This window comes from Mastigoproctus giganteus, chromosome 4, assembly GCF_048544385.1.
Source record: "Mastigoproctus giganteus isolate SK-2022 chromosome 4, ASM4854438v1, whole genome shotgun sequence".
Classification (NCBI taxonomy): Eukaryota; Metazoa; Arthropoda; class Arachnida; order Uropygi; family Thelyphonidae; genus Mastigoproctus; species Mastigoproctus giganteus.
The window spans coordinates 215571998-215644086 of NC_143578.1; positions in this window are offsets into that span (position 1 = coordinate 215571998).

Consider the following 72089-nt stretch of genomic DNA (forward strand, 5'->3'; position numbering starts at 1 on the left):
GTAGTTTATTATTATTTGTTATATTATTTTTCTATTCTCTAACGGATTAATTATTACTTGTTTTACCGGTAACTTAACTTAATACAATCCTCTTTTGTACATATGCTTTTATTGTTTGAATCTATATCAATGTTTATCGTCCTGTTGGATTTCATATTATTGTTATTATGTTTATTGATCTGATCTCAGATACACTGTTAATGGTTACCTGTTGTGTATCTTGCTATTAATAAAATAAAAATTAAATTAAAAAAATAAAAGCCATAAACACCTATGCAGTCCCAGAGCTAACACACACCTTCGGGGTCATAGATTGAATTAACAGCGCGCAGGAAGATATCATGAGAAAGACAAGGACAATGATGACCAAGAGTCACCAACACCACCCGAAATCTGCAGTCGAGAGACTGACAATTTCCCTGAAAGAAGGAGGAAGGGGAGTGATAGACCTCATTGACCAACAGAAGGCAGTAATAGTTAACCTGAAGGATTACTTCCAGAAACAAACATTAGCGTTCCAACAGGCCATATGGAAGTTATTCAAGCGGTATACCCCACTCAACCTAAGCGAGGAGTCCCCCCCCCCAACCAGGGGTTACAAACGAAGATAGAAATATGGGCAAAGAAGTTACTCCAGGGCAGACACTAAAATGATTTCCATCAAGATCACATAGTTAAAATTGCTTCGAATGCATGGCTCATTAAAGAGACGCTTTTTCCAGAGACTGGAGGATTCATGCTCGCCATCCAAGACCAGGTAGCCTACACCAGGAACTTTCTTTTTTTTTTGGCTGATGCGGATTTTTGATTTGTCTGTTTTCATAAGCTCATACACTTCCTTTCTTGCATCGCATGCCACTACTGCTACTACTACTACTACTACTACTACTACTACCAGGAACTATACTATTATATTACTATTATATTTAGGCCACCCGAATAATTATATTCATTTGCCGTTCTGTGCCGTATGTCTGTTAATTGCGTGTATTCTATGGTCGATTTGTCTGTTTGCTAGATGAAAACCCGTTTCTTGGGAAAAAACCTTACTATCTACACATGAGACCGACTAACTCAGCCACGAAGTGAAAAGCCCATTAAAGTGCCTCGCGTCATCGACCGGATTCGAACTCGGGCCTTTTCCACCCGGTGTGGGGAAGACGGTGACGAAACCACTGTGCTACCGCACAGATTTACCAGGAACTATAGTAAATACATCGCCAAGGAGCCCGCAGTGTTCGATGACACATGCCGACGATGCCACCTAGCCTCAGAAACGATCCAACACATCACCACGCGATGATAGGTGATAATCCAGACCCGGAACACTTATATACACGACTAGGTAGCCAGGATCATATATCTGAAGCTAGAAAGGAAATACCAGTTGATCGAAGAAAGTGCACCGTACTCCAAGTACGAACCTCAGGCAGTTCTAGAGACACCAACTCACAAGCTGTACTGGGACCGCGCCATAATAACGGATAGGACAATCCCGCACAACAGAGCGGTTTCAACCCTTGTGAACAAGAAAGTGAAAGTGTGAAAGTGTGTTTAGGGTCCAACGGCACCAGGGGTTTCCCCCATCTCCGCGTAGTTTACATTGTGGGTGAACCAGTTGACTGGAAAAGCCAGAGATTTAAAAGTGTGTGGGAATTGTATTTGTGTGGTGTCGTGTACCGTTGTTCATCTGGTCATTTAGCCGCTGGACCCCTATTGGGGCCCAACGTTGCCCCACTTTCGCCCCGTGGAGGCAGACCAGGAACTCACTTGACTTAAGTTACTCTGGCAGGTCCTGCCGCTTAATTTCCTGAGATTTCGGCAGCTAGGACCTAAAAAAAAAAAAAAAAAAAATTGAAGATATATGTGTGTATATATATATATATATATACACATGCAGTTGTAATTTATTTTTGAATGTTTGCATACAGCGCATAGCGTCCATGCATTCAAACGGCAAGAGCAGGGCAGTGGATATGATAGGCCGAGACTGGACGAAACTTATTTTTGATTTGACTAATTTAGGATGTAGGGCGTTTACATCGTGTATAGATAGAGTGGGGGAGGAGAGGCAGAAGGCTGGGGGGTAAAGGTAGAAGTATGGGGGCGACAGAGTAGATGTCCCCAGGTGGTCAGTGAGGCATGTCCATGCCTCACCAGAAGGAAAAGGAGGGTCGGCGGAGAGAGGGGGGGACAGGGTGTCTCCCCTCTTCCCGCCTGGGTTTGGGTTTAAAGTAACCGAGTCAGGTGCTCGATTTTGTTCGCCAAAATGGCTTGGTGGCAGTGAACTGCACGATCCAGGTCGGTGTGTTCCTTTGAAAAGTCCAGGGTTGTAGTCATTCTAATGGTTGTAAGCCGTGTCCTTTATTCTTGGTAGAATCCGTTTCCTTGTAGGGTCCACGAGGCGGCAGTCATGACACTTCGTCGTTTTCAGTTCTCAGCTTGAATTAGTTTTATTGCTGTTGGTCACGGTTTGGTTGTTGTACAATGAGGGTACGTCTCCTCTTGTAGAGGTCTTCTGCGAATTTGGAGAATGCAATGTATTGCTCTTTACTGTCGAATAGGTGTTTTTCTCTGTCTCTGGGCAAGAAGGTGATCCTGGAGATGAGCTGGCAGCGAAGGTCATCGTAGAGCCGGCAATCGTACATGAGATGCTGCCAGCTCTCAGACTCTCCACAGCAGCAGGCAGGGTCCTCTGTGATGCCCAGGGCTGTGAGTTTTGCCTTGAATGCTCCGTGTCCGGTAAGTAGAAAGGTTGTATAGAGGCCCGGTGAGAACCACAGCGGGGCCTTCGGATGCAATTTCTCCACGTTGGGGAGAAATTTCCTAGTGATCTCTCCCTTGGAAGAATTTTCCCATCTAGATTGCCATATTTGCGTGAGGTGGGCAGTGAGCCTTTTCTTTTCGGTCGCTCGGTTAGCAGTGGGATCTGCATTGAAGCCCATGAAGGTGCAGGCGTTCCCCTTAGAAATTTCATAGAGGATACCGATTCTGGCAACTTCCAGGTCGAGTGGAAGGGTTCCAGCCAGCACCTGCAGCGCATGTGTGTTTACTGTGCTGCAGGCCCGTGTGATGGCTAGCATGGCTCTGTGAATGGAGTCGAGTAACCTGTGGTTTACTGCCATGGTGACTTTAGAGTACCATGCTCCCGATGCATAGGTTGCTATCGGTATAAAGGCTGCTTTGTATATGAGCTTGAGGGTTTTGCTGTTTAGCCCCCAGTCCCTTTTTGCGACCCTGGTGATGAGGGCCGTGTAGCCCCTAATTTTCTTCCTGGTGTAGTTGAGATGCGTTTTAAAGGAAAGAGTGGCGTCAAGTATTACACCCAGGTACTTGAGCTCTTTTGATAGTCTCAGTGTGGTGGAACCAATCTTGATCTGAGGGGGTCTCCTCGGATCAAGGAAGCCCCTTAGGAGGATAGAATTCGTTTTTTCTTTGGAGATCCTGAGATTGTGCTTTTCGGTCCATTTCAGAAGAATTTGTAGGGCATGGTTTGCCTTTGTTTCAAGTTGTAGTCTGCTGTTTCCGGCGACCATAAGGATGAGGTCATGAAAACGCTACCTATCTGATTGACATTGCGCTACCTAACACAGGCAAACTGCAGCAAACCCATGGGGAAAAATCAGGAATTACGCGAACCTAAGACAGCAGACAAAAGAGATATGGCTTATGCAACAAGTAACGACCATACCGATCATTGGGAAAACCACAGCTATAGTGCCAAAAACCACCATAACAGCCTAGCATTAATAGGTCTCCCAGCGAACACTTACAAGGAACTCCAGAAAGTCGCAATCCTGAACACCTGTAGGGCAGTCAGAGAGTTCCTCGACCAACAGTATCACCAGACAACAAAACCCGCTCAGTGTATTTCTTAGCAATAACCGTCACGAGGTGGAACCCGCAATCAGAGAGAAATAATAATACTCCTCGAACTCAGAACGAGACTACACCGATTCAAAGAGAGCTACAAGAGGAAAATAAACAACCGAATCTTCGAGGAGGATAAAACAGCTTTTTACAGGAAACTGGGTGAAGATGAGAAAGCAGGAAATGGACCACCTGAGAAGAAGACGATCGAAGAGTTCTGGGGAAATATCTGGATCAGTGAAGTAATACATAACAAAAGAGCACCCTGGATAGAAATAGAATGGAAGAAAACGAAGGACATACAAGAGATCAGAAAGGGGGAGATTCGAGAAGAAGAAGTAAAACAGTCGATCAGGAAAACCCACAACTGGCGAACCACGAGAATTGATAACATCCACAACTACTGGTACAAGAAGCTCCCCTGCACACACAAGCACCACGCAGAGCACTCCAGTAGAATGATAAGACACCGGAGACGATCCCAAGGTGTCTCACTGAAGCAGTCACATATCTCAAACCTAAAGATGAAGATACAAGAAACCCGGCGAAATACAGATCAATCACATGCCTCCCAACGATGTACAAGATCCTGACCAGCTGCATAAACCAGAAGATATCAGACCACTTAGAGAGTCAGCACATAATGGACGAACAGCAGAAAGGATGAAAGCGGAGGAGCAAAGGATGGAAGGAGCAATTAACCATAGATGCCGCAGTTATGGAGCAAGCCTTCAAGAAGCAACGCAACCTATACACAGCCTACATCGATTACCGCAAGACCTTCGACTCCGTACCTCATAGCAGGCTAATAGGGACCCAATAGATCTGCAAGGTCAATCCGAAAGTGACAAACTACCTGGGAGCAACAATGGCGAAATGGAGTACCACTATGAATGTCGAGAATATTCATAACCAGGCCAACCACAATTAGACGAGGAATCTTTCAGGGAGATGCTCTGAGCCCACTATGGTTCTGTCTAGCACTCAACCCTCTATCCACCATGCGCAATGGCAGCAAGTATGGATATAATCTCAAAGAAGGAAAAAAAGAACCTGAACAACCTTACCCACCAGATCTACATGGATGACATCAAGCTCTACACGGCAACCGAGAAGCAACTACTCAGGATCAACGAAAAATTCAGCAAGGACATCAGGATGGAATTTGATGTAGAGAAATGCAAGACGCACACTGCACAATGGAAAATTAGTTGGCCGAAACTAACAGCTGCTGAGTGGTAAATTGATCAAAGCTATGGCAGCAGGAGTGACCTACAAATACGTAAGAATAATGGAGGCTAAACAGTTAGAACACAAGGAAATCAAGAAGTACCTGACAAATAAACATCATCAGAGACCCAGAAGCCTGCTGAAATCAAAATGGAACGGAAGCAACACATTTACAGCCATAAACACCTATCAGCTCCAGTACTAACATACACATTCGTCGTCTAGATTGGACTAACACCGAGCTAGAAGATATCATGCGAAAGACAAGGACAATGATGACCAAAGCCCGCTAACACCACCTGAAGTCAGCAGTGGAGAGAGTAACAATACCTCGTAAGGAGGGTGGATTGGGCTTCATAGAGCAACAGAAAACAGCAACAGTTAACCTGAAGGATTACTTCGAGATCAAAACAGCATCACTCCACCAGGCCATAAGGAAGATAAATAAGTGGTATTCCCCAGTTAACTTAAGCAGCGAGGAACCCCCCTCCTGTCCAGACGGTACAAGAAACGAAGTTAGAAAGGTGGGCAAAGAAGACACTACCATGACCTCCATCAAGATCACATTGATTCCAATGTATGGCTCACAAGCGGGACGCTCTTCCGCGAGAATGAAGGATTCATGCTGGCCATCCAAGACCAAGTAATCAACACTACAAACTATAGAAGATACATCGCAAAGGAGCTCGGAATGTCAGATGACACATGTCGCCGATGCACCTGACCTCAGAAACGATCCAACGCATCACCGGGGAGTGCAGGGTGATCACACATGCTGAGTACACTCATAGACATTACCAGGTAGCCAGGATAATACATAAGAAACTAGCGAGGAAATACCAGTTGACCAAAGAAAGTATACCATACTACAAGTACAAACCCCAGGCAGTACTAGAGACTCGGACCCACAAGCTGTACTTTGACCGCGCCATAATAACGGATAAGACCATCCCGCACAACAGACCGGACATAACTCTTATGGACAGGATGGAAAAGGCTACCTACCTGATTGATATAGCTGTGCCCAACACTAGCAATGTCCAAAAAACCCACGAGGATAAAATTAGAAAATACACGAACCTGACACATGAGATCAAGGAGATGTGGCATATGGAAGAAGTATCGACCATCCCGATCATCGTGTCTACTACCAGTATGGTACCAAAGACAGTACATAGCAGCCTAGCAGAAATAGATCTCCCAGAGATCACCTACAAGGAACTCCAGAAAGTCGCAATCCTGAACACTTGTAGTATAGTCAGAGAGTTCCTGGACCAACAGTAATACCAGACATTACAACCACCCTGGGTACTTGGTAGCAGTACTCGTGACGGAGTGGAATCCCCCAATCAAGGAGAAATATTATAAGAGCAACAACAACAACAATAATAATAATAATAATAATAATATAATACAATTTATTTTTATCAAGAGAATTTGTTTACAATAAATGAACTTGTTAAGAAAAGTAAATTTCTTGTCAACAAGTTGTAATTCTTCATTTACAGAAGTTTTTGCATACAATTTTTTAACTAACAGAAAAGATAATTAAATCACAAAACATAGTACCTTCTGCACTGCAAACAGAGATAGCAATTTATCTGCATAGCAATTCTAATGTACTGTATTATTGAGTATCAAATATTTTCTTATTCAGAATTTTAATTAGGAGTTAGAATAACTTCTCCTGAGTCTAAAATCTACACTAGCCAACAAGTTATTTATTATATTCATTGTATGTCTATCTTCAAATCTGTTTAGTACCCTACGGTGAGGCAATACAATTGCTTTTGGGTTCCTTAAATTATGTGACTTTGCAGATTCGACTCTTTAAAAATAGTGTGTTATACTGTGTTTTGCTTATTCTCGTTCGTGCTTCTTTGGACGACACGGCGGTTTTGCAGGACTGGTTTCCTTCCTTGTGCATTTGTTCCCGAGCGTAATCCCCAGTATACTTACTTTATTTTATTTTTTATTTTTTTTTTTATTTTATTAATAGCAAGATACACAACAAGTAACCATTAACAGTGTATCTGAGATCAGATCAATAAACATAATAACAATAATATGAAATCCAACAGGACGATAAACATTGATATAGATTCAAACAATAAAAGCATATGTACAAAAGAGGATTGTATTAAGTTAAGTTACCGGTAAAACAAGTAATAATTAATCCGTTAGAGAATAGAAAAATAATATAACAAATAATAATAAACTACGTAACTGCCTAGTGGCTGCCTAATAAACTTACGTAACTGCCTAGTGGCTTTTTTAGTAGGACGCCTAGTAGTACGATGCCTTTTATAGTAGTAGGATGGCTTTTATAGTAGTAGGATGACTTTTATAGTAGGATGCCTATAGTAGTGTGTGTGTGTGTGTGTGTGTGTGTGTGTGTGTGTGTGTGTGTGTGTGTGTGTGTGTGTGTGTGTGTGTGTGTGTGTGTATACTGTGTCGGGGTGGTTCCCAGGCATATGCCCATCTCCACCTAATTCTTTAAATAAAACAGATAACTGTAAAGTGGGCCTGAAACATAGCTAAGAAATTGAATATTCAAAACAAGAGCATTTTTAGATATAAATTACACTAATTATATCTAAAGAAAAATAGTCAAATTTTGTATAGGAAAGGTTAAACTTGTATTAAAGAAATGTTTATGAACTTAGTATGTTGTTTATGTCAGGTCACTCTGCCATCAGGAAACAGCTGATATCTTCAGCTGTAGGCTGATGCCCGACCCTGGGCACGTGGAGCCGGACCTGTCTCTACTATTGTATACTGAAGTGCAAGGCACTAACCTGCACCCAACAGAGGAAGTGCAATACTGTTGGGTGCCAACATCCCTGGTCTCAGGCCGCCCAAACCCGAGAACCAAGGAAAAAAAAAAAAAAAAAAACCACCGTAGTGGTACATGTTCAGGAGCCACAGACCGGACAAATAGCTTCCCAGACTGAAGCACCCGAACCTAGATGCAATCATGCATGATTCACATATGCTGCCAACTCTAGATCTGAAAAGTTCCTTATGATTGTTCTTCTGGCAAACACAGCGGCAGCAAATCTCTGCAGAGCCCGGAAGCTAGATGCATCTTGTAAAAGGATCTCCACGTTATCCTCAGTAAAGGGAGAAACCTCGTCGAAAAGTCGACGACGCTCTGATCCATAAAAAGGACAAACAAACAACACGTGCGTCCAAGTTTCTGCATCACCACAAGAACACCACGGATCAGGCTCCAATCCTTTTGAAAATAGTTTGTCACGAAAAGATCCGTGTCCGGTCAATATATAACTTGTAAACATCGTAGGACAAAACCAAGAAGACACTGTCCAAAAGAGACCCACGAACATCAAGAACCCCACTATACCAAAAATGAGATTTAGCGTTAAGGTCAGCCGCCAAAACCAATCCTCGCCCAGCATACCTCGAGCAGATTCTATCTATGTGATGCAATAAGATCTGGAAATTTTCCGCAGGAGAACAGTATGCCGAAACCAAACAAAAGGAGAAGTTCATCAGTGACACAGAGACACACGTAACACAGGCAGAAGACAAACCAGAAATAGCAGTTAATACAATATCCTGGTTTATTACAACAATAGCCGACTTAGGAGGGACTTCAGAAACTGCAATTATTCTGCATGATGTTGGATAACCTGATATTATGTGATCATGTCCTCCCACCCGTGCCGTATAATAAGGTTCCTGGATACACACAAGATCATAATTGCCCTCAAAGGCGGCAACCCTAATTTCATCAGCAACAGCACGAGACCTCTGTCCATTGATTTGTAAAATTTTTAGACACTTGTAATTATTAGAATAACCTGTATTGGCAATCATAAGGTTTGTATTATTCATTGTATGTTCTCCTGTCTGTCATCTCAACAACTCTGATATATTCTGGACATTTATTATCTCGAACTGAATGATCATGGTCTCGACCTCTTCTCTTACAGTTGATACACTTAGGGGGACTGTCCTTGTTGGGACATTCATTGAAAATATGTCCACTATTTGCACAGTGGCCACATGATACCGTTTTGTGTGAACAATTCTGCGAAGAGTGGCCATAGCCAAGACAACGAAAACACTTGCTAACCACAGTGAACTTCCTAAATCGGTGCGATCCAAAGCCCAAAAAGATTCTGTTGTTCTTAAACAACCATTTATAAAGACGTGGGCTGAATCCAATGATCCAGTTAACGACATTAGTTCCAGAGCCCGAACTAAACCGAAATGAAACTTCTTGATTAACCTCCCCCTGAGTGACATTGTAGTCCTGAAAGTTTTTGTAGTACAAATCCTCCAAAATGTCCTGTTTGGTAAAATCCTTAGGAACTCCGTAAATTAAAACAGTTGGATTAGTAAATTTTGGTTTCTCAACCGACAATCCTGCTTGTTTAAAAGTTAAATTCTCAGTTATCTTACATGCATCTTCTTGGCAAGTTGTCCCCAAAAGTACTGCTTTATTACGCAAAAGACGAATACTTTTAATTTTCATGTTTTTATATTCTTTTTTAATCTCCTCAGTTACTGTCGATTTTACGGTCTGACTCGAATCAATCTCAGAACCCTCGGCCGGACGAAAAATAACTATATTATTAGGATCAGACCGAGATTCAGAAACTCCACGAGCAAATCCGCGAGTACTCTCACGATCCCCTGCTGATTTCAACAAAACCTGTTCATCTACCACAGACAAGCCACCTTCAACAGCCTTTGCAAACGTTTTAGATCTAGGATATAATCTCCCAGCCACAGTTTGCGTCTTCACCAAATTGTTAAGAAGTTCAACTCGAGTCTCAAGCTCAGCAGAGTGAACCTTCAGCCGTTCATTATCTACAAGTAAAGTTGTGGTCACTGCCTCCAAGTCCGCCCAAAAACCCAAAATACGATTAGAAGCAGCACTCGTGACCCCACAGGATTCAGAAAACAAAAAATCCGTGAGAGCCTTCTTAACTTTAGATACCGCAGAACAAAATCCCAAGACCTCCGAAACCTGTCCTGAAGTAGGATCATCATCAGAAGGTGGACTCAATATAGATTCCCATCTCTGAGTCTCTCTCACACCCTGATTCTTTTCAGAAGTAGGCGACTTCAAAGAAGCAACCTCTGCATCTCCCTCAAGCTCCACAGAAGCGGATGATTCCACAATAAGCTTCGAGGGGCGATCAACATTGTCTTTGTCTGTATCACTATTTTTATCCCTGTCTCCATGAACCACAACCCGAGGAGTCAAGGGAACCTTACGACCTTTTAATGTTTTAAACACCTCAGGAGATTTAATCAAAGATGACTCCGAGTCAGAAGAAGTACCTCCCTCAGAATCATTTTTACATTGATCCTTTTCAGTAGGAACAGATTTTTTGCGTTTGTTCTTACTCTTGTCACCCTTAGAATTTCCCTTTATTGATTTGACTGCGCTTTTACCCTTATGTCTCTTGGGGGCTTCCAGTTTATCCCCAGCCTCACCAGAAAAAACTCCCTCTGCATCTGAGTCCCGTACAGTCTCACTAATAAATTCTGTGTCCATAATGTGTTTAAATTTAAAGAAAACAGAACCAAATTTTCCTTAAGTTCTAGTAATGTCCTCTTCTTCCTGTAATAAAAAATCTTTATTTATAAAATCCTCTTCTTCTTGACTGTCCTGAAAAAACGCCTACCTACCAGCCTCTGTAATAAACTGTTAATTCAATAAAATATGTATGTGAGACTATTTTCTATGTATACAGCTGGATGAAAAATCAGCATGAAAGTTTTGATTTTCACAAATCCTGAATTCTATATCTCGGCTCCTAATCACCAGATGGAGCTGGAAAATATCTAGAAAAATAAGTAATTTTCTGAGGAATACAACCTCCAAAGATGAACTCCTCAATCCTAATAGATAAGGAGATATTAATTGTTTAAGTTTTGTCAATCTTAGCCCAAAACAAGCCCACAGTCAATCCTATGTTAACCTATGGGGATTTTCCATCCAAAGGAAAACCTATGAAATTTGAATGTTTTCCACAATATGGTGGTTGATAAATGGTTACAGTTACATATAGATGTCACTCTCAATGTTACATGGTATCCCAGGACACACAAAATGGAATTAAACCCTGGTAGCCATTTTGTCCCATTCAAAGTCTATGGGGTAATGCTATTCCTATGGGAAAATTCACAACTGGGTTTGTGTAATGTTAACTCTATGGGATAATGTATCTCTATGTAATCACAATCTGTGAAACTGAAAAAGTTTAAATCACGTATATCTTGTGAAATTCTCAATCCCGACCAGCACAATTTAACACCTAAACTCACCACCACTTATACTATCACTGGCACATATTTTCTTACATCAGGTATTGCTATATCCGCACTTATAAGTCCAAAACTTAGGAGCACATATTCACATGACTTAAGGGCCGATACTATTCTCGGCCGTTAAGGCTCTATTCGTCAGGAATAGAACTCGCGGCGTTGACCAGCGCTGTGCTATTTACTACAAAACTCTTTCAATTATCGTCGGATCTTGAGTGCCGCAATACAAGTTCTTTTATTCCAACCTCTATTTACCAATCATCGTGTGAATGGAGAACACATCTGAGGCAGAGATGTTTAAACAAAACATAGTTTAATACATGAATTATACTATTGAAATGGTACATATGTGGTAAATAGAGCTGTAATGGCAGTGACAGGCAAATCATACATCATTTAGTTACAAAAATTTAAACTAACTATAGGGAAGTAGTTAAGAGTTTTAACATTACTGATAATTTGGTAATTAATGGGCTCTTCGTGTATTTGTTCTTCGTGTGGATAACTCATCTCAGGCACGAACTGGCATGTGATATACTGATTACATTCACTGTCAGAGAAACATAATGGATGTAAATACTAAATGTAGCGCTATTGAGGATAGCACTCATAAGATTGGTTTTAGCTTGTTATCATCATCATCAGCCATTTTCAATCCACTGCAGGATGAAGGCCTCTCCAGCAACTTTCCAGTTCCTTCTGTTTTGAGCACTGGCCATCCATTTACTACTCAAAAACTCATGAATTTCATCTGTCCATCTCCGCCTTTGTCTTCCAGGTTTTCTTCTAGCTCCTCTTGGGTACCATTGTGTTATTTTCTTAGTCCATCTGTCATCATGTCTTCGAGCTATGTGTCCTGCCCAAGACCATTTTAGTTCTTTAGTTTTCATAAGAATGTCCTTTACTTGAGTTTGCTGCCTAATCCATGTGTTTCTCTTCTTATCTAACAGTCTGATTCCCAATATAATTCGTTCCATTCTTCGCTGTGTAGTACTTAGCTTCTCTTCCATTCTTTTCGTGAGTGCCCAAGTTTCACTTCCATAAGTCATGGTGGGGAGTATACATTGATTCATTATTTTACGTTTCAGACAAACTGGGATATTGCTCTTCAGTATGTGACTATATTTCCTGAATGCTATCCATAAAAAATTTATTCTTCTCTTGACTTCCAGCCATTTATCATTATTACAGCTAATAACTTGTCCCAGATAAGTATATGACTCCACCTTTTCAATTACTGCTCCTTCAATCATTATTTCCCTTTCTGTGGCATACTTGTTCATCATTACTTTTGTTTTAGCCATATTCATCTTTAATCCAAAATCCTTACTAACTGTGCATAACTGATTAAGATTTTCCTCTAATTCTTTGGGATCGTGGCTTATGACCACAATGTCATCTGCAAATCGTAAATGGTTTAGGTACTCTCCGTTCACATTGACTCCTTTCTGCGACCAGTCTAATCTTCTGAAAGCTTCCTCAAGGACAGCAGTAAACAGCTTCGGAGATATTGTGTCTCCTTGTCGAACTCCTTTCTCGATTTTAAATTTGCTACTGTCTTTGTCTAGTCTAATAAAGGATGTAGCACTCTCATATATTTTCTTCAAAATCATAATATATGGAGTATCTATGCCTTGTCTATGCCAGTGCCCGAAACATTGCCTTATGCTGTATGGAGTCAAATGCCTTTTCATAATCCACAAATGCCAGGCATAATGGTGTTTTATATTCATTTGCTTTCTCCATTAGCTGTGATATTACGTGAAGGTGATCCATAGTTGAGAATCCTGTCCTAAAGCCAGCTTGCTCTTTCGGTTGATTCTCATCAAGTATTCTTTCTAATCTGTTAGTAATGACCCTTGTGAACAACTTGTAGATATGGGATAACAAGCTAATTGGTCTATAATTTCCAATTTCTGATTTATCTCCTTTCTTATGCAGCAAAACTATGATTGCATTATTCCACTGCTTATTTACATATATGTTATTTTTGGTTTTTAGGAGCATTAGCAACTAAGGCCATATTGCTCCGGGGATATGCGGTGGTCATTCCCTGACCTTTCCGCATCCTCCGTATTTGGTGGTGACGGGCTCGAACCCCGGTCTAATCAAGAAGCGTGTGCTACGCACTGCTGCTCCTTCCCACCTGGCTATGGAGGCGGCATTCCACTGCTTAGGCATCACACCTTTTCTAATGCACTTTGTGAAGAGCCTTGCCAGTTTTTGTGTTATGTCTCTTCCTCCCAATTTTAACAACTCTACAGTAACTTCATCTTCCCCCGGGGCTTTCCGATTCTTCATTTTCTTCAATGCATATGTTCTACCTCATCAGGAAGAATATTGGGTATGTCGTATGTGTTGCTACTTTGCAATCCATGTTCCCCACTGCTGGTATCATTCCCTCGCTCCTTGTATAATTCTCTATAGTAGTCTTCTGCTATTTGAATTATGCCTTCTCTGCTGTTTATAAGTACACCATCACTATTCTTCAGTTTCAGTATCATTTGTCTTTCTGTATTACTGCTCATGGCTGCTGATTTAAATCCTTTGTTTTCCCTTAATGCTTGTTCTACTTTTCTTGTGTTAAATCTTCTTATGTCCTCTCTGAGTCTCTTTCTAATGGCTTTGCATAACTCAGTATACTCAATTTTCTCCCTGTCAGTGTTTTTCTTGCTCTTCATTTGTCGTCTTTGGTTCATCATGACAAGTGTTTCTTGACTAATTTTTTCTTCTTTGGATTTCTATTTCCCTATAGGTTTCTTGGGCTTTATCACTTTCAGAAAGTTGTAATATTCCTCGTCGATATCTTGGTCCTGAGCAGTCTGCAGAAGCTCAAACGTGTTCTTAAGTTCCAGTACATACTGACTTTTCTCCTCCTCTTTTATTTCAAAGATCTTTGTATTATTTACTCGAGTCAGTTTTTTCCTTTCCTTTCCTACATCTATATCAAGTGTACATCTTACCATTCTGTGATCACTTCCAACATTTACCTTATTCAGGACGGTAACATCATTCACAATATATCTTCTGTTAGTGAGGATGAAGTCGATTTCATTAGTTGTTAATCCATTTGGACTCTTCCATGTCCACTTTCTGTTCACCATTTTCTTGAAAAAAGAGTTCATTACTGACAGTCCTTGAGATTCTGGAAATTCCACAAGTCTTTCACCTCTTTTATTTCTTTCACCAATTCCAAAATTTCCTATAGTTCCTCTTTCCCCGCTGTTTTGCCTTTTTCCAACCTTAGCATTTAAGTCCCCCATAATAATAGTGTAGTGGGTTTTCTGCTCATCTAGAAGACTCTCAATTTCAGTGTACATTTCTTCAACCTCTTCATCATCATGGCTCGATGTTGGTGCATAAATCGCTATAATCTTTAGCTTGTACCTCTTAGAAATCTTGAATATTAGTCTTGACACCCTTGGTGATGTACTTTTGAATTCCAAAATGTTGTTTTTAAAATCTTTATGGACCAGAAACCCAACTCCACCTTCACTCCTTTCACTGTTTCCATTGGTGTACAGCAGATTTCCACTTGATAAACTTATAAGTGATTCATTTCTTCTTCTTGTTTCAGCCAAACCGATGATATTCCAATTCACATTTTCTAATTCCTTTTCCAGCTCTAATATCCTGTCTTCACCGATGAGTGATCTAACGTTATAACAGGCCAAGTTCAATTTCCGTGCATGGCAGCCTGGGCGTACCCAGAGATTCTAAGCACCCTCTGCTTCCACTCTGATCCTCTCGCTGCCGTAAGAGGGAGAGTGAAAGCTGCTGGGGACTGAGGGCCATTTGTATTGTTGTGCTCTCATTGCTGGAGGGTTTGGTCTTTTCCTCTTCACGCTGACCAGGCGTCTTGAAGAGAACCACTCTACACGTTCGTTGCCACCTAAGTGACATAACAGGGCTTACCATCGAGAAGGTGTGCATGAGTGGATTTTAGGGAGGCAGGCCAACCGGACTTCTCCTAAATCTTCTGTAATAGAGAGATATTGGATCCATCAGTGTTTTAGGCTGTGTGTCTGATAACACACAGGATACCTGTTCCCCTCTAAGCCCCTAGCTTGTTATACATCATGTTATCTATAGTGAATTATGATAGACGACAATACTAAGTGTTGCGCTATTTAAGATAGCAGCATTAGATTATTCTGTAACACAACAATACTAACATAATAATCATATTATTGAGGAGTAAGGTTTATATATCGCTGGAGGGAGTTATTAACTTAACGACTCATTCTACCGAATGCAGGACTTGAATTTGAAAATTCCATGATTTTCAGTTTTTCCGATTCTGCTAATTCTCTCTTCTTTACTGGCAAACTGCCCTCTATCGAAACATAACATCCTCATGCTCTGTCATCCTCTTGGGTATATCCTCCTTATCGCGCGAACTTTCACCTACCCGGATCTTGGTCGGGTGGGGGGCAACTTTTCTCTGACGCTGTGACATGAGACAAACCGAAGAGTATTTACCAGAGAGAGCGAAGCTCGCATTTTTCTGGACTAGTGAACTCAACTTCTTTGAAAGCGACTTTTATCTCCGTTGAAACAACAATGACGCAGGAGGTTTGTTACCGTATTAGGATGAGATCCAAACATGTGACAATTCGACCCTACCGAATTTTGGAATCTTATTGTCACGGGGCTGGTAGTCTAGTTCGTCATGTTAGTTTAGCAGTTATGTTTTCCACTGGAATGACCAAAACAACTCTTTAGCAAAAGCGACACAGCAAAGGAGTGGGGGAATGTATGAGGGAATATCTGCAAATTAAAAAGTAAAATGTGGGCATCTTACACCCCTCATTACTTCCGCTGAGAATTTCAGTCGGGGTACGCAACTTATGACTGAAATTCTCGACGTCCTTACTGCGTTTTGACCTTTTGTCAAGGGTCAAAGGGATACATAAACATTCCTCCTCTTACAGTAAAAAAGGAAACTTAATCACTAAGTTGTTATATAGATATAATAAAAAAAAAACAAGGCACGAAAACAAAAACAAAGCGTACAGCACTTCGTCCACTGTCCTGTTATGTTTACACCTCTTAACGCTGTCAACCCTCCACACGCAGGTCATTGTCCGCACTCATCTGTTGAGGAATCGCTCTCCACAACCTAAAGTCGGTGCTCCTTCCGGTTAGCAGTTCCATTGTTTATAAACAACCATCTTGAAGCATCATCTTGAATGATCCATCTTGAAGCACAATGGGAAACAAATCTGGATCACCAGGCTGAGGTTGTCTGGTGGTAAAAGAAGAAATGTCCTTCCACTGTCCATCACTTGGCGAAGTTACCCTTCGGCCGTCTGGAGAGACATAAAGGGAGCTTTTCTCTTCAAGGATGTTCTGGGCACTGCTTCAGTTCACAGTCTCACTTGGCTCACAGGCACGACATAAAACATAAATAATCACACAATTAGTATTTGTCCCAAAGCTCAAACATAAAGCATCTGGGGATAATTAAGCAAGTACACTATAATTATAAACATGTATTCAGAAGTCAAAATAATATAAAGATGCATTAATAACCAATATGGATCATTGTAACATACATAAAAGAAATATCATACATGTAAAGTTGGCAAGAATACCTAAGTTAGGCCTATAATATATATATATATATATATATATTTTTTTTTTGAATGTTGAAGTCCTTAGTAATATCCTTACAAGAAATGAATGGAATCATAATCTCTTCTGTTTCCACGCTTCGTATCTTTCTCCCTATGTTTGGCCTTGTCCTCCTTGGCTGTTAACACATGGCCTGGTAGTATATAGTGTATATAGTGTATAGTGTGTTCGTGTCTAACGGCACCAGGGGTTTCCCCCATCTCCGCGTTGCTTTCATTGTGGGTTTAACAGTTCACTGTAAAGGCCAGAGATTTAAAAGTGTATGGATATTGTATGAGTGTAGTGTTGTGTATCGTTGTTCTTCAGCCATTTAGCTGCTAGACCAACGTTGTCCACACTATGCCTCGTGGAGGCAGACCAGGTACACTAGTATTGAAATATTTACTCTGGCAGGTCCTGCCACCTGATTTCCTGAGATTTCAGTAGCTAGGACCTTAAAAAAATATATATATGTATATATATAATTAAATTAAATTTTTGCTCAGTGCGGGTTAAGAAAATTGTGTAGAAAGGCCAAATGAGTTTACTGTGAACGCAATTAAATTTAGTCATTATTAAATTTTAAGTTATGTGGGATATATACTTGCGTATTAGGTAGAGTGGGGACACAGAAGGCTGGGGGGAAAACACAGAAATATGGGGATGATAGTGAAGGCGACCCCAGATAATCAGTGGGGCAGGCCCATGCTCAACCAGGCGAAGAGGGGAGTGGCAAGAAGGTGAGGGGACGGAAGATACCGTCCCCCCTGCTGGGGGAGAGAGGAAAAGATAGGTCCATGCAAGGGAGCGTGGTTTGAGAGCCAAGATGGCGAGCAGCAAGCTGCAGTTGGTCTTCAGTGGCAGTGGTGTTACCATTTGGGATATCCCTCATGCGACCAGGTCCCATCCAGTTTAGTCTAGTCAGTTCTTGTCCTTTATTAAGTAGGTTCAGTTGTTATTCCCGGTTGTCATGTATAGGGTTCAGTTGTGCTCCATTGCAGCGAGCACAAGTCTTCTTGCGAAGAGCTCTTGGGCGTAGCAGGAGAAAGCCAGGTACTCTTGTTTTGTATCCAGTATGTTGTGTTCCCGTCCTCTAGGACAATATAGGATCTTTGTTATTAAGATGTTGCGGAGGTCGTCATAAAACTGGCAATCATACATTAGATGTTGCCAGCTCTCCAGACCACCACAAACACAAGTAGGGTCCTCTTCAATTCCCAAAAGGAAAAGTTTGGCATTGATGGCACCATGTCCGGTGAGAATGTATGCTGCATGGAGTCCAGGTGAGAACCACGTGGGGAACTTAGGGTAGACCCTGCCGACGTCAGGTATAAGCTTTCTAGTTATCTCCCCTGTATGGGAGTTTGCCCATCCCTCTTGCCACACCTGCAGCAGGTGAGCGTAGAGCCTCTTCTTTTCAGCGGTGCGGTTATTTGCTGGGTCAGTTGTATGTCCGAGATAGGTCCTTGAGTTGCCCTTTGCCAGATGGTAAAGTAAACCTTTGCCCACAATCTCCAGGTCAAGGGGGAGAACTCCTGTCAGGACCTGTAAAGCGTGGGTGCTCACCGTGCTGCAGGCACGAGAAGTAAAGAGTAGAATCGATCTTTGGGTTGATTTGATGATACGTCGGTTGACTGCGGTAGTAGACTTGTGATACCATACGCCAGAGGCATATGTGATGATAGGTATGAATATGGCTTTGTAGAAGATATGTAGTGTACGCCGGCCAAGGCCCCAGTCCCTTCGGGCCACCCTAGCAACGAGGGCAGCATATTTCCTAACCTTGGTTCGGATGTTTTGTAGGTGGTCTTTGAAGGATACGTTGTGGTCAAGGATGACCCCTAGATACTTGAGTTGTTAGGAGAATTTTATTGTCGTTTGATTTATCTTAATTTGAGGAGGCCGTCTTAGGTCCAAGTTCCCTTTCAGCAAGGCTGAGTTGGTTTTTTCTGGTGATATTCTCAGGTGATTCTGTTTTGCCCAGTTCTGCAGTAGCTCCAAGGCCAGGTTTGCAGATTCTTCCAGTTTTTCCCTTGAGTTCGCCGAGTCGGAGAGAATGAGGTCATCGGCAAATGCTTGAGCATCCACTTCTCCGAGGTTCGAGACGAGGAAGCTGTCCAAGACGACGTTCCATAGGAATGGTCCCAGGACCGAACCCTGCGGGCATCCCCGGTGGATGCTTCTAGAGAGGATCTGATAGGGCGCATTCACTACTATGAATCTGTTGGATAGGTAGCTCTGTAAAGTCTGATAGAGGTAACTGGGAAGGTTTGCCGCTCTGAGTCTTGCCAGGACGCTCGGCCACCAAAGTGTGTTGAACGCCCCAGCGAAATCCACAGAGATCACCAAGAAGTATTTTCTGTTGCAGTTCTCCACTTTCCCCAGGAGGTGCTGGTGGGCATCTATGGCAGAATGACCCTGTCGAAAGCCGAACTGGTTGGGCGTTGTTAGTCCTGCAGTATTGTAGTGATGTTGGAGACGAGCATGTAATAGGCGCTCGAAGAGCTTGCTGACCAAGGAGAGCAAGGCTATAGGCCTGTAAGAGTCTAGGAGGATAGACGACTTGCAAGGATTTTTTAGGATAAGTTTAACATTGGCAACCTTCCAAGATGTTGGAAAGGCTCCTGCCTGGAGGCATTTGTAGTAAAGATTTAGCATCAGGTCAGGGGTATGTTCCACTGTCTTTTTAACAATTTCTGGTTCTAGCAGGTCTGGCCCTGGGCATTTATTTCCTCTAATAGTTGATGCTGCTGCAGTTAGCTCCTCCCTGGTGAAAGGCATTTCCATTGCTTGGTTATTGTAGGCCGCATTATCTTGGCACATTTTCTTCTGATCGTCAGTCTGTGGTTCAGCCGGTGGTTGAAAGACCACGTCAAGAATATTGTTTATGGTGCTTTCCCAGTTTGTAGTCATGGCTCCTTGTGGAGTTCTAGTAGTAGCGAAAACCTCCCCCTTATGGAACGTGTTTGTGGTGATCTTGTAGACCATCCCCGAGGGATCGTTATTGCCAGTAGTTGTGACCAATCGCTGCCAAATCTCCTGTTTGCAGTGACGTATCTGCGCGGTGTAGGCATTTCTCGCTTCTCTGTAACGCTGCCGTAAGGCAACCAATTCTGCAGCTGGCCAAGATCTTCGGGCCCTTTGAAAAGCCTTGCGTCGGATATGAGTTTCCTTTCTAAGGTGCTGCAGGTCCCGGTTCCACCATGGCACTGCACCCGGGGCTGCGTGTTTCCTAGGTATTGCAGCTTCACAGGCCTGAGTGATGAGGGCTGTTGTCTTTCGCTGAAGGAGTTCCGGGTTGCTAGTGGTCTGGAGTTCGGCATTATGTTCCTGTAAGGCAACTGAGATTTCAGTCTGGAAGGTGTCCCAATTTGCTTTCTGAACAGCGTACCTGTGCTGTATTTGTCTTGGTACTGGGTTCCTAATTAGTGAGCAGTTAAGCTGGAAGGTTATGGCACGGTGGTCGGAGGTGGTCCAGGCATCTTGGACCGACCACCCAGTAATATTGCTGGCTATGTTTCTGGAGGCCATGGTGACATCTATAGTTGACTCCCACAACGTATTGCAGAAGGTCGGCAGGTTGTGTGGGAGGTTTAATACCGTTACTGGTGCGTTTGGCAGGAACTCCTCTAGTTTTTGACCCTGCCTTGTGCCCGGTCGACCAGGTGTGTGACTGTGCCACAGCAGGAATCTGCAGTTGGCATCTGCGCCAATGATTATTCTCGAGTTTGGAAAGGTGTTGATTACCGTGTAAAGGTAATTTATAGCGAAGGTGATGTCCTCACCTGGGCGGCAGTACAGGGCCACAACATAAAGGGCTCCCATGGCGGTAACAATGTGAGCACATGCGGCCCAAGCAATGCAGAGGTGTGTAATTCTGGTAGCTGTGATGTCTGGATTCCGGATGACAATGGCTGCCCAGGGAGTCTCATCCTCTGCCTGGATGATCTTGTATTTCAGGGGATACCTCCGGACCATTTTCATGTGGGCATATGGTTCTTGCAAAATTAAGACGTCAATGTTCTCCTCTTCAGCTTTAAGTCGTAACTGATTGGCCACTGCCCTGGCCCTCTGTGCGTTTATTTGTATGAACTTAACCTCAGTGGTGTTGTACTCCTTAAGGCGTGTCCCCATAATCGAGTCTTGCCTGGTATAAACTCTTAGCCTTAAGGTACACTGGGCATTTTCTGTCTCTTATGGAGTGTGCAGAGTCCATTTTTAGGCCTTTACAATTTGTACAAACTAATTGTGTGCTTTTATTTGGGCAGTTGTTATAATAATGGCCTTTTTCAGAACAGTGACCACAGGTTGGTGCCGTTTGTGTGCAAGTATGTGTAGTGTGGCCATATCTGCAACAACGGAAGCATTTGAGCACACCCACGTGCTCGCGGAAGCGGTGGCTGCTCCAGTTTACAAAGATCCTTGTTTGTCCTTTCAGGGCCTGCCAGGCGACAGGAGTGAGTTCCACAATTGGTGGATCTAGCGTCTTTAGATTTGTAGGAGTACTTTGGGGTGAACAGGTTTTGGGCATCAGAGTTGGATAGGGAGTTGGAGAAATTTCTCTGGTAGATCTCGTCTGCCAACTGGTTTGGTGTCAGGTCATTTTCTAAGTCATATATTGTTATGGACGGTCCTTTTCGCTTGGGCAAGGTCGCGGTAAGGCCTAGTTCTGGGATTTTTGGGTTATTGATGATCTTTTCTGCTTCTTCTTTTGTTTCCGTCTCTATTAGTATGCCGGTGTTTCTGGTCTTCCTAACTGCTTTTATCCTCGTTGTCTTGAGGTCATTGCTTAGATTAGTGATTACTTGTGTCTTGAGCTCCTCGCTGAATTGCGTTTCGTCCATTGTCACAGGGTGTAGACGACCAGATGTGGTTGCTTCAGGAGTGTTTTCCGTTTGGCAGGTTGTGCACTAGAGTCTGCACTCGGCGTCTGGTAAGGTGTGGTCCTCAGCGCTTGTGCATAGGAAGGGGTACGCTGTGGCATTTGATTTGACCTTCCCTCTAAGTAGGCCTCCAACCTGGCAGTTGCTTTGTCATATTCAGGTTGTGTAGAGAGGAGGATAGTCTCCAATTTGCTCCATAAGGAGACGATTTCGGCGCGGAGATTTGTTGTAACCCTGTTCGCTTGCTCTTTGAACAAGCTGTCTAATGCCGTCCTAAGGGTGAGCACCTGTTGCAGGATGGGGCCCACTCGCAGTGCGGGGTCCAGAGCATTCTCCTGCTCTACGCAGTCGCACTGCTGGCTCGTTTATTCAGTTTGTTCCTTGGATTCAGATTGATATCTAGTTTCTCTCTCTCAGGTTTTGGGATTTCTACCTTCTTGTCGTGCTTTTTTGAGACTGGAGCGGGCTTTTGGCTTTCCACATCGCCTGTTATATCTACAGTGTGAACAGTTCCAGAGGCGTTTTCCATGCTTACTTCTGAGCGGGTTCAGTCTTGTGAAGGCATTTTCATAAAGTTCGGAAGAACGAGGTTCCGGATCGCCTGCCTGTCAACATGGCTTTCTTTACCAGGCTGGCCGAGATATACCTGTTCATCAAACTGGGTGGAATACACCTGGCTGTCACTGACGTGCCGCCTTCTATTCTGCTGCAGTGGGCAAGGTGGCATTAAGTGCGAGTCGAATAGCACTTTAGGGAAAGAGGCCGAGGCTGAGTGGGAAGGGCTCCCTTCATCATTCGCCGGCTTTTCCCGGCAGCAGTATGTGACAAATTTCGTGCGGGCTGCGCTTGATAGCTTTTTCAGGCTTAATTGGGAAAGGCCTGAGCAGCTCTGACAGATTTGGATGCATTTCGAGCATTTAATATTTACACTTTTGTTTAATTTACTGATTTTCTTTTTGCATAATTGCAGATATCTGCATTTTTAGTACGAGGCTCTCCTTCCATAATTAAGCAAATAAATGAAAACTACATATTCGGCGCTCACTCAATTTAACCCCGATAGTCACTGCTGCAAACAAAATCTTTCTCAAAATGTTTACGGGACCTCCTGCTGTAGACAGATTGCCGCAGGCAGGGAGGTGACGCGAAACGGAGCGAGAGGGAGGGAAACGTTACTGGTCAGCGAAGCACTTAGCTAGTGTCCACTAACTGCCGTTGTGCTGTATAAGAAATAACAACTGTACAATATAGCGTCCATCTTGGAGAAGTGCATACTCGCAAAGCCAAAAAGAGAAATTAGTAAAACACTTATCTTTTGCTGGAGCAACGCTGCTGAAACTTCATGCACAAGTAGACAAGCATTCACTGATTGTTACTTGATCACTTGAAAGTTCAGGCAATTAATATAATTCATCTAAATTACTTAAGATTTGGAGCACAAGGTACACAAGGTATATTACTAAGCGCCACCTAGCGGGCGATCGTTGGCCTGGCAGTAAGCCACTTCCACTATTCAGTTCTGAGGAAGAGCTTTTCTTGCTTTTACTAGACCGATGAATTCCATCCACTGGGTGCAAAGGTTAGCTGTGCGGACTGCACAGTGGTCCGCCGGGTGGTTCAAGGAGCAACGAATGGGATTGTCTCTTGCATCAGGTAGGAGTTCTGGATCTGGACAGGAGCAGACTTTAGAATCCACTACGGTCCGGAAGGGAAGGGCTTTTTCAGGCATCGTGCCTTTCTTTATCCTATAGTTATGACTGTTTGGTATGGCTTCTTAAGAAGGCTTAACCATGGTTCGAGACGCCGAGATGCAAAAGCTCCTGCCTTCGGGGTTGATGCAATACATTGATGGTCCCAACTTACTAGGGCAATCTCTTCTTCCTTGAGCGCACTTTCTTGGTTCCTGGCGAAGAGGAAATCAATGAAGATCCACCTCGAGAAAGGTGGAAGTGATCTGAGGGAGCGTGTCGTTGGTGACCGGGGAAGGGCAGGTGTGCTCCAGATCTGGTGAAAAAGGCGTTCCACCATTCCAAGTCGAAGTTTAGAAACCTGCACCTTACCTTTCCAATTTAGGAAACTTCTCGTGCTATGGTTCATATAGTGGCAGGGAAAAAGCATTTCTGGGGCTGCTTTGAGTTTTCTCATCATGGGTTGAGTTCGCCTTACTTCTTTCTGTTTCCGCCCTCGCTGGAAAAGCTGCTGCGGGGTTAAAATCAGCTCGGCTCTGAAGGACTCCTGACAAGAACTTATGGGTTGACTAGGTGCTGGGGTCTCCGCTTCTGTGGGGATCGCTCTATGTATCCAACGTAAAGGTGCTAGGAGGAAGGTCAGCATTCTAGCGACGAGGCCTAGCACAGACTTGTGAAACATCACCATCGCGACTACGAGCAGGGAGGGAGGAAAAACAAAACTAGTTAATGAAGAAATACTTTTATTTACCTATGCTTTCCTTCCATTCCTCCCTTCCAGATGAAAGATTCGCTCCACTTACACATCGTTTCCTCCTTATACTTTCCAATCACGAGTGAGGGGGTATCTGGTGCCATTTACACTTCTCATTTACACATTTCATTCACTCTTCCTGTTCTCACTCACAACCTCAAATGTCACTTTCTTGATTTTCTTACATTCCCTTTTCGAACACGAATCCTCAATTTATTTGCAAAACAAAACATGTCATGCATGGAAAAAATAACAAAATTCCCTTAAAAAAAATTTAGAAACAATTCTCTTATTTTAAAATAGCCCCTGATTTTCCTAATTAGCACAATGTTTTATTTATCAGCATTCTGGGTTTTTAAAGGCACGAAAATGAGTACAATTCTTCGGCAGGCTTGTTTCTGTTTTGTTTTCATTCTTGTCGATATTAACTATGCGTTTGTTCTTTATTGACCTTCTTACATTAATGTAATATCACTCACTACCCTATCATCATGCATGATGAAGTTCTCATTAGTAGGTAAACTTTATTCTAAAAAAATATTTACGGAACTAGAATTCTGATTTATATTGTTTTGAGGATTTCTCTCTACAGTGAAAAATTTTTTTTTCATTATATATATATATATGTAGCACAAGAAGATGGACCCCAAGTCTGGATCTTGAAATTCAGATGTTACCTCCTTTTCACTTAATCTTTTCTTCAGGAAAATGATAAAACAAGTAGCGACTCGGAGGAACCAGTCGTCCCCAGGCCAATTGTCCTATCCTCTCTCTAAAAAGAAACCAAATATTATCTTCCTCTTGTTTTTTTTTTTTTTGGATCCTCTCTCTTGACTTTAGGATTTAGACGTGCAATGAGAGAGAGAGAGAAAACAAAAAGTGACTAGGGGATTTCCGGACATTCCCTCAGCCACCTGCATCCTTCCTCTCTCCGTTTAATACCGCATAATTTCGTAAAGTCTAGATATATTTAGTGGGGAAAAGTATTTGCTTTAATAGTATTAGCTCAGTGGTTATATTTGAATAGAATTCTAGTACTAAATCTCTGTTTTTTTTAGTTTTTTTTTCCAGATTCATCAGTGTGATTCGTGCTTCTGCATGAGATTTATAAAGATAAGATGAATTAATTTCTATTTTCCTACCTGTGCCATTTCATAATCTGCACTCGTTTAGCCAACCATTTATTCAACTGCTGATAAAACATACTGACAGAATCCAACAAAACTGATCAATTTCTTCACCTCTACGTCACGTTCTTTAATCCGTTGCTTACCATAACTTCGCTTTTTTTATTTTTTTTTATTCCCTCCGGGCGTCTCTCCGAATGCCAAATCAAAACCACTGCCATTGCTTGGTCGGTGGTATCTCTCGGCGAGCGGTCGACCCAACATCCACTGAAGCGCTCTTTCCATCCCATCTGGTGGCTTCCCTGGCCTGTGTTTCATTGGGGTTCGTTACTCTGATCTGGAGTGACACCTCCTTCTCCCTCAGCTATATTGCCAGGAATATCGTCCAATGTTTCTGCTCTTTCCACTGAAGCTGTCCTTGGCACTGGTTCCTCAACTTGCGATTGGGGCGCAACAACTGCCTCTGGTTTGAAATGAGCTATGCGGTCGCCACTACCTAAATTATATCTGTGGGTCTGGGTAGGTATTTGCACAGCTCTTTCTGGTCTTACCACCTGACCTGTCCTTAATTGGCCTTCCTGATTTATTGGTGGGAGAGACGACCATGGGATTGATACGTGTAAGGTATTGGTCGGGTCACTTGTAAGGACCCAGCCTTACAATAAATTATAAAGTTTGTTAAATATTGGAAGAATTAATTGTGGCGAATAGTGTTAGTTTCAGTCAAGTATCATTTGTTAAGAAACACTGAAATTCGAAGGTTAGTCCAAACACTCCCAGTTAGTTAAACCTCGGTTGTAAAGAATTCCTTAAGCGAGTCAATAAAAGTAATTATAATGGACCGAAACAAATCCCACTTAAGACAGGAGCATATACTCTATAGAAAGGGCACTGAGTGCGGAAGTGGCCCTATTAATAAATTTCACGGTTCGACCTCTAGCAGGTGTGGGCGACGTAGTAATGGGGGTGAGGTCACAAAGAAAGCCTGAAACTCTCTTAGCTGACCGGAACTTACGTTTAATTTCCAGAATGTACCAGTAATTTCCAGACTAACGGAAGTTTGGTCACACTAGGAAAAAGAAAACACGCCCACGGAAATGAAGGGAGACAAATAGGATCATGTAGGAAAGGATGGGGAAGTCAACGATTGGTCAGGAAGAAAGCGGTGGGAATTTTGAGAGAAAGGAGAGAAGGGAAAAAAAAATTTATACTGGGAGCATTCGGAGAGGAGTTCTTGTGGTGAAGAGAGTGAGAAGTGGAGTCGTGATCTAAGTTGGGTGGTGGAAGCAGTCCTGGGGAGATGGAAGCTGTAGTGGGAGAATTTATTATAAGAATTTATTTTGTGAAAGTCTAGAGTCGGAAGTATCGTTCCCTTGAAGAAGTTAATGCAGTCTATGGAGGAAGAATGGTGAAACGCCCTAGAGGCAAAAATTCTCGATTGAGCAGTTGAGTGACTAGTCGACCCGGAAGGTATCCCAGTCCTCGGACGTAAAGCAAATGGAGGAAGAAAGGAGATAAGATCCGGTATTATCTTCAGCCGTGCAGTACCCGGTAGAGAAACCCAAGATAGATTACTGTGTTCCCCGGATGAGCAACCTTTCGCTTTCCAGTCCTCACCCCGAGCAGATAGGAAGAGAGACCGAGCAGGGAGGAATACCAGACCATTGCATAAGTGCTAGAATAAGTACTGAGAATATAATTTGTAAAAAAGGGGAACTAATTTAATAATGAAAAGGACTCTAGGAGGACGCTATAAATTTTAAGAGAGAATGTCAAAGTACTAAATATATATATATATATTTGAACGAGTGTAATACTTAAGGAGTGATAATTCAATTTAGTATAGAGATCAGAGTAATGCAATTTAAGAGTAAGTTAATCTGTAGTAGGAAGTAAAAATTTTGTCCTTGAATTATTGTGAATGTTAAATTGCTGTGAGTATGACTTATTTGGGGTAGAAAATGATTAAACAGGTAAACAATTAAATGAGCATCTAGCCCTAATTGTGAAATAGTGGATTAATTGAACGGAAAGGTAACTAAGTAAATTGGTTGGATATTGTTGACTGTTGACATGTTTGCAAGGAAGGATTCTTGAATGAATATATATGTATTTCCTAATAAGTTGGGAAACGAGCAGTTATGAAATTATATTTTTGTCTGTTCATTGGCTGATGGTGGTTTATTGACTTACATGGACTGTTAAGGAGCAAAGAGACAGATTGTGCGTTGTGAGGGGTAATAAATGGCCGGACCTACTGAAATCTTTGTAGAGCAACATGAAGAGACACAATGATATATATATATATGTAGATATATATAAGTATTAGGATTTAGTAGTTCTGTTGATAACAAGGTTGACTGTAAATTACAAGATATATACACATTTAAAAATTAGTAAAATAACAAGTGTCAAACTAAATACTGTATTCTGTTAAAGGTTATTGTAATTTTCTTATATATGATATGACAATAAAAAAAATGTTTATATTCTACATTCTTGTGTGTGTGTCTGTCATTTCTAAACTCAGCCAGTCCAGTGGAAGAATACCTTAATATATTTGGGGTCCCCGTGAGTCTCGGAATTTTCTGAAATCAATCAAGTCAGGTGTTAAAGTGGGAGGGGTTAAAATAAGGGGATATAAAAAAAAATATAACACAATATAATATAGTTGTAGGCCCCTTTGAGCAATAGGATTTTCAGAATAATAAACTAATCCAAATCCCCTCCCCCACACACTATTGGTCTGAGGTTTATAGGTGGGAGTAAATCACAATCCTCCACTAAAGGTTCATCAAAGATCCATGACTCTTTGGGCACTGATGCGGTGCTTTTTTGGACTGGTAGTTCACTATCGTCTGATTCCTCTATTCTCAGTTCGGGAAACACTGGTAACACTGGTTTAATATACTAGCGGTAAGTAGCATCTTGTTTCCTGTTTGCTTTCAGTTTGTTGTTTTGCGTGCTGGTTCATTGCATATATTGTGCTGTGATTGTTAAGAACTATTGTGTTACACATTATTAATTTGAAATTATATACAAAATCGATGATTTATTGTAATCATTGAAAGAAAAACCATTTGGAAGGCGAAACATCGCTGAGCAGAAAGAAATTATTAAAACAGGCCAGCCCAAGTCAAATCAGTCCTGGAGAAATACTAGTTATTCTAATTTTAGAAATATTTTGAGTGACAGCAATTATAACGCAAAATCTTCAAGTCCTTGAGGTTGTCACAGACATTCTCTCAGATATACCTGACAAACTGTACTTGCTTCTTGGGAGTCTAAAACGCTGATGGAACTGATATTCGGGTGACACTCAAGTCAAGTAGACCCAATTTCGGCGAAGTCCGGACGGTCTGTGGCAGCCAAATCCTCTGCTTGCACCTTCACGATGGTGAGACTTGTTAGTAATCCTGGGTATAACCTCCATGCATAAGTACATGGTGGGAGACCACACAGGTGTGAACCAACGTAAGAAGGGGTCAAGGTTTGGCGCCAATACTACATGGAGGAATGCTGCTCCTCTATTTTACCAGGCAGCACTAGGTGGTAGATGACTCTCATCAACCGGTGCAATACCATTACTTGGCTAATTGGAGGCTTGAAGTGGTGGAACCCATGTTTAGTCCCTAGAGCTAAGTTCTGGTCAACACTTCCCTATCTCTTCCATCATGCAGAATGATTGATGACTTTTGAGGATATGATGAACATCGTGGTGAGATCCAATATTCCTTACATTTCGAGGGTACAGCTCTAAAACGGTGTTCCCAGCCCGGCCGCTAGTTAATACACCGGACCGACCCTATTGAAAAATTTTTAGGAGGCTTAAATATCAGGTAGGGTATAATCTTGTTACCAATACTCTGCCAGATAGTGACTGGGGGGAGTCCGAGTAGTGTGTATCGGGGAGCATTGTCGAGGCCACGTTATATCAAGGATCTGGGTATATTCTTACCATGTGTACGCTATATCCAAAAATTTCATTACTTCATACAGCATGTCCCACTCACTTTATCTTACTATTGAATACACCATGAATTGTCAACCTAATAGAGAAAGCTTATATGCGAAAAGATCTAAACCTCACAAGGACTTCCTAATTAATTTCACGAATATACGTGGTCTCAATTCTAATCTCAACGATGTCCATTTTGACTTGCAGTCTACCAAACCACATGTATTTATTATGACAGAATCTCATTTTTCGGTTGATTCAAATACTGCTCATCTCAGATGTACAAATTATTCACTGAATGATTCCTTTCGCCTCAAAGGTGGTACTTGTGCATGTATCCGATCTGACATTCAATGTCAGAGACTTGGTAATTTGGAATCTCCTCGCTTTGATCTTCTCTGGCTAAAAAATCTCTCTACCTCATTTTGTCAAATTTCTCTGCTGTCTCTACCGTTCTCCAAACTCCACTAATCACATGGAGCTCTTTGAATTCCTCTCTTTGCAACTTGACTTTCTCCAGTCCAACTTTCCTAACAGTGAGGTAATTTTTCTTGGTGATTTTAATGTTCACAACTCCAGCTGGCTTCCGTTTTCTAGTCACACCGATCTAGCTGGTATCAGAGGCTGAGGCTTTTACAATTACTAAAGACCTTGCACAAATTGTTGATTTACCTACAAGAATACCGGACAACCCTAATCATAGAGCCAACATGCTTGATCTTTTTCTCACAAGCAACCCTTCTAAGTACACGTTTGAAGTGAGAGGTCCTTTAGGCACTTCAGTTCACAACTTGGAGATTGTCTCTTTTCCAATGGAACCTTTATCTCATGGCTATTCCCAACCTCATGTTGTTTGGCCTTATAAGAATGCAAAATGGGATGACCTGTGAGACGTATTTTCTTCTTTTCCTTGGTCGGATTACTGTTTCAAAACTTCTGATGTCAACGTTTGCTCAGATCATGTCGGTGAAATTATTCTTGCAGGAATGGAATCCTTTATTCCACACTCCACTTTAAAATATTGTACATTATCTAAACCTTGGTTTTCTAATAAATGTGCTAAGGCTGTTCAAGAGGAGAATGTTGCATATAGTAATTGGCTTGTTTCTAATTCTCCAGTTTCATTTTCTGCATACACCAAAGCTAGCAACAATTGTAACGCAGTTATTAATCAATCCAAACTAGAGTTTCAACAGGATAAGAGTAGAAAGCTTCCTTCTTGGCCTAATGGTAGCCGATTATTCTGGTCTCTTGCCAAAGCCATTGGCCGTAAATTTTGCCCATGTCTGCGCCCACATCTGTCCAAACCAGATGGTTCTGTTGTCACTTCAGCCAAGGATAATGTTGCCCTGCTAGCATCCCATTTTTCTTCCAACTCATTTATCACTGATCTTGGTAAAAACACCTCCCACCATTCCCAACACGCTCCATTCAATGCCTCCTGTGGTCTTCCATCAAAAGGATGTCAGAAGGATTTTGATGAATCTTGATGCTAAGATAGTTTCAGGTCCTGATGGTATTTCTCCACTTGTCCTCAAAACCTGTGCTCCTGAACTTACTCCTATTCTTTGCCACCTTTTTCTCTTTTTTATTCCAAAGGTGTTTTTCTTTCTGCTTGAAATTTGCTCATATTTGCTCCTGTGAGTTTAACTTCTGTTCCCGGAAAATTAATGGAGGCACTGGTGAAAGAAGCACTGCAGGATCATCTAGACAAGACTTCAGTTATAGCTAGGACAGAGCATGGTTTTGTTAAGGGGAAGTCTTGCCTGACCAATTTGATTGGATACTATGATGCAGTCACAAAAGAACTGGATGCAGGGAATAACTTTGATATTATATACTTGGATCTTAGAAAGGCTTTTGATACTGTTGCACATGGAAGACTGCTGCACAAATTGGAGCAGTGTGGCATTGGAGGCAATTTGTTGCTATGGATAAAGGGGTGGTTGAGGGGAGAAGACAGAGAGTGGTAAACAATGGACACTGCTCATCGTGGACTAATGTTATTAGTGGAGTCCCTCAGGGTTCAGTATTGGGGATTTTATTGTTTTCTGTATTTAAAAATGATATTGATGATGGTATATCAGGCTTAATGTCCAAGTTTGCAGACGATACGAAGGTTGGCAGGGTTGTCAAGGACACTACTGACACTATGCTGCTGCAACAGGATTTGGAAAGGTTGAGCAGATGGGCTTCGAGGTGGCAAATGAAGTTTAACATTGACAAATGTAAAGTACTACATATGGGAAACAGCAACCACAGAGCAACGTATCAACTCTGTGGTACTACACTGACAGTGGTAGAGAATGAAAGGGACCTGGGGGTGGTTGTGCAGGCAGATATGAAGTTCTCTGAGCAGTGCAGACGGGCTGCAAGAGTAGCTCATGGTGTATTGTCAATGATATATAGCAATTTTTCTAGCAGGGATAAGGAGGTGATTATTCCCTTGTATAAGGCAATGGTCAGGCCACACCTAGAGTACTGTATACAGGCCTGGAGGCCTCATTTCAAGAAGGATGTAGAGCTGCTGGAACGAGTACAGAGAAGGGCAACTAGATTGGTGAATGGGACAAAGGGGTTCTCTTACGAAGAAAGGCTTAAGTTTTGCAAATTACAGTGTCTGGAAACTAGGCACCAGCGGGGTGATCTGATAGAGGTGTACAAAGGCTTGAATGGTTTGAGCATGCTCAATGCTGATGGGATTCTTCCTCTTGCTCAGCAAAATCACCTGAGAGGGCATAAATTCAAATTGAGGAAAGACAGATGTAGGATAGATGTGCGGAAATTTGCCTTTAGCCAGCGGGTGGATGGTGGGTGGAACAGACTTCCATCCCTTGTCGTGGAAGTTGATAGCCTAAGTAAGTTTAAGGCTCAGCTGGACAGGTATTTTGAACGAACAGAGAGGGTGAAGTGGAAGTGGTTATTTTTATTTATTTATTTTACTTTTTTTTTTTTGGCTGATGCTGCATAAGCTTGCTTTCTTGCATCAAATGCCTCTACTAATGCTAATGCTAATGCTAATGCTAATATCCAGCCGGTTCCTGGATATGAGCAATTATCATCCCATTGCTATTACTTCTACTCTTTCTAAAGTAATGGAGAAATCAATTAACCGCCAACCCTTAAACTACATAGAAACCTTCCATCTGATCAAGGATCGCCAGTACTGATTCCTTCAGTGTCGATCCACTTGTAAGATTCCGGCTTATGTTACCCATTTATGGACTAATTCAATGGAAAGGTTCGGTGAAACACAAGTAGTTGCTCTTGACATCCCAAAGGCTTCCGATCGTGTTTGGTATAAAGGTCTTCTAAGCAAGCTTCCATCTTGTGGTCTGCCAACTGTTTTTAATAATTTGTCATCCAATTTTCTTTCTGATCGCCACTGAGGGTGATAGTAGATGGCTTTCTGTCTTCTAACTTCTCCACTTATGCCAGTGTCCCCAAAGGTTCAGTTCTTTTCCCCACTCTTTTCCTCTTGAATATTAATGACCTTCTTCCATTGACTGGAAATCCTATCCATAGTTTTGCTGAGGATAGCACATTGCATTCCACTTTCCATTTTGAGAAACCTTGTCCTGCTCAATCAGCTTCAACTTCTCAAAAAATCTGCTACCAGTTCCTTAAATGCCGATCTTCAGGTAATTCTCCAGTGGGGCAAAGACAGCTTTGTTGATTTCAACCCTTTAAAATCTCAGTCTTGTCTTATATCTCACAAAAAGGGCTTTTTCTGCTCATTTGCTTATCATTACTGACACTGCAATGTCTAGGCAAAATGATATATCTCTTTTAGGGATTACCCTGACTTCTAATCTCTTTTGGCACAAGCTCATTTCAAATTTTGCTTCCTCTGCATCTGAAAAATTTGGTATTCTCTTTCTCGCTCGGTGTTACTTTTCTTCCAAACTCTGTATAAATCGCAAATCCGACCTGCCATGGAATATTGTTCCCACATCTGAGATGGTACCCCAAAACCTCTCTCAGGCTTCTTGATTCCATTCAGAAGAGGGCAGTTAGGTTAATTAATGTTTCATCTTTAATAAAGTCTCTCCACTCGCTGACTCATAGACGTACTGTTTCTGCTGCATGCCTCTTCTATAGATACTTCCACGGGCACTGTTCTTCTGAATTGTCTTCTATAATTCCTGCTATCTGTTTCAAAACAGTCTGAACATGTGCCGCCACCAGCCAAAATCCATATACTGTCCAACTCCAAGCTCACAGAACCAACTGTTGATCTTCCTTGTTTATTCATTCAACTGCCGTTTTCTGGAACAACCTTCCTTCATACGTATTTTCTGAAAATTACCATCTACAGAAGTTTAAGTGCAATGTCAACAAATATCTTCTTTCATCTTCTCAACTTCCAACCGAAGCACGGTACTAAGTACTATAAGTTCTAATACCTCTTGTGTTTGGGGTTTATATAAAATAAAAACAAAACTTTCCTATCAACTACTTTTGTCAATCTGTCCACATGCACAATTTGTTTATCTTTTTGGTTATACAGGTGGTGTATTTCTTAATTCACTAATGAAGGTTGATTGATGACATGGTTAGGACCTCTGCTCAAATGAGCCAATTTCTTTGTAGTACCTACCTTTATCTTGGGGGTAAAATATAAACTAGGCTTCCTACATTGATATTCTTGTGTACTGCAGCTGATGTTCTGCGATCTTCTTGCTTCTGCACTGCCTCTTCCAAGTGCTGGGAGATAATTTCATTGGATCTGCGAATATGTGCACACATCTGTTCTGAAAAATTTTCCAAAGACACACATGAGTGTCTATCTTTGGAATGCCATAAGTCAGAAGGCAGCACCAGATCTCTTCTATACATTAAAAAGTTGGGCGATTCCTGATTGGAACTGTGAGTTTTTGCATGATACACAGCAACTGCTAGGGGGCGCCATGACATTCCAATGAGATTGAGCATTGTTCACTACATGAGACAGGATGTTTGCCAAAGTTTGGTTCAAACGTTCAACCTTAGCACTGGGTGTGAAATGATTATGAAGATGTGTGATGCTGGTGAATATTTAACCTCTCACACACCTGTCGCAACAACGAAGACATGAAATTAGTTCCCTGATCTATTAAGATGTATTTAGGAATTCCATGTCTCGAGATCACAATGTTTATGAAAACAGTGGCGACTTCATCAGCCTTTTGATTGTGAAGTGGAATCACTTCAGCATAACAGGTGGAATTATTCACTGCTATCAGTAGATATTAATGTCCTTTCAAAGTCATTGGAAGCGGTCCCAAAATGTCTAGGGACACTCAAACCCAAGGAGATTTCTCTATCGGAACCCTCATCAGGGCTGCTTTAGCTTTAGGGTTGAATCCTTTGTGCTCTGTACTGGAGGGACAAGACTATATAGTTCTTGACATCACCTTAAATGCTTAACCAAAAGAAATTTTTTCTAACTTTCTCAAACGTTTACTGTAATGCTAATTTTCCTCCGCTGAGGACATTATCAATATCAAGACCTTAACACTTCAGTTTTCAAGCTGGCCGGGACTACTAACTGTTCACATGGCACTGAGCATGTTGCCAGAGTGAGGTAGAATGTAGTGACACAGTATCCCATCCTCACTCAGATAGAAGGTATCTGGACTTTAGTTGTTGCCTGGAGTGCTCCTTCTAATTGTTCTATTAGTCCCTGTAAATTTGGGTCTTCCCTTTGAAGATTCTTGACCAGAGTTCTGGTTTGCTGATGTGGCATAACTAGTGATTCTATGATTAGATTTGCCTATTTCATTGGTTTTAAGTTTCTTGGGCCATTTGGCCTTGAAAGGAAATCTTAAGTCGAGTGAACTCGACCAGGTCTATATATCATTTTGAAATCATATTCTTGTAGTAACATACTCCAATGTGCTAATCGGTTTGATGGATTTTTTAGATGAAGAAGGTAACTCAATGGTTGATGGTCTGTTATCAGTGTGAAATTGGAGGAGACTAAGAATGGTCTGAATTGTGATACCGCAAAGACTATTATAAAAGCTTCTTTTTCTGTGGTACTATATATAGTCTCTGCTATCTTTAGTAGTCTGGAGGCATAAGCGATTGGCTGTCATTGATTTTAATCCACTTGCTGCTCTAGCCCGGCCAAAATTGGGTAACTATCCCAGATTAAATTGATGCGTCGGATGACACAAAAAACGGTTTAGTGTAATCCGGGTAAATTAGAAATTAGTAGGGGTTGTGTGGTCAAAGCAACCTTCAGCTTGTCAAAGGCTTCTTGGGTGGAACTGTTCCAAGTGAAGGGGTTGTTCTTCTTTGTAAGTTGAGTTAATGGCCGCGCTATATCTGCATACACTGGGACAAACCTTCTGTAAAATCCTGGCATTCCAAGGAAGGATCGCATTTGTTTCACAGGTCTTGGAGATGACTGTCTCGAATGGCTGCCATGTTGTTTGGGTCTGGGCGGACACCGTTCTAGTCAATAAGGTGGCCTAAGTATTTCACTTGCTGTTTTAGGAACTCATACTTCTTGGGCTTCAGGTTCAGATTGTACTTTCTCAAGTCTTGAGAGGTGTGAGGACCAATCGTTTGATGTCGTCTAAGTAGGCGAATACCAAGTCTTGTATTTAATCTTGTAGCACCATCGCTAAGGCCCTCACGAACGAACACAGAGCGTGTTTTAATCCAAAGGGCATTTTCTATATTGGTATAATGATTCCCCTGTAGGAAAAGATGTTTTATGACGGTCCGCAGGATGCACTTCGATCTGGCGGAATCCGGTTTGGAGGTCCAATGGACTGAAGTAGCACGCACCTCCTGATAAATCAAGAATCTCACACATGTGCGGAATTGGGCAACTATCCCAGATCATTTTCGCGTTCAGTTTTCGGAAGTCAATACATAATCTGAATGCCCCATCTCCTTTCTTCACAAGAACAATGGGCGTGGCATACGGGGAGCAGCTGTGCTCAATGATGTCTGAATCTCGGGGTTCTTGGACCTGGTTCCGAATCTCATTTTTTAGTAAAAAGGGAGTTCTGAATGCATTTTGTCTAATGGGAACATTGTCAGTCAATTTAATTCTGTGTTGGATTACTTTTGAGTTGCCTAGTTATGCTGGTGATTTGGTGAACACATCTTGGTATTGGCGTAATAGGTCTGATAATCGGTGTCTTTGCTCCGTGGTCAGGTGATCAAGCTCAAAGTCATCTATAGTCACAGGAAAAATTTCCCTTGTGTCTTTTCCATTACCTGTAGAGTTAACTGACTGTGGATTAAGGTGCTTAAGACTCACAATACCCATGCCTTTTGGAAGATACAGAGTTTCAGCTGTTAAATTTGAAATGAGCACTGAGACTCTCCCGTCTTCGCTCATCTGGCCTATTGAGTATTTCACAAATAAATCATCAATTGATGGCTTAGGATTGAATTTGGCCCTGCTAATACTAGGTAGGAACAGCAAGCTGGTCACAACATACCATTACCACCCATTCTATGGATGCTGGAAGCACATGTTTACATGTAAGCTTAGCAACAGTGTGTGTGGAATCCAAAAATTATTGCCGAATACCCTCTTCTCTTAGACAAATCCCTAATGGAACTGAATGTATAATCCCTTTGCCTAAGTCTATGGTAAATGAAAATTTCCTTAATATATTTAATCCCAAACTTATGTGATACTTGCCCTTAAAGTTATCTGCAGTTACTAAAATGTTCTCCCTAAAAGTCACACTATCTAATTTAATATTAGCCATTACTGCAGTGTATAGGTACAATGTTGCCGGAAACTCCGGATACAGTTAATTCTGGGGCTCTTGGATCTAACAATCGATCGTTTTTAATTTTATTAAACGGATCTGCACTCATTAAGGTGATACTAGTCCCAGTATTTAACAGAAATCTGGCTTCAATGTTTTGTAGAGGTCCTAATACACAGGTAACTTAGCATTATCCTCCAGGATACCAAATTGTGTTCTAATGTTCCTGACTTCTGGCCTACTAATTTCGCTAAAGTTAGTGTTTGGATGCGGTAAGAGGGTTTTATTACATCAAGAATTCCTTCTGCTGTGTTTAGGACCCATTTTCAGTCATAAATTCTATCTCTATCTTGCCTGTAGCTTCCAGCATTTGTATAATTACTTTGCCTGCCCTGAAATGTTTTTGGCTGAGTTTGCCCCTGCATTGGCTCATTCCGATATACTCCTCTCCTTAACCTAGAATAAGAGTCCATATTGCCCCTATTATAATTACCACAATACATTCTATCCGCGACTCGATCCCGATTTTCATTAAAATTATAAAATTGGTTGTTAGCATAGGATGCCCTAATTTTTGGTACTGCCGTGTACACGTACATTCTGTAATTCGTGCACTGGCAGCTGGGCGGAAGCTGTGCGGGATGATAGTAGCTCGGACTGCTGCTGTAAAAGCATCTTTCCCTTCGTTCTCGGTTGTTTACTGGATTTCTGGCTGGCTGCTGTCTGTCGTAGTACGGCACAACTAAGCATCTTTCTGGACGGTCAGTGACCTCTGGGCTGAAGGTCACATTAGCATCGGGGAACGGATCTAATGTGCTGTTCAACTGGGGATATGTAGTGCCTCATGCTGCATGATTGCAGGGAGGGGGAAAATTACCCTCATTCATAGAGGGCATCTTTAACTCAGAGCGGCTACCTGTATTTCTATTTTGATTGTTGTGTGGTTTACTGATAGCCTATTTAATGACTATTGTAGATCCCGTATTTGATCTTGAATGGGTACAAGAATGTGTTTGGAATTGTTTTCTTGTCGCTCCCATTCTTTCTCATCCCAAACCTGACTATTAATAACATGCAGGGGGGCAGTTTTTGTTTGAGTAAGCCTGCCATTAATTTCTTCGCTTTTTGAAATCGCTATTTCATGTGAAAAGATTAAGGGATTGTGTGAGAGTACAATCTTTCTAATTTTTACCGTGACAGCCATACGGAATTGGGTCAGCATCGCTTGGTCCAGGATGTTCAATACTTCCGGCATTTCTCCCTGAACTTTAAGTGCTGCACGAGCTAAATTTCTGACTCACGCACTATAGCTGGCAATTGATTCAGAAGATTCTTGGACAGCGGTAGGAACTGGTGAAGGGAGGTGATAATTGGTTCCCTTCTCTCGAGCTGAGCCAAAAAGGCATTCTGAAAGGTGTAGTAATTCTTTTCCCCGTGGAATTCCAGGGATTGGGCTAGAAAGTCTGCCGACGAAGGATGAAAATTTGATTTTGAGACTGCGATCAGCTCCCTGTTTCCCCAGAGTGCTAATTCTCCAACACTTTCCAAAGTTTCAAAAAACAATTGGACTGAAGAACCTTCATCATTTTTGCCAAAAAATATTGGGACAAAACTTAGATAACCCGCGATATTCACTAAATGTGGTCTGTCTGGTTTGGGGGTGGGTTGTGCCAGTTGTGTTTGAAATAGGGGAGGTGATGTTGTTTGTGGACTCTGAACCTCCATTTTTAATTTACTAGAAATTTGGGAAGGATTAGGGTGACCTTTTATTATTTGCTTACGGATTGGGTAAAGAATTGGGTAATCCTATCAATATTTTGGGGAACCCTGTCTTCCAAAATGGTGTGACTTACCTTTATGTTGCTGAAACAGAATTATGCTGTTAGTAATCAACTTATTTAAAACAAGAATGTGTTATAACATGTAGTAATTTGTTTATTTATTTAAATTTAATCATAAGAGTAGAGTAGCTATAATTCACTAATTAGTGTAGATGTGTCGTGTTGTTGTAAAGGAGTACTGCCTCCTACCTATTCTCTCTATGCATGAGATCAATAATCTTACTTTCTGCTAGTAATCCCCTCAGATTCTTTTTCTATTCTTGGTTCTTTTTTTCTGCGACTTGATCTTCAGTGTAGACAGTTTTTCATCCCGCAAATACTTAATCCTGGTCACAATTGGAAACAGTGTTATATTGGGTTTTGCTTATTCTCGTTTGGCTTCTTTGGATGACACGGCTGTGTTGCGGGACTGGTTTCCTTCCTTTTGCACTTGTTCCCGAGCATAATCCCCAGCGTACTTATGTAACCACCAAGTGGCTTTTATAGTAGGACTATAGTCTCGGCCCTTAAGGCTCTGTTCATCAGGAATAGAACTCGTGGCATTGATCAGCGCTGTGCTATTCACTACAAAACCCTTTCAATTATAGTCGGATCTTGAGTGCCGCAATACAAGTTCTTTTATTCCAACCTCTATTTACCAATCATCGTGTGAATGGAGAACAGGTCTGAGCAGAGATGTTTAAACAAAACAGTTAAATACGTGAATTATACTATTGAAGTGGTACATATGTAGTAAATACAGCTCTAATGGCAGTGACCGGCAAATCATACATCATTTAGTTACAACAATTTAAACTGACTATAGGGAAGTAGTTAAGAGTTTTAACATTATTACATTATTGATAATTTGGTAATTAACAGGCTCTTCGTGTATGTGTTCTTCGTGTGGATAACTCATCTCAGGCACGAACTGGCATGTGATATACTGATTACATTCACTGTCAGACAAACATAATGGGTGTCAATACTAAATGTCGCGCTATTGAGGATAGCACTCATAAGATAGGTTTTAGCTTGTTATACATCATGTTATCTATAGTGAATTATGATAGACGACAATACTAAGTGTTGTGCTATTTAAGAAAACGGCATTAGATTATTCTGTAACACAACAATACTAACATAATAATCATATTATTGAGGAGTAAGGTTTATATATCGCCGGAAGAAGTTATTAACTTACAGAAGTGAGGCCGACTCATTCTACCAAGTGCAGGACTTGAAGTTGAATTTTCCGTGATTCTCAGTTTTTCCGATTCTGCTAATTCTCTCTTCTTCACTGACAAACTGTCCTCTATCGAAATATAACATCCTCACGCTCTGTCGTCCTCTTGGGTATATCCTCCTTATTGCACGAACTTTCTTCTGCCCGGAGCTTGGTCGGGGGGTAACTTTTCTCTGACCTGTGACATGAGACAAACTGAAGAGTGTTTACCAGAGAGAGCAAAGCTCGCAATTTTGTGGCCTAGTGAACTTAACTTCTTCGAAAGCGACTGTTGTCTCCATTGAAACAACAGTGATGCGGGAGGTTTGTTATTATATTAGGATGAGTTCCAAACATATGACAAATCGACCCTACGTAATTTTGGAATCTTATTGTTGTCACAGGTCTCGTAGCCTAGTTCGTCATGTTAGTTTAGTAGTTATGTTTTCCACTGTAATGACCAAAACAACTCTTTAGCAAAATGGACACAGCAAATGGGGGGGGGGATGTATGAGGGAATATCTGCAAATTAAAAAGTGAATTGTGGACATTTTACCAGTGCTAAGGTTTTTCAAGATTAAATTTAATTTCAGTTTCTGAACTGGATAGAGTATTTTATATTTCAACAAAAATTGCCTTCTCTTATTCAGGTCATTCCAAAAGTTTGTTTCCATTAAAAGTCTCAAAATCCTGTTAATTAAGTTGTTCATTACCATTATTTCAGTTATATTTGCTCGTGCCCATACATTTACTAATAATAATTTATATACATTTACTAATAATAATTTATATACATTTACTAATAATAATATATATACATTTACTAATAATGATTTATATACATTTACAAAATAATAAAATACATTTGCTACTAATTATAAAAATAATAAATCCTTCGGGAACAACACAGCACTACTCCACCAGGCCATAAGAAGAGTTTCTCGACCAACAGTAACACCAGACATAACAACAATCACTCTGTGTACTTCGTAGCAATACCCATCACGAGGTCGAACCCCCAATTGGGGAGAAATAATGATAATAATAATAACAATAATACAATACAATTTATTTTTATCAAGTGAATTTGTTTACAATAAATGAACTTGTTACGAAACGTAAATTTCTTGACAAGTTGTAATTCTTCATTTACAGCAGTTTTTGCATACAAATTTTTATCTAACAGAAAACATATTGAAATCACAACAAATAGTACATTCCACACTGCAAAAAGAGATAGCAATTTATTTGTATAGCAATTCTAATCTACTGTGTCATTTAGTTTCAAAAATTTTCTTATTAAGAATTTTAATTTGGAGTTGGAATAAGTTCTCCTGAGCCTGAAATCTACACTAGCCAATAAGTTATTTATTATATTCATTATATGCCTATCTCCAAATGTATTTAGTACCCTAAGGTGAGGCAAAACAATTGCTTTCGGGTTCCTTAAATTATGTGACATATTTCTTTGCAGATTCGACTCTTCAAAAATAGTGTTAATATTTTTCAAGATTAAATGTAACTTCAGTTTTTGAACTGGATAAAGTATTTTATATTTCAACAAAAAATATCTTCTCTTATTCAGGTCATTCCAAAAGTTTGTTCGCATTAAAAGTCTCAAAATCATGTTAATTAAGTTGTCTATTACCCTTATTTCGGTTATATTTTCTCGTGCCCATACATTTACTAAATAATTGAGTTGAGAGTCAACTAATGCATAATATACGGTAACATGTGTTCTGAGATTTAACTTATTCTTAATGTAGTGAAAAATGTACACATAAAATCTCATTTTTTGTTCAAGTTTGTTATATGCATTGCCCAACATAGACAGTAGGAAATCCATACCCCAAGGTAACAATGATTTGAAACTTCTTCCACAGTTAGATATTTGCAAATCTGCAAATTCTGATCATGTAGGCATTCATGTTTATGTAATTTAATAGAGGGATTAATGACAAGGTTTGATGAGGTGGTCTAATTACCAAAAAGTTTGTTTTTTCAAAGCTGAGTGCTAATTTATTATCATGCAACCAATTTAGTAAATTAATTACATCCTACTGTAAATTTTTAGCCATTTTATTCAGGTTGTTTCCAATTGTATATAAGATTATATCATCTGCATAAATTTTTATAAAGGAGTTCTTTATTACTTCGAAAATATCATTTATGTAAATGTTGAACATGATTGGCCCTGCATGAGTGCCCTTCCTCTCTTCATATTTTATGATTTTCTCTTTGTATTTTCTACTTCAACTGTTATTTTTCTTTTGTTTAAATAACAAGCTAAGAGTTGATTTATTCTTCCCCTAATACCATATTTCAGTAATTTTTGTTGCAATATTGGGATATCAATTATGATTTTCTCAAATCTATAAATGAAATCAATATGAAATTATTTTTGTTTAAATGTAAGTCAAAAGAGTCCACTAAATTCTCTAATAATGTCTGTGTCCTTCTGATATGAGAATAGAGAGTTGTTTATTGATGTAAATATTTGCTTATATGGGAAAATATATAATTGCATTCATCTTATTTATAACTGACTCTATTGTTATTGGTCTATAATTGCAAAGTCATCTAGTGATCCCTTTTTATACATAGGTGTTACCTTAAATTAAAGTAAATTTATAGGATAGCTTCCCGACTCTAACATCTGGGCTGTAAGCTCCACCAAGAGTAAAGTAAACTGTTCTTTATTTCTCTTTACTTCGGTTACTTTAATACAGTCCAGTCCGTATGATTTCTTGTTCTTTAACTGTTCTATTATCTTAAGAATCTCAGTATATTGTGGAGTTAAGACAACACAAGGGTTCACTATTTGAGGAAGGCTATCTTGTTGATTAAAGGAATTTTGGCAATAATGAATATAATATTTATTGAGATTTAATGTAACTTTGGGAAGCCTATTTGCAGCCTCATATTGTTTGTTTGAACCAGAAATCTGTTCAAATAATCTTTTAAGTTGATTACCCCTTGATAATTTCTTCCTTTTACTTCACAGGTCATTTATAATGATCCATTTGTCCTTTTGAGTTTTCTGCTTATCCATAAAAAGTTGATTGTAATAAGCGTGTTTTTGTTTTCTAATCATATCTGTGAATTTGTTTCTGAGTGTCTTATAATTGTGATAATGTTCTATCTTTTATGGACAATTTCTATACTACCTGAAGTATTTATCCCTTTGTACCATTACTTTTTCTATTTCGTTAGTAATCCAAAGTTTCGTTAGTCTTAAGTTTAATCCTGCTTCTGTTAGAATTTATTTTGCAAACTGAGTGGTTTACTTTTCTCTCTGTATTAAACCACGAATTGTTTGTCATTTGTATCACCTTAGTTGAATTACATTTGTTCTGTAAGATACATGCTCTTGTATTAACATATTATCTATGTTCTGTTTCAGTTTACCTGTTGACAAAAAAAAATTTCTTGATACAATAATAATAATAATAATAATAATACAATAGAATTTTTTACATCAATAATAATAATAATAATAATAATAATACTAATAATCTGGAGGAAATATCTCGAGCGGTGAAGTAACACATAACAGTAGAGCACCCTGGACAGAAGTACAACGGAAGAAAACCAAGTACATACAAGAAATGAGAGAGTGGGAGTTTCGAGAAGAAGTAAACCAGTCGATCAGGATCACCCACAACCCTGGGAATTGATAACATCCACAACTACTGGTACAAGAAGCTCACCTGCACACACAAGCACCTAGCAGAGTAGTTCCCTCGAATGGTAAGCCACCCGGAGACAATCCCGAAGTTTTTCACCGAAAGAGTCACATATCTCAAACCTAAAAACGAAGATACAAGAAATCCATCGAAATACAGACCAATCGGCTGACTCCCAACGATGAACAAAATCCTGACCAGTAGGAAAACCAAGATTTTATCAGACCACTAGTACATAATGGCCGAACAGCAGAAAGGATGGAAGCGAAGTAGCAAAGAATGAAAGGAGCAATTAACCATAGATGCCAGAGTTATGGAGCAAGCCTACAACAAGCACCGCAACCTAAACACAGCCTACATCGATTACCGCAAGGCGTTCGATTCCGTACCTCATAACTGCCTAATATACACTTTGAAGATCTACAAGATCAACCTGAGAGTGACAAACTTCCTAGGAGCAACAATGGCGAAATGGATTACCACCAATAAGGTCGAGAACATCACAACCAGGCCAATCCCATTAGAAGAGGAATATTTCGGGGAGATCTTCTGAGCAAACTGTGGTCTGTCTAGCACTCAACCCGCTATCCACCATGCATAACAGCAGCAAGTATGGATATAATCGCAAGAAGGAAGAAAGAACCTGTATACCCTAACCCACCTGATGTACATGGATGACATGAAGACACGTCTAGACAAAGGCAAGACCCACACACTGCACCAATGATATTAGTTGGCCGAAACTACTGGCTGCTGACTGGTAAAGAGATCGAAGTTATGACAGAAGGAGAGACCTACAAATACCTAGGGATGATGCAGGCTCAGCAGTTAGAGCACAAGTAAATCAAGAAGTGCCTGACCGAAAATTATCATCAGAAACTCAGAAGCTTTTTGAAAGCAAAATTGAAGGGAAGGAACACAGTTCAAGCCATAAACACCTTTGCAACACCAGTACTAACATACACCTTCGGGGTCATAGATTCGACTAACACCGAGCTAAAAGATATCATGCGAAAGTCAAGGACAATGATGACCATGAGCCGCCAACACCACCGGAGGTCAGCAGTGGATAGACTGAGAAATAGCTCGGAAAGCGCGAGGAAGGGGCCTGATAGACCTGAGAGAGCAACTGAAAACAGCGATATTTAACCTGAAGAATTATTTCGAGAACAACACAGAAACCCTCCAACAGGCCATAAGGAAGATAGATAAGTGGTATACCCCACTCAAAGTAAGCTAGGAAACCCCACTACATAAGCGAGTAAACCCCTCTCAAAATATGCGAGGAAACCCCACCCACCCAGACGGTACAAGAAACGAATTTAGAAAGTAGGGCAAAGAACACACTCCGTGGCAGACACTACAAAAACCTCCATCAATATCATATCGATAACATTGCTTCCAATGTAGTAGTAGTAGCAGTGGCGTGTGATGCAAGAAAGCAAATGTATGAGCTTATGCAGCATCAGCCAAAAAAAAAAAAAAAAAAAATCACACCATTCCCTCCAAATGCCTGTCCAGTTCCTCCTTAAATTTATTCAACCTATCAACTTCCACAACGACAGATGGAAGTTTGTTCCAGCAATTAACCACCCGCTGGCTAAAGGCAAATTTCCGCACATCTATTCTACATCTGTCTTTTTTTAATTTGAATTTATGCCCCTTAGGTTCATAATCTGAACAAGTGGAAGGATCCCATCAGAATTCAGCGTGCTCAACCGATTCAAGGCCTTATATACCTCAATCAGATAACCGCGCAGGTGCCTAGTCTCCAGCCACTGCAATTTGCAGAACTTAAGCCTCTCTTGGTAAGAGGATCCCTTCATTCCCCTCACCAATCTTGTTGCTCTTCTCTGTACACGCTCAAGTAAATCTACATCCTTCCCAAAATGAGGCCTCCAGACCTGTACGCAGTACTCAAGGCGTGGCCTGACCATTGCCTTATACAGAGGGATAATCCTTCCTTTTCCCTGCTAGCAAAATTCCTATATATCATTGACAAAACCCCATGACCTGCCTTGGCAGCCTGTCTACATTGCTCAGAGAACTTCATATCTGACTGCACAATTACTCCCAGGTTTTTTCATTTTCTACCACCTTAAGTGTAGTACCACACAGTTGGTACGTTTCTCTCGGATTACTTCTACCCATATGCAGTACTTTGCATTTGTCAAGGTTAAACTTCAGTTGCCACTTCTTAGCCCATCTGCCCAAATTATCTAGATCCTGTTGCAGTAGCACACTGCCATTACTGTCATTAACAACCCTGCCAACCTTTCTTTGTGTCATCTGCAAACTTCGACATTAAGCCTGATATACCTTCATCAATATCATTGATAAATATACAAAACAACAGTGGACCTAACACCGAACCTTGTGGGACTCCACTAATAACATTAGTCCAAGAAGAGCAGCACCCATTGATTACCACCCTCTGTCTTCTCCCACTTAACCATTCTTTTATCCATTGTAGCAACTTACCCTTAATAGCATTCTGCTCCAATTTGTACAATCGTCTTCCATGCGCAACAATGTCAAAAGCTTTCCTGAAATCCAAATATATGATATCAAAATTATTTTTTGCATCTAGTTCCTTTGTAACCACATCATAATATCCTATCAAATTTGTCAGACAAGACTTTCCCTTAACAAACCCATGCTGTGTCTGAATTATTGCTGCAGTCTTGTCTAGATGATCCTGCAATGCATCTTTAACCAGCGACTCCATTATTTTACCAGGAACAGAAGTTAAACTAACTGGTCTGTAATTACTCGTGTCACCCTTCGATCCACCTTTGTGAATTGGGGATACATTTGCACATCTCCAGTCCGTGGGAACCTCCCCTGAGTCCAAGGATGCTCTCATAATTAGGGCTAAGGGTTTGCTTAGTTGCTTTGCCGCCTCTTTTAATATAACTGGATAGATCCCATCCACCCCAGGTGCTTTTCTTACGTTTATCTTCAACAATTTCTCCTCCACTTTGCTCTCAGTTATTACAAAATCATTAAGCACCCTGCTACAATTTGACAACCTTCCATTTTCAAACTGTAATAATTCCTCACGTGTGAATGTAGATGCAAAATACTCATTCAGTTTGTTTGCTATCTGAGCAGGATCATCAACAGTCGAACCATCGATGTCAAGTGGACCAATCAGATTCATCCCCTTCCTTTTAGAGTTTATATAAGTAAAGAAATACTTGCTGTTTTTCTTAGCATCTTTTGCCAAGGATTTCTCGTAATCTGCTTTCGCCTGCCGAACCTCCTTTGTGAACTGATTACAGATTAACTTATATCTGCCATAGGCTTCTGAGTCGCTTGATAATTTATATGCATCCCATGCATTTTTATTCTCTGTTACGAGTCTCATTAGTTCATTTCACAACCATTTAGGCCTAAACCTTGAACAATATTTCTTAATAGGTATGAAACTTTTAGTAGCTTCCACGATTAATTCCTTGAATGCTTCCCACTTAGAATTTACTGTTGGTAACATCGTCAGTTGATCCCGCTGTACAGAATTTTAAAACTGTCGGAGACCACTGTACTCGCCTTTACGGAAGCAAAAACCCTTTCTTTTACCCCTGATGGTAATTAAATCTTTAAGTAAATCCCACGTCAGTACACTGTGATCACTGCCACCTAGCGGTTCTTTTATCTGCAAATTCCTAATACATGAATGATCACTGCTGATAACCAGAACAAGAGTATTACTTTCTCTGGTTGCCTCTCGAACATGCTGCTGCAGAAAACAATCATCCAATAAATCCACAAAAGTCTGACTAGTGTGTGAGTGCCCAACCCACAAGTTCTGGGAAGTTAAAATCCCCCATTAGAAGACATTCCGATTTACTAGCCCACTCTATTTCTCTGTACAATTGTTCATTGTACTCATTCGAGTCATTAGGCCTATAACACACTCCTACTCTAATTTTTGCTTTCGCAGTGCTTATGTCACACCAAACTGACTCAACAGTGCACTGTTCATCTATATCAATTGGATGCACTTCTTTTGATTTTATGTTTTCCTTTATTAACAGCATAACACCTCCTCCCCTCCTATCCTGTCTATCCTTTCTGTACACATTGTACTCCCCAAATTCCAGTTCGGCATTCCTTATATCTGTGTGACACCACGTCTCTGATATCCCAAAAATATCCGCCTTTGATGTCTTGACCAACACTTCAAATTCATCAAATTTATTTACTATACTTCTAGCATTGGTATACATGCAAGTATACATGCACCTATTCCTTTTCCCAGCCACTCTAACACATCCCATATACCCACCTGTTTCACGATTACTGACATCCGTCCCTGAAATCCCAACACCCCTCGCTCCAGGTCGCTACTTATTCTAATAGAAGTTGTGCAAGAATCACCTTCACCTCTGCCTACGGCTACTGTTATTCTATTAGTCCTTGTATCCTCCCAAGCTATCAGTTTTCCGACCCACCTAACTCTGCCTCGATAGCATCAGCAAATATTCTTGCACCCTTTCTATTTAAGTGTATCCCATCCCTGTAGAAGCAATCTCTCCTGTTAACAAGTACAGTCCAAGAAGAAAAAAATTCTACCCCTTGAGCCTTGCACAATCTTTCCAGGGCCGAATTGATCGACAAGGCTCTCATCATATACTCCCTCCTATCATGTCTGGCAGAATTGCAGACACTTTCAAATACAACCCTAATTCACGGCTTTTTTTCATCAGTGACCTGTACTTGTTAAGTAATTGTGCCGGTCTCCTACTCTTAATATCGTTAGTGCCAACGTGTACAACTATATCACCTTTTGTGCCCTTAAAAGATGATATCTGCTCTACAACGTCATCAACCTTTGCCCTTGGCAGACATACCCTGGTCCTGTTCCATCTATCCTTTCTACAAAGGATGTTTCCCGTTTCCCTGACAATAGAGTCACCAACAACTACTAGTTCCTTTGGGACCAGCGCAATCTGCCTTGGGGGTTGCCGCTGTGTTGCGTGATGACCAAGTGCAAGCTCTGGCGTTGATGTGGGCAGCTGAGAGCCTGATGGGCCCCTCAATTTAGATCCTTCGAGGGCATCCACCCTGTCCTTCAAACTCTCATATAGGCCCATAACAACGCTGAGTTGTCGCCTGATTTCCTTACACTGCTTACATCGCGCACACGCAAAGACATCCCCCATGGCAATATCATGTTCCGTTCTAGATAGTTCGGCAAACCTTTAACAAGTTGCACATTTTTTAAGGCTGTGATGCGTTGGAGATCGCCCCCCTCAGTTCTCCCCCGAGTCACAGCACTCCTGCCACTTCGTGCCCGTTGCTTTGCTGCTCTAGTTTGGGGCATGATATTTTAAATTAATAAGATCAATAAATTAAATTAAATTAAATGTCAATACTACGCTGTCTAATAGAAACAGTGAAACGTATTACTGTTTCTATAATTATACGTTAGAGCTACCTAGCTACCTCAATTAAAAATTTGAATTCCCGATCACTATGTACAAAACAATGCCTGCAATATTCAAATGAAATAACGGTTTTATAAAGTATTACGTATATCTACAAAAACCGTTTATACAAATTAAAATAAAAATAACCAGCGTAATTAGAACTATAAGACAACGTATTAAGTACAATATAAAATAACAATTATGTAAATAATAAGCAAAAACTTATCGTTTTTTTCGGAGCCCGTAACTCACAGCTGTATTTTCTAAAGAGCTGTATTTTCTTGTGAGCATGTATGGCTCACAAGCGGAACGTTCTTCCCTGAGATTGAAGGATTCATGCTGGCCAAACCAAGTGCCCCAGGGGTTAATCTTGGGGACTTGACTAAGTGACTTATCAAAAGTGTAATTAGTGAAGTTTGATTTAAATTTCTTTATTGATTTGTTACGTTTCAAGTTTTCTGTTGCACGAAGTGCATAGATTAGCTGCCCTACGTTCTCGTCGTCTGGGGTGAGCGGTTAGGGGTTCACCCCCCTAACCGGCTAAACGGGCATTGATTGGGTGGGGTACAGTGAATTTGGTTAAAATTGTATTTTGTATTGTAAAGTTAAAAGTTGTAAATAGTTGGCAATTACAGCCCTTTAATGTTTGGCAAAAAGTCGAGCGCTGGCTCTCTTTCCAAGAAGAAAGCACATATTGAGATGGATGTGGATAGTGATTCAGGAGATTCAGAGAGTGAAAACTCTGAAGTTCAGGAAGAAGTGGAAGAAATAGTTCCTGAAGGGACACCACAGGATACAGCTTCTAAAAAGGGAAGGCAGGAGAAATGGACACCAGAAAAGAAAGTTGAAATGATATACAACATGAAGAAGTTGTTGAACTCTATGATAAAAAGTTCAGGACAAGGACCAGTGGAAACTAGTACAGAAAAAATAGTGGAGGCACGAGAGAGATTAAGGGCTCTCCTATTACAAAGAGAACACCGAGTAACAGGCAATGTAGCAACGAAGATTATGGAAATATGGGATGATCTAGAAATGGTTATAGTAAAGTTGGAGATAGATCTACAAGTGAGCAAAGTTGAAAAGAAAGGTACTCAAGAACAAAATAAAAAGGAATATGCTACGGTGGTAAAAGAAAAGTGTGTTGCAAAACCCCGGGTAGCAATTATCACTACCAAGAACAAAAAACATAAATGTAGTGAAGATATTAAAAAAGACCTAATTAGAAATGTGAGACCTGAACTACAGAATGTTAAAGTCCAAAATCTAAGAACTGTTCTGGATAATAAGATCGTCCTCGAAGTAGAGTCAGAAAAAGATATAGATATGCTCGCTGAATGTCCAAAGTTCAAAGAACTAAAATTGTGTGTAGAAAAGGTACCGAAGAGAAATCCTAAAGTTTTGATTTACGATGTAGAACTAGATGTGAATGAAGATGAGTTAAAAGAACAATTATGGATCAAGAACTTAAAAGATTATGGAGTAAACCAAGAAGTGTTCCAAGAAAGTTTCAATGTGATATCTGTGAACAAAGCAAAGAGCAAGAAGTTGAATAACTGGATAGTGCAGATAGCAGGTCCTGTCCACAAACAGTTGATCAGAAAAGGAAAAGTGTTCATCAATTGGTCCGCTTGTCGGGTCCGTGACATTGTCACGGTAACCGTGTTACAGATGTAGGAATTATGGCCATATTGCAAAGTCCTGTAAAATGAAAGCGTTCTGCGGACATTGTTCCACCGAAGGACATTCCTATAAAGATTGTGAGAACAAGGAAAAGTCACCTTGGTGTATAAATTGCAAGCGTAAAAAACAGACAGCAGAACATAGTGCTGTAGACCATACTTGTCCCGAGTATGAAAAGGCAATAGCCTTAAATCGAAGAAGAACAGATTATGATTAGAGATAGTGCTGTGCTTGGAGAGAGACTCAGTGTGAGACTACAATTTTATTATGATAAAAAATTTTTTAGCCGCCATACGAGTAGAGGTCTTCCTCCACGAGGAAGGGGCGGTAACTGTGGTCACACGGGATATTTGTTTATATCTGTGTGACCACAGGCTAAAGACCGAAATAATAAACTGTTTAATCAACAGAAATGTTAGAATAATTTTGGCCTAATAACCATAGTAGTGATGATAATTCACACAAATAATAATTGTAATAAAATTAAAAAGATTAAGACTTTTGCGCAGATAGGCTATTGCCTGGGTGGCGCACTGAAGGTTCTGTTGCTTAAATGGAAAATGGCCAAACCAAGTAATCAACACCAGAAACTGTAGAAATTGCATCGCAAAATGCCCGGAATGTTAGATAACACATGTCCAGGATGCTAACAGATCACCGCCGATTGCAAGGTGATCACCCTGACTGAGTACAGTCATAGACACGACAAGTTAACCAGGATAATACATCAGAAGCTAGCGAGGAAATACCAGTTGACCCAAGAAAGTGTACCATACCACAGAGAGTGGTAATCAATGGACACTGCTCATCGTGGACTAATGTTATTAGTGGAGTCCCTCAGGGTTCAGTGTTGGGTCCTTATTGTTTTCTGTATTTATAAACAATATTGGTGATGGTATATCAAGCTTAATGACCAAGTTTGCAGACGATCCAAAGAATGGCAGGGTTGTTAAGGACACTACTGATGCTATGCTGCTACAACAGGATCTAGAAAGGTTGAGCAGATGGGTTGCGAGGTGGCAAATGAAGTTTAACATTGACAAATGTAAAATACTACATATGGGAAACAGTAACCCCAGAGCAACGTACCAACTCTGTGGTACTACACTGACAGTGGAAGAGAATGAAAAGGACCTGGAGGTAATTGTGCAGACAGATATGGAGTTCTCTGAGCAGTGCAGACGAGCTGCAAGAGTAGCTCATGGTGTCTTGTCAATGATATACAGGAATTTTTCTAGCAGGGATAAGGAGGTGATTATTCCCTTGTATAAGGCAATGGTCAGGCCACACCTTGAGTACTCTATACAGATCTGGAGGCTTCATTTCAAGAAGGATGTAGAGTTGCTGGAACAAGTACAGAGAAGGGCAACAAGATTAGTTAATGGAACAAAGGGGTGCTCTTACGAAGAAAGGCTTAAATTTTGCAAATTACAGTGTCTGGAGACTAGGCACCAGCGAGGTGATCTCATAGAGGTGCCTTGAATGGTGTTAGCATGCTCAATGCCGATGGGATTCTTCCTCTTGCTCAAAATAATCACCTGAGAGTGCATAAATTCAAATTGAGGAAAGACATGTAAAATAGACGTGCGGAAATTTGCCTTTAGCCAGCGGGTGGTTGGTTGGTTGAGCAGAATTCCATCCCTTGTTGTGGAAGTTGATAACCTAAATAAATTTAAGGCTCAGCTGGACAGGTATTTCAAACGAACAGAGTGGTGAAGTGGAAGTTTTTTTTTTTTTTTTTGGCTGATGCTGCATAAGCTTGCTTTATTGCAACATATGCCTCGACTAATGGTAATGCTAATGTAGGAACCCCATGCAGTACTAGAGGCCCGAACCCACAAGCTGTACTGGGACCGCGCCATAATAGCGGATAAGACCATCCTGCATATGAGACCGGACATAGCCCTTGTGGACAAGTTGGAAAAGGCTACCTTCCTGATTGACATGGCGGTGCCCAACACTAATAATGTCTAGAAATCCCATGGGGAAAAAATTAGGAAGTACACGAACCTGAGACACAAGGTCAAGGAGATGTGGCATACGGAAGAAATATCGACGATCCCGATCATCGTGTCCATCACCTGTTTGGTGCCAAAACTCTTCATAGCAGCCTAGCAGCAAAATTAATCCCTGAGAACAACTAGAAGGAACTCCACAAAGTCGCTATCCTGAACACTTGTACGATAATCAGCGATTTCCTCGACCTACATTATCACCAGACAATACAACCAACCTGTGTACTTGGTAGCAGACCTGTCACGGAGTTGAATCCCCCAATCAGGGAGAAATAATATATGAGCAACTACAATAATAGTAATAGTAATTATTATTATTATTATTATTATTATTATTGTAGAATAGAAGACTAGTACAAGAAGGCCCTAACAGAATTCGGAGGAATGGACCTCACAAGAACCCACGTGATACCTAAGCAGAGGCCAAATAAAATCTTGTGAAGAGTAACAGACCCCCTGAATTGGAAAATAATGCCACATTACCTTGACAAAAATGTTGGACCTCTGGAGGCCATCCACCCTGCGGTATGCTGTGCTGCCATAGCAGCCACTAGGATTAATGGAAAAGAAACGAGAGACCAGCAGCAGAAGAACGGAAATTAGAAAGAACCGCCAGCTTCGGAAAGAAGACTTCGGCAGAAGATAGAAGAATTAAGAGTCAATATAGGCCAGTTGACCCAGACCAACAGGGTATATAAGTAAGAAATTGATTGGAAAGGTGAAGAGCATCCTCAAAAGAGAAAGCAAACATGAGACCAGAAATCAAAGAAAAGCAGAATACGTGGACACACTGCAGTAGAACCTCCTCGCAATTAGCAGGAGACGACACGGATTCAAAGACAGATCCAAGAGGAGAATAAACAACCGAATCGTCGATGAGGACCAAAGAGCCTTCTACAGGAAACTGGGTGAAGATGAGAAAGCAGGAAACTGAGCACCCGAGAAGAAGACGATCGAAGAGTACTGGATCATTTAAGTAATACATAAGAAAATTGCACCCTGGATGGATGCAGTACGGAAGAAAACGAAGGACATACAAGAGATGGGAGAGTGGGAGATTCGAAAAGAAGAAGACGTAAAGCAGTCGATCAGGAACACCCACAACTGGCGAACACCGGGAATTGATAATATTCATGACTACTGGTACAAGAAGCTCACCTGCACACACAAGCTCCTAGCAGAGCAGTTCACTCGAATGACAAGGCACCTGGAGACACTCCCGAAGAAGTTTTTCACCGAAAGAGTCACATATCTGAAGCCAAAAGATGAAGATATAAGAATCTTGGCGAAATACAGACCAATCACATGTCTCCCAAAGATGTGCAAAATAATGTCCAGCTGCATAACCAAGAAGGTATCAGACCACTTAGAGAGTCAGAACGTAATGACCGAACTGCAGAAAGGATGGAAGCGACGGAGCAAAGGATGCAAGGAGTAATTAACCATAGATGCCGCAGTTATGAAGCAAGCCTTCAAGAAGCACTGCAAACTATACGGCGTACATCAACTACCGAGAGCCAATATGGCCGTCTTACCGTGCGGACGTGTTTTAGTCAGCTCCGTAATTTTTGATTTTAAATATGTGTTTTAAGTGTTATTTAACCCAAGAAAAGTATGCACACAGGATTATAAAGAACAGAGGATCACGCTGGTGAGATATTTTTGTTATTTACTTGGGAACATCGTCTGGTTGAAGCGTTATTTATCTGTATCCTTTGTTGTCAGACCGCATGGTCACCATGTGGCTGACGGAAGGGCTATAGAGAGGCTGCCGACAGAACGCGGCGGCCACGTCTCAACCTGACACCTTGACTAGGGAGGTGCTATAGCGACTGTAACCTTGGACAGTGACTGGGTCCCAACCTTTCAACAAACTGAGTGATTTTATGAAGAAAGCTAATATGGGATATCGTGTATCCCGTCCCCTGCCATAAACTTTCCCCACTGTAAGGGGCGAACTATCTTCTCGGCTACACTACTGTATTTTGAATGCCACCATTGTGCTCGCCGCCCCCTACAAATCCTCTAGAGAAGTAGTTCCACTCTTCCAGGGTATTTTTGCATTCGGCTGTTGTCCCCCCCTCCAAAGTGAAGTGGGGGACAGTCAATATCTTTGAAAACTGTTTGTGCAGCAACAGATAAACCTACGAACTTGTGTTGGGTAACAACTGCCATCTTTTTAAAAGAGCTACCAGAATATACTGAAGTATTCCCGATTATCCGAACTCTCCCGATTATTCGGAATACGTAACAATGGAAGGGAGACACGTAAAAATTAAGGACTCCCGGACGCAGAAACAAAGCGACGAACTGGCCATAATAGATCAACCAGACAAGACGAAGGAGGCCCGTTTCGGGGCCACCTTAAGCAAGAGAAAAAACCGAAAGGAAGTGGACCCTAAATTCGAAAGGGAGACCCGCTCGCAGGCCGAAACAAGCGAACAACCTGAACCAACAGCATCACAAAGAGATGCAAACGATGAAAGACAGCAGGAGCCACAGCTGCACCATGCACTGCTGGAGGGCTCAGTCTATGAACAATCCCTCAGACTGAAAACGGCCCTAGAGAATATTTTTAAAGAAAACCCAAATAGGATATCTACGGGTCTGAGGTCCCAAATAGTGACCATATTTTACAAAATGGATTAACCATATATGCTCCATGACACATACCTAGAAAGCCAAAAAGCTACTACAAAGCTACAAGCCTATATGGAATGCGGGGCCAAACAAATGCCACAGCGCGCCCCGACATACTCGGAAGCGCTGAGGGCTCCATTAACAAATGAAGCTCAATCGACCGCAGAGGGGCACCAGAGGAAGAGAGCCCTATTACCCACACCAAACCTAGTGATCCTTAAACCTAAGGAGGAAAGTAAAATCTCCACAAGCGAGGAGCTTAAAACAAAGATAATCAACAACATGCGGGAGGACCTCAGGCACACGAGAATTAAAGGAATGCGAAAAATGAGAGACGTAGGGCTGGTGATAGAAACAGAAACCAGACAAGTAGCACAGAGCATAATAGAAAACCCTAAAATAGACTCCCTTGGTCTTACGGCCCAGCCACCCAAAAGGAAAGGACCATCAATATTAATCTTTGATGTAAACCCGGAAGTTACAGCGGCACAGATCGTGGAAGAACTATACTACAAAAAAAATCAAAAGGAAATACCAGATAAGGAACCGCATGATGTAATAACTCCAAAATTCCACGTAAAGGCAAAAGGCGGAATCAATAATAGTTGGAGCGTTGAACTCAGCCCAGAGGCATGGCAAGTCCTAAAAGATAGGACAAGAGTATACATAGAATGGGGCAGCTATCGCTTTCGGGAACGAGTGGCAGTTCCCAAATGTTTTAGATGCTGCAAGTTCGGCCACTCCTCCCATGTATGCTCCCAAACGGTCCCAAAGTGCGGACATTGCACCAAGAAGGGACACGGATTTAAGGATTGTCCGCACAAAGACAAAGAAGCTGCCTGCGCAAACTGCAAGTCCATGAAGCTGGATCATACCCACTCAATCAGGGACCCCAATTGCCGACCTATCTCAAAGCCAAGAGCAACTACCAAAATAGAATCAACTATGGGGACAAGAACTAAAGAATATAATAAAACAATGATCAAAATAATACAAATAAATGCACAGCGAGCCAAAGCAGTGGCAGACCAAATCAGGGTCAAGGCTGACGAGGAAAATATAGACGTAATTATTCTGCAAGAGCCGTACGTCCACGCAGGGCGGGTAGCGAGGTACCCACTCCGATATAAGGTAATCCATACTGAAGAGGACACCCCATGGGCAGCGGTTCTAATCAGAAATGCAAACATAACCGCAACCAAAATAACCCAACTCTGTATGGCCTGGGCTGCTTGTGCCCAGATTATCACAGCACTTGGTTAGTTGCCCGCTAGAGGGATTGTTGTTTGGAATAATTGTGGAAATGTGCTCCTGTTCTTAAGATTATTCAAAGTTTTTTAAGCCACCCCCTGCTATAAAATTATATGCTTCTTCAAGACGAAGTGTTGGTGAGTTGTTGTGTTAAATTTTGGGTGTCGGAATTGTGGGGTTGTGCTGATATCATTGAGTGAAGTATTCTCTTTCATTGTTTGAATACTATACATAGGAATACATAGAGTTAACACTGGAATATATACCGTTGTGAAATTTCTCATAGACTTAGCATTAGCCCATAGACTTTTCATGGGAGAAAATGGCTACCTGAGAAATTTTGTTTAAAAATATCCATGGAGATGGAAAACACTAACTAGTGCCATCTCAGTAATACATAGTACTGAATAATATTAAATATAATATAATTCAAAATATACATATTTTGAAGTTGTGTGATTATTTTCGGGATATTTTGAAGAAGAGAATTCTATCCAGCTATAAGATTATTTATTTATGGCTTTTGTTTTTCTTCACTAAAACATACACTCTTAAACATGGATACGGATTTGGAAAAAACTCTAACTAGACATTCTGAAGCAGAGAATTCGTCTTCCGGATCAGAGTTAGTGGATTCGGTGAGGAGAAAGAAATCTCCAGACAATGTAAAAATGTCTAGAGGTAAAAAAACCCCGTAAACACCTAAAACGCCCAGAGTGCTTGCTCCTCGGTTGGACAAAGATAAGGATAAGGATAAAAATCCTCATGTGTGGGTGGAAGAGTCTATCCCATCAATAGAAACGGATATTAATCCTATTACTTCTACGATTAATACAGAGAATCAAAATAGTTCTAGTGAAAATGATGTGGTTCGGGATTCGTCATTTACCGGGGGTTTGGACCTTGGTGGATCCATTGAGGCTTCTGCTGTGTATGCAGCGGTAGCCAAAATCCGAAAGGCTTTGGGTGAGGTTATGTCAGCTGATTCAAGCAAAGTAACAAAGTTGGCCTCAAATCGCATCCATAGTTTGTGGGCAGATTTGGAGGCAGTCACAACAGCTTTATTGATTGACAATGAGCGATTAAAAGCTAAATCAGCGGAACTAGAAATTCGAGCAAATCATTTTAATCAGCTAATGGAGAAACGGGCAGCTCCTCACAGATTATTTGCTGATGCTGTTAGGCAGAATTTGGTTTGTGAGAATTCAAATGGTGATACTATTGTTAGGGAGACTACTGAGAGGCGCGCAATGGGTGTTGCAGCTGCAGATAAGATTGTGCACGTGCCCTCGGTTAGTCCTCGTGGTATTTCGGATCCTAAGAACATTGTTATAATTAGACCAACAGAGAATTCTGCTTTGGCTTCAAGCCAAGACGTCAGGAATGCGGTGGCAGATGCAATTAAGAAGGATTATAAGAATATGAAAATTAAGAATATTCGTCTCCTGAGGAATAAAGGGGTTTTATTAGAAACCACAAACTCAGAAGATGCAACCAGGATAGGGAATGTTTCAGCTTTAAAGGAGGTTGGTCTATCGATTGAGAGGCCTAAAATGTCAGATCCAACAGTGCTTGTATACGGGGTGCCCAAGGAGTTTACAAAGGACGAAATCCTGGAGGATTTATATTATAAAAATTTTAAAGATTATGAATTTACTCAGGATGAGGGAAAAGATGAAGTAACATTCAGATTTAATTCTGGATCTGGAACTAATGCAACTAATTGGGTCATTGGTTTCAGCCCTCGATTATATAAATGCTTGTTTCATAATGAAAGAATTTTCCTTGGATTCGGTTCACATAGGTTTCGGAAATTCACGGTGGTGAACAAGTGTTTTAGATATCTGGGTTTTGGACATGGTGCACAGTCATGTTCACACAAGACTGTTTCTTGTGGTCACTGTGCTAATGGGGGTCATGTTTTCGCCGAGTGCCCTCACAAGGAGGATCCTCCACAATGTATTAATTGTAAAAGAAGAAACAGAGATTGTAATCACTCCGTAAGGGATATTAAGTGTCCTGAGTACATGAGAGCAGTGGAATTAGCAAACATGCGCATCAATCATGGATAATAACTCCTCCTCTGATTTTACCTCTGGAGCTTTGCAAGGACATAGAGATTTAAAAATTTTGCAAATAAATGGTCAGCGCTGTCGGGCAGTTGCTGATGAAATAAGGGTGATTGCCTTGTAGCATTGTATAGATATTGTTTGTATCCAGGAGCCATTTTATTCCTCACAAGTGGGAGGGGCAGCCCATAAGATTATGGGTTTTCCTCCTTCTACTAGAATAGTAGCAGCTGTGGATGTTCCTCCAAAATCCGCTATTGTGATTTTTAATCAAGACCTTGTTGTAACGTCAATCACGGGTTTGTGCTCGGCGTGTATGACCAGCATTATTGTGTCTTCACAAGTTTCTTCTTTCTGCCTGGTGTCACTGTATTGTCCTCCATCGGAAAATATTCAGATAGCGCTTCATAATTTGGAAAATATTTGTTTAAGATATGCATCCCATAATCTCATTGTGACTGCTGATTTTAATGCAAAATCACATTTTTGGCACAGTGGATATACTGATGTGAGAGGGAACCAATTTGAAGACCTCTTATTATCTCATAATCTTGTTGTTCAAAACCTTCCAAATAAGCCGTTCACCTTTTCAACTGTAAATGGAGAGTCTAATATTGACCTAACTGTGACATCTCTTCGTATGTGCGATTCTATTTTGAATTGGGAAGTCAATTCTGGCTTAGTAAATAGTGATCACCGTGCAATTTCATTTGATCTCTGTTTCGAAGTAAGGGAAAAGAGCTTCGCTACGAGTGATCTGTCTAGATTTTCTATGGACCGTGTTAACTGGAACAATTTTAAAAATTATTTGACTACAGTTTTCGATAGTGATAATTGTGAGATACCTGGAGAGAGTTTAAATGATATGACAGCTTATGAATATGTAAACTATGTACAGTATCATATTTTCCAGGCTTGTGTGCACTCCACGAGGAGAAAAAGGACTAAAAAGTTGTCTGTGCCGTGGTGGACTCCTGCTTTGTCTGCTCTGAGATCTCAGGTATGCCAGGCTAGGAAAGTATACCAAAGAAATAGACATCTCTCTAGTGTTGATGTGGAATCATTTAAAAATGCCTATAAAGAGAGAAGAAAGGCTTTTCATAAGGCTATTGCTGAGAGCAAGAGAACTTGTTGGCAAAATTTGGTTAATGAAGTTGGTAACAGAGATCCCTGGGGTCTCGTGTATAAAATTTCTCGTAATAAATTGCTTTGTGGAGAAACATACAACACTGTATTGAACAATAATGATGAGACATCGGATTGGTTTTCTACTGTGGAAACGATTGTCAGAAGACTATTTCCTCAGGATCTTCCTCAAGATGATTCACCTGAACAAGCGAAGATACGCCGGATGAACTCTGAGTTTACAGGAGCAGGTGACGCTGAAGCTGAACTCTTCAGTTTGGTGGAGTTGCGTGCAGCAGTAGCTAAATTGAACGTTAAGAAATGTCCAGGTTTGGACTTAATTGAAAATCAAGTAATCATTAAGTTTTATGATAACTTTCCTCAAATTATGTTAAATTTGTTTAATAAATGTTTCACTGAAGGTACTTTTCCGAGACCGTGGAAGATGGCACTGCTAAAGATATTGCATAAGCCTGGTAAGCCCAGGACTGATCCGAGAGCATACAGACCAATTTCTCTCTTGGCGAATATGGGTAAGGTTTATGAAAGGTTACTTGCTCCCAGAATTTCTGCGATGTTAGAGGATAAGCATCTGTGTTCTGCTGATCAGCATGGATTTAAGAAGGGGCACTCTACAGAGGACGCCATAACATCTCTTTTAAATTACATCAAGGATTCTGCTGAGAAATATGTTCTTATGGTTTTTATAGACTTTGAAGGAGCATTTGATTCGGTATGGTGGGAAAGTGCCCTTCAATCTCTAGTGCTTGCAGGGTGTAATAGTTACATATTTAACACTATAAGGTCATACTTTCAGGACAGATTTATTACTGTGCGTGCACGTCATCTGTCATATAGTGCCAGTGTCTCGAGAGGCTGTCCTCAAGGTTCGGTTTTGGGACCTCTCTTTTGGAATGCAGTTTTAGATCAGTGGCTTGTTAAGGAGAGTACAGAGTTTGCTAAGATAGCCTATGCTGATGACCTTGTGATTGGAGTTTCTGGGCGCTCCAGACTTATATTGGAAAGAAAAATACAGTCAGCTTTAGATGATTTAATGCAGTGGGACAATTTGAACAAATTGAAGATCTCTGCAAGTAAGACCTGTTTTATGGTTTTTAAGAAACAATTTGATTACGGCAGACCTCCAAGAGTTCTTTTAGGTGGAGTTCAAATTCCTTATGTTGCTAAAACAAAGTATTTGGGATTAATCATAGATGACAAACTTTCCTTTTTACCACATGTTTCACACCTAAATGTAAAAGTAAGACACTTTACAGGCTCCATTGCTAGGATTTCTCGTAAGGAGTGGGGATTGAATAAGAGGGTGTTGTCATTGTATTATAAGACTATTTTTCTCCAGATAGTGGCATATGCGGCTGTTGCTTGGTTTTCTGTGGTAATTAAAACTAGGATTCGATCGAAACTTTTATCGCTTCAGCGCTCTATGTTATTAACTTTATTGAAAGTACCTAGAACAGCGTCTACAAACGCCCTACAGGTAATTGCTGGTACCATGCCATTGGATTTATTTATTGTCTACAGAGGGTTTTTGTACAAATTGAAAAAGGGTACATCAATAACGTTTTTGGATATTACAATCGATTTGGAGAATAATATTAAAGAAGAAAAACAACGAATATGGAACAAATTAATGGATTTATGGCAGACCAGATGGGAAAGTGGTGATGTTGGAGCTGTGACGAGGAAATATATTCCCCAGGTGAACTATGCGTTGGCAAAAACCGTGGCATCTTGGTTTACACCTTCTATGTACACTTCTTATTTGTTAACAGGACATGGCTCACTTAGGGCCAAATTATGTGAGAGAGGGTTGGAAACAGATCCTTTCTGTACATGTGGCGAGCAGGAGACTTGGATGCATGTAATTTATTTATGTCGGGAGTATGAAGACCAAAGGCGGATTTTGATGGCGCATATTCCTGATTTATCATTTGATACAGTGCATTTGCTTATTGCAAATCGTGACTGTTTTAATTTATTTCAGGAGTTTTCAGCTGATGTTTTTGCAAGAACTGTTCTCAGAGCCTTTCTTGAGAGGCAAACCTAGTGACTTAATTGTCTTCACTGAGTTTCACCATTTGTTTCTAAATCTGGCTAGCGGCTGGGGTGCTGGACCTGATTCATGGTGTTGGGTCTGGTGCTCTGGTTGGTTGTCTTTTGTGCTGCGATCATGAATACTCCATTCTGGATTCTGGGGTGCTGGATCTGATTCATTGCGTCGGGTCTGGTGGTCTAAAGGTTCTATTATCCATGGCGTAAAGTTGGAGATTTGCTGGATAGTACCGTTATTGGTTTTGGAGGTTCTAGTGCATGTGAAACAGCAACTGAGGAAATATTCAGTTGAACTGTGATTGTGAAGTTTATAGTTGTGCCATCCAGACTATTGAATATTATTGTTGTTTTATTATATGTTTTTTTTTTTTTTTTTTTTTTCCTGCTGGCTTCCTGGTATGGGCGACCCGGGGCGCGGGATTGCTGGCACTCACTGGTATTGCACTAACTCCAGTGGGTGCGGGATTTCAAGTGCGAATTGCGCTACAGTGAAATCAGACTCAGGTAATTTAACATACTTTTTCAGGACTGCTTTGTAAAGACTACATATTCCCAAGTTCTCAAGGTAGATTTGGGCTTATGCCTGGGAGCTACCCTGAATAAGAACACACTTGCACACACACACACACGAGAGTTTAATGTTTGTCAGAGCATATAATTATATGTAAATATATCTTGTATATAAATCATGTATATACTTTTATGTACATAATGTTGAGACTATATTGTGTGTAATTAATAAATGAAATGAAAATGAAGCGCTGGGCTCCCTTTATGTTGTGGCCCTCTACAGCAGGCCGGGACAGGAAATGGAGACCACAATTAGCTACTTACGTCACCTCCGGAACACCCTACCAAACGAACAAATAATTATAGGAGCGGACGTCAACTGTCGCTCCCCGCTATGGCATAGTGCCACTGCTGACCGAAGGGGAACTGCAAACGGGCAACAGCTCGAGGATTTCATACTGGGTTCGCAGTTCACAGTATTGAACCAGCCGCACCAGTTACCAACATACTGCAACACCCTCTGGGAGGCCACTATAGATATCTCCCTGGCAACTAGAAACCTGGCAAACCACGTGGCCGACTGGAGGGTGGAGGAAGCGTGGACCACCTTGGACCACCGAGTCATCACCTGCAAAATAACTAGAGCACTGACAAGGGAAAAAATAGTAAAGCAAATACACCACAGATACGCTGTGGCCAAGGCAGACTGGCCGAAATACAAGGAGCTTTTAACTACAGCGATTCATAACAAACCGCCGTCCCTGGACCCACGAAACAACCCACATGACCTACAGAAGGCAACCACGGAACTGATAATTGATATAAGCAATCAAACCATCAGGAAAAAAACACCCTCAAATGGGAGCGGTCCCTTGGTGGACTCGGGAGATTGCAGCCCTCCGACGGATAATGATGAAAGAAAGAAAAGACTTTCAAAGAGCCCGAAGAACATGGCCAGCAAATGAAGTTGAAGCATTAAGACAGAGATATAAACAAGTCAGAAACCAATACACCGAAGCCATCAAGAAAAGCAAAACACAAGCTTGGGAGCGCCTAGTCTCCACAACCGGAAACACTGACCCCTGGGGAGTAGTCTATAAGGTAACTACCAATAAGCTTCCCAGGGGGGAGGTGATTGCTACCACCAGGACCCAGCATGGAAATCTTACCACCACTTGGGAGCAGTCGATAAATAACATCCTAGATGCAATATTCCTAAAACTAGAAATGCCAATTTTACCAGCACAGCAACACATATTTGAAAACAACAACAACTACAACAGTCAAGAGATAGAACCCCCTTTACCCTGGATGAACTCGGCGAGGCTGCACGTCGAATCAGAAACAAGAAATGCCCAGGCCTTGATCTCATTGAGCCCGAAATATTGAAGAAAACAGTGGAATTTCAGCCACAATTACTCCTCACATTATACAATAGATGCTTAGAAACCGGTCTATTCCCAACTACATGGAAAATAGCTAACCTAAAATTAATACTAAAAAATCCTACAAAGAATACAGAAAATCCCGACGCCTATCGACCGATCGCACTACTCCCAGTGGCCAGCAAGCTGTTTGAAAGATTGCTCCATAAAAGAATAACAAATCACTATGAAACAGCAGGCCTCCAATCCGCAAACCAGTATGGCTTCAGACCGGGGACCTCAACTGTGGATGCACTGGGGAACCTGCTCAAGATAGTGCAAGACTGCAGACAAAAGTACTTGCTGCTCATCTCCGTTGATTTTGCCGGGGCGTTTAACCCACTTTGGTGGCCAAGCGTCCTGGCGAGGCTGAGGAAGGCCCGAGTGCCCATAAACTTGTATAAAGTCATCGAAAGTTATCTAACCCAAAGAATAGTGGAGATAAACGTGCAGTACCAGAAACTTACGAGAGAGGTGCACAGAGGATGTCCGCAGGGGTCGGTTCTGGGGCCACTCCTGTGGAACATTGTCCTCGATGAGTTCCTAGAAATGGACCTGGGACCCGTGGGAGCGCATGCGTTCGCAGATGACCTTACCTTGACAGTGGAGGCAGACTACAGGGCCCAACTGGAGGTGTTGGCAAACCGGGCACTACAGCAGCTACAACAATGGGCTTCCAAAAACCAATTAAGAATTTCACCAGAAAAAACCTCATCAATCCTCCTCAGAGGGAAACTACAATTGAGGCGGCCCCCGCAAATAAAAATTGAAAATGTCACCATAAAATTCGCGAGCGAGCTAAAGTACTTAGGCGTAATCCTGGATAATAACTTGTCTTTCCAGCAGCACCTGAAATACATCCGGAGAAAAATCAGGGGCTACTCTGGGATGATAGCCAGGATCACAAAGAAAGACTGGGGTCTCAAAAAGAGAACCCTGTCAATATACTACAAAACAACTTTCCTACCAGCAATCACCTATGCAGCAGCGGTGTGGTTTCCCAAAGCGGCACTGGTTGTGAACAGAAGAACACTTGAAACGATCCAAAGGACCATATTACTCACAACAACGCGAGCTTGCCGCACAGTAAGCACCCCAGCACTGCAGGTGCTTGCTGGAGTGCTCCCCATGGATCTAGAGGTTATCCAGGCAGGGTTGCAGTTCCTGCTGTCCAGGGGAGTGGCTGCCACCCATCAGGGCTACACGACTGATCCGGCGAACAGCCTAAAGAATGAAAAAGTCAGGTTACAGACCCACCTCCTAAACCTTTCGCAGAGAAGGTGGACTGAGACCACCAAGGGAGAAGTGACAAAAAAATTCCTACCGGACATCCGCAAGATATATCCAAAACAACCGGTGTGGTACTTCCCAGGGTACCATATGACAACACTGTTAACAGGACATGGCCCTTACAATGAAAAGCCTTTCGGGCTGGATCTCACCGACGATCCCAGCTGTACATGTGGAGAGAGCGAAAGCTAGAGCCACATAGCTTATGAATGTCCACAATATGAGGACCTCAGAGGGATTCTCATAACAAGAATCAGATACCTTCCGAAGGGATTGGAGTCCCACTTCCTGGACTCAGAGGAAGAATACAGGGCGCTCTCCCTCTTCGCGCAGGATCTATTCCCCAGGAGGAAAATGCTAATTGCAATCTATAGCAATCAACACAGAGACTGACAAGAAACGCTACCAGATGAAACAGAAAATCGAAATTCTCGGGACACCAGACTCGACCAAATGGAACGCTGACAACTGGAAGAGACGTTAGGACGGGGATTACCCCAAGAGTGACATTGAAAACAGAGAAGAGACAAAAAGCAGCATAACTGCCAACAGACTGATGGCGACCTGAAGAGGGCACTCTAGCTCCCTTCACCTTTTATTCTCACATCCCTGGGGAGGGGGGAGGGGACGACCTTTGCTCTCTCCCCTTCTCGCCACCCTACATCTTCTACTCTGGTGGGGCATGGGCATGCCTCACTGAAAATTGGGGCTACCTACTCTATTGGTCCCATATTTCTGTCTCTCACCCCCCAGTCTTCTGTCTCCCCCACTTCTGTGTTTACGCTAACGAAAGCCCCACACAACAAAAATTAACGTGCCAAAAATCCTTTGAGCCTAAATTAGGCATAACAACCTTAGCGATCATACCCCCACGCCAACGCATATGTGTATGTATACACGTGTATGTAATTGTACATGTGTATATATATGTGTGTGCATCGTCACTAACCTAATGGATTTTTTTTTTTTTTTTTTAGGTCCTAGCCGCCGAAATCTCAGGAAATTAAGCGGCAGGACCTGCCAGAGTAAATCTTAGTCTACTGGTGTTTCTTGGTCTGCCTCCACGGGGCGAAAGTGGGGCAACGTTGGGCCTCAGTAGGGGTCCAGCGGCTAAATGACCAGATGAACAACGGTACATGACACTACATATATACAATATCCATACACTTTTAAATCTCTGGCATTTCCCAGCGAACTGGTTCACCCACAATGAAAGCAACGCGGAGATGGGGGAAACCCCTGGTGCCGTTTGACCCTAAACACACTTTACACTTTACACTTTACATCAACTACCGCAAGGCCTTCGACCCCGTAACTCATAGCTGGCTAATAGAAAACCTGAAGATGTACAAGTTAAATTCGATATTGACAAATTTCCTAAGAGCAAGAGTGGCGAAATGGTGTACCACCAGTAAGGCCGAGAACTTCGCAAGCAGGCCAATCCCAATTAGAGGAGGAATCTTTCAGGGATATACTCTGATCCCACTAGGTTCTGTCTAGCACTCAGCCCGCTATCCAACATGCTCAATGGCAGCAAATATGGATATAAGCTAACCTCAAAGAAGGAAGAAAGAACCTATACACCATTACCCACCTGTATATGGACTACATCAAGCTCTATGCGGCAACCGAGAAGCAACTCCTGCAACTACTCCTGATCTCTGAAGAATTCGGCAAGAACATCAGGATGGAGTTGGGTCTAGACAAGTGCAAGACCCACACACTGCACCAGGGAAAATTAGTTGGCCGAAAATACTAGCTGCTGACTGGTAAAGAGATCGAAGCTATGACAGAAGGAGAGAACTGCAAATACCTAGGGATGATGCTGGCTGAGCAGTTAGAACCCAAGGAAATCAAGAAGTGCCTGACCGAAAAATATCATCATAGACTCAGAAGCCTGCTGAAATCAAAATTGAACGGGGGGAACACATTTAAAGCCACAAACACCCATGTAGCTCCAGTACTCACGTGCATCTTCGGGGTCATAGACTGGACTAAAACCGAGCTAGAAGATATCATGCTAAAGACAAGAACAATGATGACAAAGATCTGCCAACACCACCTGAAGTCAGCAGTGGAGAGACTAACAATACCTCGGAAAGAGTAGTAGTAGTAGTAGTGGCATGTGATGCAAGAAAGCAAGTATGAGCTTATGCAGCATCAGCCAAAAAAAAAAAAAAATCACACCATTGCCTCCAAATGCCTGTCCAGTTCCTCCTAAAATTTATTTAGCCTGTCAACTTCCACAACGACAGATGGAAGTTTGTTCCAGCAATTAACCACCCCCTGGCAAAAGGCAAATTTCCGCACATCTATTCTACATCTGTCTTTTCTTAATTTGAATTTATGCCCCTTAGGTTCGTAATCTGAACAAGTGGAAGGATCCCATCAGAATTCAGCGTGCTCAACCCATTCAAGGCCTTATACACCTCAATCAGATCACCGCGCAGGTGCCTAGTCTCCAGCCACTGCAATTTTCAGAACGTAAGCCTCTCTTGGTAAGAGGATCCCTTCATTCCTCTCACAAATCTTGTTGCCCTTCTCTGTACACGCTCAAGTAAATCTACATCCTTCCTAAAATGAGGCCTCCCGACCTGTACGCAGTACTCAAGGCGTGGCCCGGCCATTGCCTTATACAGAGGGACAATCACCTCCTTCTCCCTGCTAGCAAAATTCCTACATATAATTGACAAAACCCCATGACCTGCCCTGGAAGCCGTCTGCATTGCTCATAAAACTTCATCGTCTGTGCGAGGAACCCCCTCCTGCACAGACGATGCAAGTTAGAAAGATGGGAAAAAAACACTCCTCGACAGACACTACAATGACCTCCATCAAGATCACATCGATAACATTATTTCCAAAGCATGACTGACAAGCGGGACGCTGTTCCCCGGGACAGAAGGATTCATGCTGACCATCCAAGACCAAGAAATTAACAACAGGATCTAAATAAAATAAATCGCAAAGGGGCCCGGAATGTCAGATGACACATGTCAACGATGCCACCTGGCATCAGAAACGATCGAATACATCATATTGGGTTGCATGGTGATCGCCCAGAGTGAGTACACCCATAGACACGAGCAGGTGGCCAGGATAATACATCAGAAGCTAGCAAGAAATACCAGTTGACCAAAGAAAGTGTGCTATACTACAAGTACGAACCCCAGGCAGTACTAGAGACCCCAACCCACATGCTGTACTGGGGCCGCCCCATAATAACGGATAAAACCCTCCCATTCAACACACCTGATATAGCCCTTGTGGACAAGGTGGAAAATGCTACCTACCTGATTAACAAAGCGGTGCCCAACACTAGCAATATCGTGAAAAGCCATGAGGAAAAAAAATAGAAAATACACGAATCTGAGACATGAGGTCATCATCATCATATGTACACTCATTGGAGCGTTTTCCAAGCATGAAGCTCAACAACGCAATTTAGCTATTTACATTGACTTATTTTGCTTTCCATGCTGAAAATCAGCAGGGAAGTTTACAATCCATAGCCTTGTGGAGGCAGATCGCTGCTACTACCCTTGAAATTTCTCACCTTTGTACACTAATTTAATAGAGATCAGATTGATTTTATCAAACCAGAATCAGAAATCTAAAATCAATTTAGACGTAAACTTTAAAAATATATACATCAATTAGAGGTCAATTGCACCATACTTTCATATATCAACACAATATATCATATATCAAGACAAGCAGTTGCAAAACAATGCTAACATGCGGGAATAAATAATGCATACTTACAGTATGTAAGATGATGCCAGTTGGGAATGATGCCAGCAGCGGGGAAGATGGATTGCAAATTAGCAACACATACGACATACCCGATATTCCTCCTGATGAGGTAGAACATGCATTGAAGAAAATGAAGAATCGGAAAGCCCGGGAGAAGATGAAGTTACTGTAGAGTTGTTAAAATTGGGAGGAAGAGACATAACACAAAAACTGGCAAGGCTCTTCACAAAGTGCATTAGAAAAGGTGCGATGCCTAAGCAGTGGAATAATGCAATCATAATCATAGTTTTGCTGCATAAGAAAGGAGATAAATTAGAAATTGGAAATTATAGGCCAATTAGCTTGTTATCCCATATCTACAAGTTGTTCACAAGGGTCATTACTAACAGATTAGAAAGAATACTTGATGAGAATCAACCGAAAGAGCAAGCTGGCTTTAGGACAGGATTCTCAACTATGGATCACCTTCACGTAATATCACAGCTAATGGAGAAAGCAAATGAATATAAAACACCATTATGCCTGGAATTTGAGGATTATGAAAAGGCATTTGACTCCATACAGCATAAGGCAATGTTTCGGGCACTGGAAAGACAAGGCATAGATACCACATATATTATGATTTTGAAGAAAATATATGGGAATGCTACCTCCTTTATTAGACTAGACAAAGAGAGTAGGAAATTTAATATCGAGAAAGGAGTTCGACAAGGAGACACAATATCTCAGAAGCTGTTTACTGCTGCCCTTGAGGAAGCTTTCAGAAGATTAGCCTGGTCGCAGAAAGTAGTTAATGTGAACGGAGAGCACCTAAACCATTTACAATTTGCAGTTGACATTGTGGTCATAAGCCACGATCTGAAAGAATTAGAGGAAAATCTTAATCAGTTATGCACAGCTAGTAAGGATTTTGGACTAAAGATGAATATGGCTAAAACAAAAGTAATGATGAACAAGTATGCCACGGAAAGGGAAATAATGATTGAAGGAGCAGTAATTGAAAAGGTGGAGTCATATACTTATCTGGGACAAGTTATTAGCTGTAATAATGATAAATGGCTGGAAGTCAAGAGAAGAATAAATTTTGGATGGATAGCTTTCAGGAGATATAGCCACGTACTGAAGAGCAATATCCCAGTTTGTCTGAAGCGTAAAATATTGAACCGATGTATACTCCCCACCATGACTTATGGAAGTGAAACGTGGACACTCACCAAAAGAATGGAAGAGAAGCTGAGAACTACACAGCGAAGAATGGGACGAATTATATTGTAAATCAGACTGTTAGATAAGAAGAGAAACACATGGTTTAGGCAGCAAACTCAAGTAATGGACATTCTTATCAAAACTAAAGGACTAAAATGGTCCGGGGCAGGACACATAGCTCGAAGACATGATGACAGATGGACTAAGAAAATAACAGAATGGTATCCAAGGGGAGCTAAAAGAAAACCGGGAAGACAAAGGCGGAGATGGATAGATGAAATTCATGAGTTTGTGGGTAGTAAATGGATGGCCTGTGCTCAAAACAGAAGGAACTAGAAAGATGCTGGAGAGGCCTTCATCCTGCAGTGGATTGAAAATGGCTGATGATGATGATCATGATCATGATGATGATGATGATGCTGATGATGATGTTGATGATGATGATGACTTACAGTAGTATGCCAAGCACACATATATACAGTTCTGTACATTTAATACAACCATTCTATGGAAGCTCGAACCTTATCATTGGCCATGAACGGCCCACACAGGAGGAGAAACCAAAATCGAAAAGAGCACTACGCTGAGTGCTGAGCAGCAGGAAGGAGCCTCTGACCAACAAAGAAAGCTAAACCCATTGAGACACTTGTTATGGAGAACTATCCATAAAAAACTTTACATTTTATCTGTTCAAGGTAGTTCTTGTTGATGGGACAATCCCTACTACGAACAGAATGGTCAGAGGCCCTACCGCGCTTCAAGCAATTCACACAGCTAGGCTTCTCGGCCTCTTCGGGCATTCCTTAAGAAAGTATCCCTCACCAGCAAAGTGGTCACACACTGCCAACAACATTTCCAAATGGACCGTCCGTGAGGCCTGGACAACGTCTGATCATCGCGCCATTACGTTCAGTCAAAACAAATCACTGGCCACAGTACCTGTGAACAGACAAACTGCCCATAGATACGCCATAGCAAAGACAGACTGGGAACTCTTCCAGACCACCCTACGGAATAGCATACAACAACGACAGAGAGAACTCTTCCAGACCACCCTACGGAATACCGTACAACAACGACAGAGAGAACTCCAACGTATCGAGGACCCAAGAATCCTCCAAATCAAAACGACTGAAATCATAAAACAAGCCAGCGACACAGCCATCAGGAAGAAAAATCCAACACCAGGGAAAGTGCCCTGGTGGAATCAAAACCTTCAGCGACTCAGGAAGGAGGCACAGGAAAGAAGAAAGGCCTTCCAGCGAGCCAGACGCTTCTGGCCAATGGCGAAAATTGAAACCCTACGACAGAGCTACAAAGAGGCGAGAAACGCCTATACAGCACAAATTAGAGAAAGGAAAAACCAATCCTGGGTGCGCCTGGTCTCCACCACTGGAAACAAGGACCCTTGGGGACTTGTATACAAGATCGTCACCAACAAACTTCCCAGAGGGGAAGTAGTTGAAGCCACTAAAACACTTGAAGGAAACTTGACTATCACTTGGGAACACACCATCAACACAGCGTCAATATCCTTGACGCTGCCTTTCATCCAGAGATACAAACAATGACAACAGAACAGAGCCGAGTTTGCCAGGCCAACGAGACTCATCAAACGGCAACAAAAGAGCACCCTTTCACCATGGAAGAGATCAGCAATGCAGCAGACCTAATAAAGGGAAATAAATGCCCTGGACCGGACCTTCTGGAACCCGAAATTATCAA